Raw genomic sequence first — 72089 nt, forward strand, 5'->3', positions numbered from 1 at the left:
ACGTCTTTTTGACATTTTTCCATGTAAACCTGCCCTGTTTGCATCGGAATTCCAATTTGATTTGACAGTCGTGTCCGCCGCACCTTCTCCCACCTTTTTTCTTTTTCCTCCACCCTCTTTCGCCTTCTGGATTATTTATTATTAAATTTTAAATGTGTTTTTGGGCGTATTTTTGGTGTTTTTCGCATGTGAACCCCTCCTACTTCCGTCGGAACTGTGTTTTAACGTGACAACCCTCTGCCACCTCTTCCTGCGGACATTTTTCCTTTTTACTGCATGTCCTTCCGGCGAGCGGTTCGTCCAATATTAATTTCCGATCCCATTTTCGGGTATGTTTTTTGGGTTTTTTCCACGTGAACGCGTTTTATCTCAGTTGGAACTATGTTTTGATGTGATACGATTGTCAGGCATGTCTTTTTGCATATTTTTCCTTTTTCCTGCACCTCGTTCCGATGCACGGATCTTTCGATATTAATTTTTAATTGCGTTTTTGGACCCGTTTTTTGTGTTTTTTGCACGTGAACGCCCTATCTTTCCCCCAGAACCCCCATTGCACATTTTCCATGTCTTCCTCCTGTCGTCCTGCCCACTTTTTGTTTTTATGACATTTTGTTTTGATGTCTGGATTGGGAGTTATTAATTTTTCTTTATTTTTTTGTGTTTTCACGCGACTCGTCCCACGCGTGAACGCGCCCATTTTCAATTTTACTCGTCTTAACGCACCCCGGTCACGTCCGCGTGCCCCGTCCCGATGTTCCGACGCCCTTTCAATCCCGTCACGGAAAAATTTTTTACCCCGCCCCGCGCACGGGCGCGGGACGCGGGGGTACGCCTTTCCCCCTTGGGCACCCCCTATCCCCCCTACCCCATCCCTTGGGCACCCCCCTCCTATGGGCCCCTGATCCTTCCCCTATGCCCTACCCACCCCATGACCCCTACCCTTCCCAGGGGCACCCCACCCCCTTGGCCACCCCCCATGGGCCCCTTTCCCCCCCCACACCCTTCCCTATCCCTCCCCTTTCCCCCCAACCGTCTCTCCCCTCCCTCTCCCTCTGCGTGCTCCTTCTCTTCCCTCGTCCTCCATTCCCTCCTCTTCCTCTGTTCCTTCCCTTCCTCCTCATCTTCTTCCTCCCTCCCTCCTTCATCTTCTCTTCTCCCTCTCCTACTCTTCTTCCTCCTCTCCTCCCTCACTCCTCTCCTCCACGCTGCTGTGCCCCCGCCCCTCTGCCCGCGTCCTGTGGCCCGCCGGTGCCGTGCGCCCCCTCCTCGTCTTGCAGTGCCTGCCCCGCCTCGTGCCGCCCCCTACATGGTCGCCGCCATGCTTGCTTGCGGCACGCCCGGGTGGCCATACCTCACCCTCTCCATCGCCACCATCCCGCGGACCTGCGACTGGTCGCCGTAGACTATCCAGAACTCGCACGGTTCCAAGGCGGCGCTCGAGCACGACAACGGTGCCGCCTCCAAGCCGTGGTCGCCGCCTGCGCCCTTCGCCCGCCACGGTCGCCCCCTACTCGCCATTGCTCCCGCCCCTCTGCCCGTGCCTTCCCTCCCACGACGTCGCCGTGCCGCCTTCCTGCCCGCCCGCCGACACCGCCCTCTGCCCCCGACTGCCCCAATCTAAGCCCCCTTTCCCCCCTCATTACACACCTAACCCCACCCAAGCCCCCCATCCCACACCCTCACCAAACCCCCCTTCCCTCCCCCAAACACCCCCCCCCCCCCCCCCACCTAAGCACCCCTTCACCCTAAACACACACCTACACCCATCTAAACACACATTACCCCATCTCAGCCCCCTTTCCCCTCCACGGCCCCACCACACGCTACTCCCCCATAGGCACACCCGCAGGTAACACACACAAAACCCTCCTACCCCCTTGTAAGCCCCCTGTCCTACCCCGTTGAACAGCTGAAACACAGCAACCCCCTCCATAAACCCCCGTCCCACCCGCAGACACCCTCGAGACGCAGACACACGCGCAGGTGTGTACGCGCGAGTGGGTGATTGAGATTGTTCGTGATTGATCATGTGATTGTGCGGGATCGTGTGCGGGAGCTTGTTAGCCGATTGTTGACACGCAGCTGCCACGCAGCCTATTTCTGGGTATTTTCCCATATTTTTAATTCCCAACCCCGCAAACCTTTAACAAAACATTGAAAATTTTTTTAAAAATAATTCTTAAAAAACCCTTAAAATTCTGAAAAAAATACAAAAAAAATCTAGAAAAAATCCTACTATTTCTGCAGTAAATTGCACTATTTTTCTAACCTGTAAATTTCAAGAAAAAAATTCAAACCCATTTAAAATTCAAAATTCTTTTAAAAAATATCCAAAAAAATAAAAAAAAATCATTCAAAATGTTTAAAAAACTCCAAATTAATTTCCAAAAAATTCCTAAAAATTTTATTAATATTTTTAATTATTTTTGGCATATTTTCTAAGCTGAAAAAATACTTCATTACCCACCTAAATTCATCAAATCAAAAAAATACAAAAATCAAAAATAAAATAAAAAAATACTTTTTTATTCAAAACACCAACTAAATATTCTAGAAAAAAAATCTAGATTCCTTGGTTCTTTTTGGATTGCTGACGTACCTTTTGGATTGAGGAGAGCGCATTCTTTGCATTCACATACACCACTACCATGTATTTTCCCTTTTATTTTTTATTATTTTTTTCAGCTACCTCAAAACCCACGGTTAATTTAAAAAAAAAAGAACCCTAAACACCACCATGGCACGCATATTTGTGCTAAACACACCATTTTTTAATAAAAATTAACCCACCGTTCACTTAGCACGCGCTAAGTGCGCTAAAGAAGCACTTTAACATTTTTAATTAAAAATGAACCAGCCGTCACAAGAGCACATGCTGGCAAAAAAGCGCTCCACGTCACCTTAATTTTTAATACATGAACTTGTATTTAGAGACCTAGTCTGGGTATCGAAGTCCGGGATTCGGATTAAAGCACCGCTTTAACCTAATAATTGGTAATTAAATTTTTAAGGAGGAACCGCCGTTTTCTTGATAAGGTTTATCACTTAATACAAATTCAGCCATTTCTTAATAATTTATTAAAATGAACCTTTCATTAAATTAATTCCCCTTCACTGCACTTAATTTTCCCTTTTTAATAAACTCGTTTCGTGGGATGGGTATATGAAGTCTTTGGAGTTGTCTCCATGGTCAAAACCTGTTTATCAAAAGTTGTGGTCTTGATCTGTATGGGTTGTGGTGATGTTTTGGTTCGGTTTCTTTATTACGGTGTCGAAGGGTTTTCGAAAGCAAAGTCGCGACCGCAGAGGACCTTGACTAATTTCAGGATAGAAGATTAATCATACTAAAAAAGAAAGAAGAGGGATCTGTGAGCAGTAATAGATTCGCCAAGCTTCCAACGAGACCTCGTCTATGCAGCAATGATAAGACCAAAAGCAAGTTTTCTGTTGAGCATAGAATTCATCCTTCAATATAGGAACCTTCAGTACAAATCTGGTTATCAGCTTCAGGCAGAAATTTCAGCATTGTCTTTTCAGAGGTGGCTCCCTTCCAAGAACAAGAGGGTTGGGAACGGAATGATCTAGAACCATATATTCATTTACATTCTCCATAAGCCGACAAACTGACTTGCGGCAATGTATGACACATCTTTCTCTCCCATGTTAGCAATATTAACATATGAACAGTACTACATTACCTTCACAGACATATCATCAGCAATTGCATTCTGACTTATGAGATAATGTAACTTATCTTGGTCACATTGATATATGAGCATATTACTGCATTGTACTAATCATGGCTTTTAGAACAGCTTGTTGTTTAGCTGCAGAGTTATGACAGGGTATTTTCAAGAGTTGAGTCAACACTATACATGCGATTGGCAAGTCTCCAGTTCAAATTGCCTAATATGCTAGACAACATATTTCTCCTTAGTTGGTTTCTTGTCTCTCACTACTTCTAGCACTGTGTCAAATCATCCTGCATAGAAGAATGCAAGAGAGAGAAGCCAAACATCACTGTATACTGCTTCCAACGAAAGCCAGTCTTTGCTCTCCAACCTATCTCTTGGGAAATTAATGCTTAGTACAGCAGGCCGATTATCTCTGTGAAGCACTTTCGAAAAGCTTCATCATCTTTATGGAAATCTCTCCTTTTTCCCTCGTGTGCAACCTCCAGAGAGTACAGGTGTCTGTTACCATTTCCAGGAGAACTGGAAATATATCCTAACGAAAGACTGCACCTTGATGACGAGGGAAGGAAAAGTGTGACTACACGGAGATGGGCTGGCATCCATGAAAGGCTATAGCCCGCCTGATCCAATAATAAGCTCCTGAAAATGAAGAAGCGCCCTTAAACGCTTGCATCATCTCTATAGTTACTCACTGCCTCCACTTGAAAATTAATCAGGATCGCTTGCATATCTTGTCGCCTCATGTCTTCAATTGCCCGTGTTCGCCAGTGAAGCAGCAGAGCGGCATAATACTGAGGGATTGATGCACTCCCCTGTTTTCATAAGGCTCTCTGTTAGCATGTGAGTATTGATGTACGTTCTTTCTCTGAATTCTGCGCGTTCAGGCGGCCACCTCTGGGAAACTCCCAAGCGAACGCTTCCAATTCCACTTGAAACGTCACAGCAACGAAGCAACTAATTGCTTCGTCTTCCCTTCTCAGAATTCCTCCAGTATCCGATCAATCTGCAAATTTCTTTGTTGGAGTGTGCAATTTCAAGTCTGAGGAGGTTTCTCAGACGAGCATGCCTCTCCAACAGATCAATTTCGATACACAAACAGCAGCCGGGCTTTGTAATGCCGTGATACCAGCGATAGCATCCCTTTCCCCTCTTCAACAGATCAAATACAACATACAAACAGAACCTGGCTCTGTGATGCTATGGTAGCGATGGTAACCTCATGTTAATGGTATGCAAACAATTACTGTATTGCGGGCCTATGCCGATGCCTGTATCGAAACCTTTTCTTTTCGACTCAGAGAAGACAACAGTGAAAGCCAAACACAAGCCGGCTGGATTGGATTGTACATATCCGTGAAACACAACCATGACCCCTCCCTTGAGCCGCAGAGTACCCTCCATTTTCCTCCCGATTCCTCTGCGTTCCTTTCTTCTTTCCCCAATTCGATCTCTCATCCTTTTCAAATCTGCTTTTTCCCTCCCAAAATTAGCCTTTTGCTTTTCTTCCCTTTTTAGACCCTGTTCCTCCTCCGAAATATAGGTTGAAGGATAAAAAAAAACAAGCACTGTCATATGAGCACGGTCCAAACCAAATCTTTTTGGATTGTCATTACATCACAAGATGGTGACCAAAGGGCCAGTCGTCAACCAAATCATTATCCTTTGCATCAAAGCAATTTCTTAGTCACAACAGCATATACCAATGAACTTTGACAAGAAGCAGCAGAACCACGATATAACCAATTGGGTCACAAGTGAGGTTTTCTTCTATATCTTCCTCGGACTACCAGCCAGCCCATTGGAAATGGTGGAATCTGGCTTAAATACAGTCCATCCAAATAGCACAAGCTTGCATAGTTCCCTCTCCATCCAATTAGGGGGCGCACCATGACAAGTAGGGAGGAACAGATACAGGGATGATGTCCCAACTTCATTAAGTTTACCTACATGTATGGCATTCAAAACCAAACTGGCTTCGTTCCCCTGTTTTGAAAGTCTGTCAAATACTTGATAAGCTTCATCCAGTTGTAGATATAGGAAACATCCTCACAAAGCCCATAATCGGCATATCTTGAAATAAGTGTAGCCCATGAGATTGCATCTCGAGTTACCAGTCTACCAAAATTCCTTATTCTTCTTCGTCTTCGGCATATAATGAAAGAGCAAACATAGCAACTAAGTATGTACAAAGTATCAAATCACACACACGACTTTTGGGTGGTTTACACACCTCGAATGCGCAGCAATACGACATTCACCCCCTCTAATCCTGCGCATCCTCCGGATGGGCCAACTACCCATGATCATTAGCATCAAGATCCACAAATAGATCAATCTCTTCATTATGCATTTCCGGTAGATCAACAAGATTATCTGTCATATCATCTGTCTCTTCCATTGGAGTTTCTTGTCGTTGCTCTTCTCTTAAGAATTCTTCCAATGCATAATCCTCATCATCTCTTTTCTTGAAAATCTTGATTCTTTTTCCAGCAATAGGCACTGTCCCATCCAATTCAGTCAGCTCATATGTTGCATTATCAAAGACATGTCTGACTATGTACGGCCCAAACCATCTTTTCACCATCTTCCGAAGTGCAGTATGCTGATTTTCAAGGCTGCTATCAAAGACCAATACCCAATCTCCCTCTTCTATTACTCTAGGCCACAAGCGATGCCTGCTGTCAAACCTTTCCTTATTCCTTAGTCTAGCAACCTTCAACCTGTCAATAGCTAGCTGAATATCATCAGGTCTCCTCTCCAACTGTCGAATCCGAAGAGCTAAGAGCTCCTCTCTCGTCAAATCCTCCTGCCAAGGTAAAACTGACCAAGTCAAAGCACAAGTCTCAGTCGGCATAACCGGTTTCTGACCATACATCAACTCTGCAGGCATATATCTTGTGGTAACACTATGAGTCGTACGATCAGCCCACAAAGCAAATGGTAGAAGTCTCGGCCATTCTCCAATCCGTCCTCTGCATGCTTTGGCTAATGCTTTCACTATTGGCGGATGCCCTCTTGCACTCTTCCCATTTCCCACTGGATTGTATGCAGTGGTTAGAGCCAACTTGATACCTAGCTGAGAGAAAAACTCCCTAGCTTCATCTGCATCCAATTCACCACGATCCGCAGTGATCTTACCCACACAACCATACCTACAGAAAATTTCCTCCAATAAGAACTTACACACTGCACTAGTGGTCTTCGTTCTCAAAGATCTGCCCTCAACATGATTGGTAAGATCCTCTCTAGCCAAAATAATGTACCTTATCTACCATAGACCCATAGGCATGGTAACCAAATCAACTACCCACTTATAATGAATGCATAGCGGATAGGTTGGATGAAGCTCATCTTGATGACGCACTACCGAATACATCTCGCAGTCTTTGCAAGTCTCAACAAAGTGAGAAACATCTCTATACATGCCTTTCCACCAATATTTCTCCTTGATTTTCTCATAAGTAGCCCACACTCCTCTATGACCAGCCCAAGGACTCTCATGAAATTCCCTCATCACCTGTAACTGTGTCTCTCTATCGCAGACAACCCGCAAAGGTAATCCGCCTCTTTTCTTCGGATGCTTCCAAAGAAATCTATCCTTGAGAAAATAACCATAGGCTTTCCTTCTGATCTTCTTGAACTCTTCATCCGTCCATTCATCTCTTTTGCTTAGTGTACTAAGGTACCTGCCAATCTGCAACCAATCTCCAACATAGAGTTCTTCTGTGAAAGCCACAATATCATAGACATGACAAACATGATCAACCATAGTGGCTGAAATTTCTGCATCATCCTCTTCTGCAAGTAGAGTCTCCTCATCATCATATATGGCTCTAGACAACATATCTGCAACTGGATTATTCTTCCCTGCTATGTGTTTAAATTCCGGATTTAATGACTTGATGTATGCAATCCATCTCAACATGGCTATATCCGGAGTAGAGCAACTCGTAATCATACCAATCAATGGCAAGCAATCTGTCTCTACCACAACTGAAGCTCCAATAAAATACTTCTTGTCACATTTGAGAGCCGTGACAATCCCCAATAACTCCCTCTTGATTTGCGGATATCTCCTCTGTCTCTCGTTTAGGACTTTCGCCCCAAACCGAATAGCATACCTATTTCCATCTGCATCATCTTGACCCACAGCCCAACCTATGCCAATTGGACTAGTGTCAACTGTCAATACAATAGGCCTTTCACAATTATAATCCGCTTTCCTGAGAGTAGGAGCATTCTGCAATAACTTCTTCAATTTTCGCATGGCTCTAGTGTGACTCTCATTCCAATAAAATTTCTGCCCCTTTCGAAGCAGCTGATACAAACAATCTGCTATGTGTGTAAAATGAGGTATCCAAATCATATAAAACACACAAGCACCAATGAATCTCCGTATCTCTGAAGTAGTAGAACAATACTCTGCAATCTTGCCTATAGCATTCACCTTATCAGGTGAGGGTTTTCTGCCATAATATCCACACATATGCCCAACAATGACAACCTCATTCACTCCAAAAACAGATTTTTGCCCTGAAAGTGTCAAGTTCACTTCTTCTAACCTGGCCAAAATCTTCTCACATGCTGAAATATGATCAGCCACAAAGGATCTACATCCCTGCTCATTTAGACTCTCATTCTTCTCTTCTTCTGCACACCCCTTAATGGGCACATCATCCAAGAAAGGCATAGTAAGCTGAGGTATGTAATCACGAAGGACCTTATGCATGGCATTCATAATATGCGCAACAGAATTAGTGGCACCTTGAGGCAAGGTACACATCCTGACAAGCCCAATAGGAGTTCTCATGGTGGTTATGTCCCTGCTTTCCAAAGCCAGCTGAAACTGATCATATCCTGAATACAAATCACCTAAAGAATAGACGGCACGTCCAGCAAATGCCTCTGCAAACTCATCCACAACTGGACCTATACCAACATTGCTGATAGTAACTCTGTTCACTGGCTGCATATCCTGAATAAATCGGAGAGTACCATTCTTCTTTGGAACTGTAAACCACCTGTTTGAGTATGGTGCAGATGAAGGCTCAAGAATTCCCATCCTGATTTTCTCATTCAATAAATCAATCAGCTTTGGCAAGTGTGCTTTAGGCACTGGAATAGGTCGGAGATTCCATGGGATATGAGGAATAGTAAAAATGACCATAGGAGCAACAATATCAGGATTCACACATCCAATCTCACGCGGGAAAAAAACAAATCCTCTTCCATGACGCTCAAGCATCTCCTGAAAGCATTGCTTCTCTATGGGTAGCAAGAAATCACCATTTCCAATTTTCAGTTCAGCAAGAGTCTCTGCTGAAAATTTATGACCAATATGCTCCGGATTCCTCAAAATTTGCTGTTTAGCAGCCCTCTCTATTTGCTGGTCACTGTCACGTGGAAGCGGTACAGCAACCGGCTTCACCTTCTTATCCACAGTTTTGTATTTCGTGTCAACCCTGGCTTCGTTATGCTCTTCTGCATTACATAAACCTTGCTGTAAATCAGCAATTCTGCACTCCAATGGCTGAATATTCTCAGCCCTCTGCTCTATGGACTGCATAGAAACAGCCCCAAACTCTGAATGCTGAAATATTTCAGCAGTAAACTCTATTGGCTGAAAATTTTCAGCCCTCTGTCTCTCTGAAAGCTGATCATAACGAGCTGGAAACTCTGTTTGCTGAATTTCTTCAGCACTCAACACTCTTTGCTGAGTTACCTCAGCCTCTGACTCAATCTGTGACATAAAATCTGCAATTTCATGAAACATGTCCAGGGACTGCACTAATACATTACCGTGACAATTCAGCATATCAGTTTTCAGCATATCTCCCATCTCTGTCATCGTATCTGCACAAATCACACTGTCATACATCCCATCTATGTGCTCATCATCCTCCAAAATTCCTGCATTTTTCAAATTTTTCTCCTTCCTGCATATATACTGCCTGGCAGCTCTAGGCAACCTAGAAGTCTTCTGATAACTCATCGAACTGTTTGCTGAAATCCCAACAAAACCGGAGGAGAAAACATTGCTGCCAGGAGGCGAGAACTCCAATCTCCTCTCCTCTATACCACCGTCGTCTCGCGAAATGGCGGTACCTAATGAAAACCCCAATCCCTCACAGTGGGCAAAGGTGCATCTCTGAGAGTATCTCTGTTTCTAACATGGTTCACGCATACAGTCATAAACTGAACTGCTCTCATACCATCTTTACTGCGAATCTGTGCATAAGCAGATCCATCATTCATGACCTTTGTTTCCATGCGCATCTTTGTGATGAATGGCTGTCCAAGAATTATGGGATAAGAGCATGAATCCTGCACAAAGAAATGAAAATCCTCCTCTACATCACCAATAGAAACCCTGACACTAGGACAAGCAGCATACAAATCACCTGCAGTGTTATTGGCGGCTCTCATATGCCACCCATGCTCTACATCCATAGGCCATCTGTTACTCTCATAAACTCCACGAACTATGAGATTAATCTCTGAACCATGATCAACCAATGCAACATAAGGCACCTGTTTCTCTCCAATCTTTACTATCGTCTCTGTAGTTGCCCTAGCCCAATGGCTCCGTGAAAAGTGACTACACGGTATCATGACAGGCTCATCAATTTCAGCATAATGCATAGGCTGAACCCTCTTCTCTACCTGTGGAAAAACAGAAGCATTATCAACCATAACCTCATCCTCATCCTCATCCAACTCCCCAATCAAAACTCCCTGTGTATCAGTGGTAGACAATGCATGTCTTTTCCTCTTCAGGACCTCGTGAAACTGATCCTGAAATTCTCTTTTTGAGATGCCCAAAATCTCAGAAATAGTGAAAGTCACCTCACTGCCAAGTATCTTATCATTAAAAATTTTCCTCATGTCTGTAGATGTCTCAATATCGGACATCAATCTGAATCCTAGCTGCTTTCTCTCTCTAGGCTCTTGCCTCTTTTCTCTCTTTTGAGCATCTTCCATCTGTCGATCTGGCCCTGGTCTTGAAGATGGTCATGCAGTAGGTGGAGTAACAAACTCACCCCCTCTAGTCTTCTTAGCTGCACTTGGATTTTCTTCATCCCTCTTACGCTTCTCCTCAACAAATACATCTGCACCATGAGATTTAGCCAAATAAGCATAAATAGAGTACCTGTCAACAGGCGAGTCCCAACCTGTCTCTGATCTGATGCTAGAGCCTGCACTAGTCAAAACAATTTGCTGAATTTTTCCCTTGTTTGCAGTCTCCATAGCATAAGTCCATAGCACTGACTGAGTCTCTGATCCCTTCTCAATCTGGACTCCATATGCAGAAGCATCACCTCTAGCTGTCACATAAGAAGTACGCGCAGCCATGTCCTCCACTAACTTCTTCATTCCACCTTTACCAAAGTTGGTAACAAGTGGAGCTCCTGTCTCAGTCAACCAAATCTTACCATCTTGTCCCCAATATACCAAATTCTTCCTCCTTGCATCCTGAAAAGACTCACAATCCCTGCAATGCTGATGGTCCGTACTATCGCACCAAATACATCTCCGATCTCTCCTAGGTGCACTAGGAGCACTCCTAGGTGCAGTAGGAGCACTAGAAGAAGTAGTAGGCGCAGTCGAAGCAAACTGCTCCTTCAACTTTCCCACCAACTCCGCTTTGACTGACTCCAGTGTCAAATCTGTTATGCCTTTGATTATGTCATCAAGAGAAGTAGGCACTGATGGAGCGGATGGTTTTGGAGCAGAAGGTGTAGGCATCGGTCGTGGAACAGGAGGAATAGGTGGAGTGGAAACAGTAGGCACTGGCATAGGCCAAGAAACTGGCTGAGGAGGAGAAGAAATAATAGGGATAGAAGTAGGCATAGGAGCAGATGATGGTGTAGGTGTCATGGAACCATTCTGTAGGCGAGTCTTCCATATCCTCCTCTTAGTCAAAGTCGAGACTGCATCCTGAGCATCCTGCCAATCAGTTTTAAGACCCATAGGCTTCGTGCGATCCTCAAGAAGCTCACCCAATTCTTCTTGAAGAGCAGGATCTGCAGCTTGCAAGAAAAGCTCAACTTTTTCAACATCCAATGCTCTTTGTTCAATGGCATCAAGCTGACTATACCTTTCCTCAAATTCTCGAATCAACTCCGAAGCAACTAGACCTTTGTTTGGCATGTAGACCCACTCTCGGAATGACCGCCGAGTCGCCATACCAAAGTCCTCAAGGAAGTATTCTTCTTTCAAGGCCTTCTTAAAATCTTGCCAATGTGTATTTTGAATAAAAAGATCAGTCACTTTTGTCCTTAAAGCGGGTGTGACAAGACGAAGGAAATACTTACTCATAAGTCCAGCTGGAACTCCAAAAAACCCCATCTTGATCTCATATGTCTTCAAATATGCTGAAACATTACGCCCGTCAAATAGCTTCTTCTTGTTTTCAACTGCTTCAATAGCCTTAGTCGCGCTATTTGCATTCTCCTGCTCCGAATAGAGTTGCCTTTGCTGAGACAACTGCTGTTGATGCAATTGTTGTTGCTGCTGCATATACAATTGTGTTTGCTGATTTTGGAGCTGCATAAACATGGACATATTCTGCAAAATCTGCTTCAGATCCTCCGTTGAAGTACTTGACGCATCAGCCATTGATGGAGCTGAAGTAGAGGCAACTGGAATTGTAGAAGAGGCTGAAATAGAGGCTGAAGTATCTGCCATCCTGAAATTTTCTGCGGCGCTTTCACATCGCGTTCACCAAAGATGTCGAAGGGTTTTCGAAAGCAAAGTCGCGACTGCAGAGGACCTTGACTAATTTCATGATAGAAGATTAATCATACTAAAAAAGAAAGAAGAGGGATCTGTGAGCAGTAATAGATTCGCCAAGCTTCCAACGAGACCTCGTCTATGCCGCAATGATAAGACCAAAAGCAAGTTTTCTGTTGAGCATAGAATTCATCCTTCAATATAGGAACCTTCAGTACAAATCTGGTTATCAACTTCAGGCAGAAATTTCAGCATTGTCTTTTCAGAGGTGGCTCCCTTCCAAGAACAAGAGGGTTGGGAACGGAATGATCTAGAACCATATATTCATTTACATTCTCCATAAGCCGACAAACTGACTTGCGGCAATGTATGACACATCTTTCTCTCCCATGTTAGCAATATTAACATATGAACAGTACTACATTACCTTCACAGACATATCATCAGCAATTGCATTCTGACTTATGAGATAATGTAACTTATCTTGGTCACATTGATATATGAGCATATTACTGCATTGTACTAATCATGGCTTTTAGAACAGCTTGTTGTTTAGCTGCAGAGTTATGACAGGGTATTCAAGAGTTGAGTCAACACTATACATGCGATTGGCAAGTCTCCAGTTCAAATTGCCTAATATGCTGGACAACATATTTCTCCTTAGTTGGTTTCTTGTCTCTCACTACTTCTAGCACTGTGTCAAATCATCCTGCATAGAAGAATGCAAGAGAGAGAAGCCAAACATCACTGTATACTGCTTCCAACGAAAGCCAGTCTTTGCTCTCCAACCTATCTCTTGGGAAATTAATGCTTAGTACAGCAGGCCGATTATCTCTGTGAAGCACTTTCGAAAAGCTTCATCATCTTTATGGAAATCTCTCCTTTTTCCCTCGTGTGTAGCCTCCAGAGAGTACAGGTGTCTGTTACCATTTCCAGGAGAACTGGAAATATATCCTGACGAAAGACTGCACCTTGATGACGAGCGAAGGAAAAGTGTGACTACACGGAGATGGGCTGGCATCCATGAAAGGCTATAGCCCGCCTGATCCAATAATAAGCTCCTAAAAACGAAGAAGCGCCCTTAAACGCTTGCATCATCTCTATAGTTACGCACTGCCTCCACTTGAAAATTAATTAGGATCACTTGTATATCTTGTCGCCTCATGTCTTCAATTGCCCCTGTTCCCTAGTGAAGCAGCAGAGCGGCATAATACTGAGGGATTGATGCACTCCCCTGTTTTCATAAGGCTCTATGTTAGCATGTGAGTATTGATGTACGTTCTTTCTCTGAATTCTGCGCGTTCAGGCGGCCACCTCTGGGAAACTCCCAAGCGAATGCTTCCAATTCCACTTGAAACGTCACAGCAACGAAGCAACTAATTGCTTCGTCTTCCCTTCTCAGAATTCCTCCAGTATCCAATCAATCTGCAAATTTCTTTGTTGGAGTGTGCAATTTCAAGTCTGAGGAGGTTTCTCAGACGAGCATGCCTCTCCAACAGATCAATTTCGATACACAAACAGCAGCCGGGCTCTGTAATGCCGTGATACCAGCGATAGCATCCCTTTCCCCTCTTCAACAGATCAAATACAACATACAAACAGAACTTGGCTCTGTGATGCTATGGTAGCGATGGTAACCTCATGCTAATGGTATGCAAACAATTACTGTATTGCGGGCCTATGCCGATGCCTGTATCGAAACCTTTTCTTTTCGACTCAGAGAAGACAACAGTGAAAGCCAAACACAAGCCGGCTGGATTGGATTGTACATATCCGTGAAACACAACCATGACCCCTCCCTTGAGCCGCAGAGTACCCTCCATTTTCCTCCCGATTCCTCTGCGTTCCTTTCTTCTTTCCCCAATTCGATCTCTCATCCTTTTCGAATCTGCTTTTTCCCTCCCAAAATTAGCCTTTTGCTTTTCTTCCCTTTTTAGACCCTGTTCCTCCTCCGAAATATAGGTTGAAGGATTTTAAAAAAAACAAGCACTGTCATATGAGCACGGTCCAAACCAAATCTTTTTGGATTGTCATTACATCACAAGATGGTGACCAAAGGGCCAGTCGTCAACCAAATCATTATCCTTTGCATCAAAGCAATTTCTTAGTCACAACAGCATATACCAATGAACTTTGACAAGAAGCAGCAGAAACACGATATAACCAATTGGGTCACAAGTGAGGTTTTCTTCTATATCTTCCTCGGACTACCAACCAGCCCATTGGAAATGGTGGAATCTGGCTCAAATACAGTCCATCCAAACAGCACAAGCTTGCATAGTTCCCTCTCCATCCAATTAGGGGGCGCACCATGACAAGTAGGGAGGAACAGATACAGGGATGATGTCCCAACTTCATTAAGTTTACCTACATGTATGGCATTCAAAACCAAACTGGCTTCGTTCCCCTGTTTTGAAAGTCTGTCAAATACTTGATAAGCTTCATCTAGTTGTAGATATAGGAAACATCCTCACAAAGCCCATAATCGGCATATCTTGAAATAAGTGTAGCCCATGAGATTGCATCTCGAGTTACCAGTCTACCAAAATTCCTTATTCTTCTTCGTCTTCGGCATATAATGAAAGAGCAAACATAACAACTAAGTATGTACAAAGTATCAAATCACACACACGACTTTTGGGTGGTTTACACACCTCGAATGCACAGCAATACGACAACGGTTAAGGGTACGGTTTGTAGTTTTTTTTTCTTTATTGCCTGATACGGGATTTTGGGTGTTTGCATGTTGCATAGCATGAAGCTTTCGTTCGCATATGTCTAGAGGTCATGTCGAATTTTTTCTAAGCTATGGTTTGCTTGGGGATAGTTGGTCGAGTCACATTTTATCGTTTTGGTTGATATCTTATCCTTGGTTTTTATCTGTTGCTTTGCAGGCCTTCTCCTTGTTTGTCTGTTTTTGTGGTGTGTGTGTAACCATGTGAATGGTGTCTTCTCATGCTCCTCCCCCTATCCAATATGTCCCACTAGTCAGTAGGGATTACTCTTCCCTACTCACTTTTGAGCCTCTCACGAAGGCGGGACTCGCTGCTTTTGTGGCTGCCTCCTTTCCATTGCTTCCAGAGGATCCATCGATGTGTGACGAGTTTTTGGCCTCCTACAGCAAGAAGTCGGGACTGGTCCAGGGTATTTCTATGACTTTGACACCTTGAGGCCTAGGGAAGGCTCTGTCTCTTCCCTCCAAAGGTGAACCCTTTGTTACAACTCGCCAGCTTTTCTCTAACGAAGAGATTTTGAAGCTGTTACAAAAACAGACAAGGGAAATGCTGGATGTTAAGAAGGTGATCAACTCTTCAGGAGTTTCCTTTTCCATGATCACTGATCCTGTGTGGAAGTTGGTCTGTCAGTTTCTCCAGGACAGGTTTATGCCTGCAAAAACGCCATCCCATTACTTGTCCAAAGAGCTTTTCACAGCTTCAAGGATGGTGTTGAAAGGAGTAGCTATTGATTGAAGCACTTACCTACTCACTAAAATGGATCAACATTTCGTCAAAGTTACCAGGGGCAATGTTACCAATGTCACCTATGGCTCGTACTTGTCTACCTTCTTGACATACTCAGGTTTACAGAAGAGTGTGCCTCCACCTCCTCCATCTGATCCAGTACCTCCTCCTCCACCTTCCGATGAGTCAGAACCAATTGATATAGAGGATGATGATTCTCCGCCTCCCCTAGTCATACAGCGCAAACGCTTGAAGCGGGTAGCGGATAAAGCTCCTTCAGTTCTTCCTTCAGTGCCCATTCCTGCTACCTCTGGTAGTGATCTCCCTGGTTATCTCACATGTAATGACCTGTTCAGAGCACATCGAGAAGGTTCGTTGGACATATCAGTTCCCTCACTGAACAGTCTAGTCTCGGGAGATGCCATTCCTTTCCTATGTAAAGACATTCAGAGTTCCATTGAATTGTCAGTGAAGCCTGTGTTCAACAGCTGTACGCTTCCTTTTATGAAGAGTTGATGCAATCTAAGGACCAGTTGCATAAGGCAACATCCGAGTTAGCCTCTACTAAGGATACCCTAGCAGATTTGTTTAAGTAGATGGAGCAACAAACCCAACTGGTTGCAACCCAAAGAGATGAGATATCTTCTTTGAAGATTCAATTAACCGAGGCTCAATCAGAGGTTACTAGCCTTTCAGAGGAGAAGGAGAGGATGTCCAAAGAAGCGCAAGAGTTCCAAACTCTTTTAGATGACAAACTTTCAGCCTTACAGACTGCTAATGACACAGTGGAATCCCAAGCCTCCCAAATCAAGCAGTTGCAAGATCAACTGGCAAAGTCACGGTCTGTTCCTCCAAGCCCTCATGTTCCCTTGATCCCTTCTCTCTCATAGCAGGACTTGGAAGCTCTTCAGAGACAGGCTACCTTGTGTCCTCTATTCCAAGATAAAGTGAAAAGATTGCAATCCAGAATGGACTTGTTATGGTCTACATTTGAGCAGTATCAGGAATATGTTCCTCCAGACCATTCTTTATTTGTCCACTACCAATTACAGAAGTTGGCTTTCTACATGAAGCTTTCCACGATGGATTTACCTCTTCTAGAGGATGGATGGAGTGGGGCTTGGTCTACTGAGTTGCTGATAGAGGTGGTAAGGATGGTGTTTGAAGATTCTGTCACGACGGATACCATGTTAATGTCATACATGTATCTCCGAGGAGACTTGTTAATTCCAGACGAAGTGGATATGGTTTGGTATGTGGGAGATGTGGTATTACAAGCTGTTTTGTATGTCAACCATTTGGAGTTGCGAATAGATGACATGTTTCAGAGTTACTCCTCCAAAGTGGCTAATTGCCCTGATAATTCCTGGCATACCATGATTGATTCTGTGGTCCTGAATCAAAGACAAAACACAGCCCCTACCTATGTCCAGAGCACTAACCAATTGCGGGTGGATCTCTTAGCTTATCTTTCCAAACATAATCCATTTGATTCTACCTTTTTTGATGCCTATCATAGAAGATCTCTCTTAGGACCTTCTGTTCCTACCCTACTGTATTACCAACAAATGGCTCACCGATATGATATATATCTTTCACTCTATCAATCCAATTCCACAACTATCTTACGCCTTCTTTTCCAACCTTCATCTTTTCCTCAAATTTTCATTTTTACATACTGTTCTTTTATTGAGGATATAGTTTTTTCCCCTTCTCCACCATGTCCTTCTTCATCCATTTGTGTACCTTCCACCTTTCCTATTTATCAATTAACACCCTTCCTAAGTGATTCCCTACAATTTTCAGCCACTCCTTCTTTAAATCATTCTTCCTTTTATGATTTTGCCTACCCCTCACTTCATCCACTTTTCCTTATTCCACTTCCATCTCCTGCCACTTCTATATCTCAACCACCTCAGTTGGTTAGTGACTATGACGGGTTTGATCATCAGATTTCGAGAAGAAGGGGATGGAGCTCGAATGATTCCCTTACAGGACCTCAGATAAACTGGCCAGTAATTCCAGGAGAATGGACAGCTGCCAGTCAAGCATACCAAGACTATATTCATTTTGCTCAGCAGTATTCACAGTCTGCAGATCCTTTAGTGAGATTAACTGCTCATTTTGCTTGGTATCTGGCGTATATGCATAGGCATTCTCATAATGATTCAAAGCCTATTCCAAAGTTGTGCATGAATGTCAATGTGAGCATTGATTCCCAGCAGTTGGATATATTGTATTTTCATGCCCTTTGTTTGCCTAGCAGATACCTTGTCCTGTTGGAAAGGATGTGCTGTCTTCAGTTTTTTCAAAATCCTCCCAAAACATTTGTAGATGAATCTTTGTCTATGGATCGTTTCCGAAATCACCAATCTTTTAAGTGGGATCATCTTCATTGATACCTTTTTCCATGTATGGTGGATGATTTTTAATGATAAAATCTCTCTTTTTGGAGGAGTCATTCAGATGGTTGTGTTGTGTGTAGTGTTTGTGTTGTGGGTTATTTTATGTAAAAAGATCGTGGTGATTGCCTATTGGATTGGCTTTCGTGCGAGCTACATTTTGAAGAATTGTGGTGATGGGGTCGTGGTTGGAGAGTTGATGATGTTGATGCAGAAGAAGAAGAAGAAACCTCTTATATCCTTTACAAGTTTGTTGTGATTTCCAGTTTGATAAGAAGTGTTAATGTATAAAGGGTTTTCCTTTTGTTGTATTTTTATATCAGGTACAAGTTATAAGTTGGGGTCATGGTTGGATGGATTGTTTTTGAAGAGATACTGAAGATCAAAGTTGAGCTTTTGAATGAACTTGTATTCCCTTTTTCCTGGGTCGCGAGGACGCTTCCTTATTAAGTGTGGGGATATGATGAGTGTTGAAATGATCTAATTTTTTGGCTAGTTTTTGTTGTTTTTGAGAGCTGAATGGTTGATTTTATGAGATGATTGATTGGTTTGAAAGTGGTTTGAGAGTGTTTTGGATGATATTGATTATGTTTTGGAAGTTCATGATGTTTATTAGTGGCGATATGAGGTTCTGTGATGTTCTGATTGGTTCTGTATAGCTTCTGTTGTGTTCTGTTTTCTCTCTGAAAGGAAGGATGGATTGATGATTGATGAAGATTGAGATATTGTGAAAGCTTATTGAATAGTTTTTGATGGTTTGGAATGGTTTAAGTATGAGTTAAGTGGTTTTGATTACCTTCTGTAGGTCTTCTGTAGAGCTTCTGTTTCTGTTATGTCTCTGTACTGTAACTGTTCTGTAGCTGTTCTGTAACTGTACTATGACTGTTCTGTGTGCTTATGTATGTGTTTTGATGGATGAGAGTGTAGCTTGGGAAAGTTTTCTAGCCTTCGAAATAGGTGAATATAAGTGCAAAAGAGCTAAAAGAAGTGAAAGAAGTAGCTGCTGAAGACTTAAGTAAAGACTAGAGTGAAGTGACAGTAGTGAGCTATGAAAGGACACTGTAGTGGCTCTGGTGACTCTTCATATTAGACATACCTCTTGGGAGGGGTATACACGACCTAAGTGTTGAGATATCGAGCTCCACTCGTGATACGCTAGGGTGACCGTTGTGTATTTATGTCACCGACTTGTCAGTTTTGCAGACGCGGTTGGTACATCGCCCATGAATAATAGCTACATGATAGCTATCCTTATCTACTCTAGTTCGTGGCTCAGTTAGTATGCCACCTTAGTTAGTTGAGTTTGGTTTGAGACCCATATATAGGGTTCTTCTATTTCTTTGTATGAGAGTTCTTTTGGCTTACACAACTAAGAAGAGGAAAACTATTTTCAGCCTCCACCCTTGTGTGTATTCCCCCATTGTGCAAGCAAGAAAGCTACAAGTGAGACTCCTTCCTTCTCTCCCACAACCTTGACATGGTATCAGAGCCTTGTTCGTAGTAAGGAGCTCAAGAAAGCAAGCAAAGCTCGCGGTGGTCTGGTAAGAGGAGCAGTGTTGCTTTCATTTTCTATTTTGGGAGCAGATCTCTGCAGGTAGCACAGCCGGAAATTGCAGGAGTGCATTGTCTCAGGTTGAGACGCCCTTCGCGGTGAATCTAGAGGGCAGAATATGCTACGGGAGAGGGCTATAGCCCTTGGCGACCCTGTTTTTTTTATTTGAGGCCATTTCGGGGCCTGTTTTGGAGGCGGAAGTTTTCTGCACGCACTCAGGAAAAGGCCCAGTTTTATGCTGTGCAGCCACTGTTCTACAGGTCGGTGAAAAGTTACTGTAGAAATTGCATCGTATGCTTGTGTGCAGAGACATTGGGAGTTAAAGAATCATCCTTGGTTCCTGTTTATGCAAAATCGTCACTAGGAAGTGACTGTGTGGTCAAATACCACTTTCGCCAGTTTTGCAGATTTGCCCTTGTGAGGGTGAAGCTGTGTTTTTTGCAGTGACAGAATTTTTTGCAGTATTCTGTAATGGCGTCTGATTCTCTTTCACAGATTGTAACTGAAAAGCTTGACAAGAACAACTTCCAAGCATGGAAGTTTAGAATGACGAATTTCCTTATGGGAAAAGGATATTGGGAATTTGTTGCAGGAAATGAAGAAGAACCAGTTCTTCCTGATGTTCCCAATCAACAGCAAATGCAGGCATTCAAAGCATGGCAGGAGAGAGCCAGGAAAGTTATGTACTGGCTGTCTATCAGTATTTCAGACTCTATGATTGTGCATATTCAGGATGCAAGTACGCCAAAGGAGGCATGGGATACTTTGTCAAAAATGTATAGCACAAATACGCAAGCCAGGAAAATGCAGCTCAAGCAAGAGTTGCATAATATGCAAAGAGAAAATATGAGCATCAATGACTACCACATGAAGGTGAAGAAGATTGCAGATGCACTTGCTTCCATTGGATCGCCAGTGGAAGATGATGATTTAGTTTCTGTGACCTTGAATGGTCTAGGAAAGGATTATGCACAGTTTCGGACATCCATTTCAGTTCGTGAACGATTTCCTGATTTTGAGGAGTTGATTGCGCTTCTAATTTCTGAGGAGCAGAGAAATGGTGGTGCATCTTCTTCAGGAGGAACTTCAAAGGAAGCTGTCTTCTACTCAAATGCTGGAAGAGGTAGAGGCAGGGGTAGAGGAGGCCGATTTGGAGGCCGTGGTAGAAATCAGAATATGCAACAAACTCAAGAAAACCAGTCCTATGGAGGAGGACGTGGTAACTCTAGAGGGAGGGGAAGCCAAAGAGGTCGTGGTGGATGGCAAAGAGGCCAAAATGCAAACAGTAATGTTGAATGCTACTATTGTGGTAAAATGGGTCATATGGCTAAAGACTGCTACAAAAAGCAGAATGACATCATGAATGGAAAACTGCAACAAGGAAATTATGCATCTTCTAGAAGACAGGGTGATGACAGAAATGAGCATTTGTTTATGGTGCAGCACATGAACAATTCTGTGACAAGTGCAGAAGAAAGCAACGATGTATGGTATGTTGACTCAGGTGCGTCAAACCACATGACGGGTCATGCAGAATGGATGGAGGATGCAAGGAAAATGGAAAAACCAGGATTTGTGGAGACTGGTGATGATACTGCACATCCGATTGTGCAGATTGGGAAAATTCCTTTGTCTATGCAGGATGGGAAAAAGAAATACCTGTCCGATGTATTTCATGTCCCGAATATCACCAAGAATCTGGTTTCTGTTGGTCAAATGGTTGAGCAGGGCTTGCAGGTCAGATTTAATCCTCATGGATGCTTTGTTGAGGATATGAAAAATAAAGGTCGCTTGATAGCAAAAGGAAAGAAGAAGGGCAGAATGTTTACGTTGGATGCAGACATGTCTGAATTGAGTGCAGCAATGTTTGCACATGGGACCGGTGTAGTTGCAGATATTGATATCTGGCATAAACGCATTGGTATGTTAATGTACAGTAACTTAAATCAATGCAGGCCCAAAATATTGTTGTAGGATTGCCTAAATTCAAGGTTGCAGAAATGCATAAGGTATGTGAAGCCTGTCAGTTTGGAAAACAGGCAAGGAAACCATTTCCTAGACATGTTCAAGAGAGTAAGAAGCCATTGGAATTAATCCACTCTGATGTGTGGACTACTAAAGCTGCATCTCTTGGAGGCTGTCATTATTTTGTCAGTTTTATTGATGACTATAGCAGAAAAGTTTGGGTGTATTTTATGAAAAAGAAAAGTGAAGTTTTTGGGCATTTCAAAACTCTTAAAGCTATGGTTGAAAAAGAAACAGGCCTGCAAGTAAAATGCCTAAGGTCAGATGGAGGGGGAGAGTACCTCTCAAATAAGTTTGCAAGGTTCCTGCAGGAGCATGGCATAAAGCAGCAATATTCATGCAGTCATACCCCACAGCAAAATGGAATTGCAGAAAGAAAAAACAGACATATTGGAGAGGTGTCTCGTGCCATGTTCAATGAAAAAGACCTGCCAGATTTTTATTGGGCTGAAGCAGTTGCTACAGCAGTCTACATAATGAACAGGACTCCCACTGCAGCAATACATGGAATGACTCCAGAGGAGAGGTATACTGGTAGGAAACCAGATATTTCTCATTTGAAAATTTTTGGTTGCATTGCCTATGTACATGTGCCAGATGAGTTGAGATCCAAGTTGGATCTAAAAGCTGAGAAGTGCATCTTTATTGGTTACTCTCCGCAGCAAAAAGGGTATAGATGCTATAACCCTTCTACTCGTAAGTTTACAGTGAGCAGAGATGTTGTTTTTGATGAGATGAGTAGCTGGTATAAACCAGTAAATGTGATTGATGATGTAGATGCACAAAATGGTAATGCTGCACAGAATTCACAGCAGCAGTCACAAAATATTAGTGGACCTGGAGCGTCCTCTAGCAGTGGTTCACATTCTTCGCCATGGACAGGCAGATTGAGATCAGGAGAATCTTCTCAAAGTAATGCAGATAGTGGTATGCAGGTATCACGAAAAGGAAAAGAGAAGGTTGATCAGCCCATGTTTGATGTGAATGCAGGTCACTCTTATGTGGATGGTGAATCCAGTGGCTCAGAACAGAGCATTGATGATGAGTTGGGTATTCCTTCTATTGTTACACCTGCAGTGAGGAAGACCAGGGATGTTTTGAGAGCACCTGGGAGTGAACCCACTTTGCACAGGTCTACCAGAGTTAGGTATCCTGTGGATAGGCTGAAATATGATGGATTTACAGCCATTCACTATGCATATATGGTCAAGGTGATACATGAACCAGAACCCACTTCTTTTGAGCAAGCCATGGGAAAAGAAAAATGGGAGAAAGCCATGGATGAAGAAATGGATGCCTTGGAAGCAAATGCTACATGGGAATTGGTACCTTTGCCTAAAGGTAAAAATGCAATTGGCTGTAAGTGGGTTTATAAGGTGAAGCACAATGCAGATGGTTCTGTGAACAGATACAAGGCAAGATTAGTAGTCAAGGGGTATGCACAAACATATGGCATTGACTATGAAGAAACATTCAGTCCGGTTGCAAGGATGGCAACCGTAAGAGCAGTCATTGCTATGGCTGCATCAAAGGGATGGTCTTTACATCAGATGGATGTAAAGAATGCCTTCTTGCATGGTGATTTGCAAGAAGAGGTCTATATGGAGCAGCCACCAGGTTATGTGCATGCTGTTCATCCTGAGTTTGTTTGGAGGTTGAAGAAAGCTTTGTATGGCTTGAAGCAAGCACCTAGAGCATGGTCTGACAAGATATGACAGTATCTTGTCACTATTGGCTTTCAGATTTCCAAGGCAGATTTCTCACTTTATGTGAGAAAAACAGAGAAAGGTATTATGCTACTTGTCATTTATGTTGATGATTTGATTATGATAGGTGATAGTGATGAAGATATCCTTCATGTGAAAATGCTATTGAAGCAGAAGTTTGAGATGAAGGATTTGGGAGAGCTGCGTTATTTCTTGGGCATTGAGGTGATTAGATCACCAAGTGGGATACAGTTCTTGCAGAGGCAGTATGGATTGGACATGCTGTCCAAATATGGGATGACAGGCTGTAAGCCTATTTCAGTTCCTCTAGAGCAGAATGTGAAGCTGAGCGCAGATGCAGGTGAGCTTCTGGAAGACCCTACTATGTACAAACGCATAGCAGGAAGCTTGATTTATATGACTATTACCAGGCCAGATTTGAGCTATGCTGTTGGATTAGTAAGTCAGTTTATGCAGGCTCCAAGGAAATCGCATTTGGATGCGGCTAGACGCATACTCAGGTATGTGAAGTCCACATTGCAGTATGGACTATTTTATGAGACTGGGGTTCAGATACAGTTGCATGGATACACTGATGCTGACTGGGCTGGTAGTATTTCTGATAGACGATCTACCAGTGGATATGTGTTCTCTTTTGGGAGTGCTGCAATCACTTGGAGCAGCAAGAAACAGCCTACAGTTGCCTTGTCGAGCACAGAGGCTGAGTACAGGGGTGCAGCAATGGCTGCATGTGAGGTAGCTTGGTTGCATAAGCTACTTTATGATATGCATCAGTCTACAGATGGGCCAGTTGTCATTTATTGTGACAACATGAGTAGTATACACTTGGCAAATAACCCAGTCTATCATGCTAGAACAAAGCACATTGAGATGCATTATCACTATGTGCGAGAGAGGGTTTTACTAGGTCTTATTGATCTAGTTTATGTCAGCACAGAGGATCAGGTAGCTGACGTATTTACGAAGGCATTGGGCGCAGAGAAGCTGCGCAAGTTCAGAGACCTGCTTGGTGTGCAGGAATTGGGATTGAGCTCGAGGGGGAGTGTTGAGATATCGAGCTCCACTCGTGATACGCCAGGGTGACCGTTGTGTATTTATGTCACCGACTTGTCAGTTTTGTAGATGCGGTTGGTACACCGCCCATGAATAATAGCTACATGATAGCTATCCTTATCTACTCTAGTTCGTGGCTCAGTTAGTATGCCACCTTAGTTAGTTGAGTTTGGTTTGAGACCCATATATAGGGTTCTTCTATTTCTTTGTATGAGAGTTCTTTTGGCTTACACAACTAAGAAGAGGAAAACTGTTTTCAGCCTCCACCCTTGTGTGTATTCCCCCATTGTGCAAGCAAGAAAGCTACAAGTGAGACTCCTTCCTTCTCTCCCACAATCTTGACACTAAGAAGGATTATTGAGAGTGATTTTTGAGAGATTGTAGTGAGGAGATGATGCACTATTGATGGAGAGAGAGAGAGAGAGAGTCAGAGATAGCCAATTCTACTAAAACAGAGTGATTGTATGTGAGAGATTGAGAGAGAAGACTATGAAGATATTGAAGATGAATACTATGTGATGTATTTCCATTCAAAGATGGTGTATTCCTTTGCTTTCTTTGTTCTATTGATGGATTTTGTGAAGATATTGAAGAATATGGTTGATTCTATCAAATCCGTGGGAGATCTACATGATGCTGCATGAAGATTTGTTGTGCCTGGTGTTCTTTTATTCATTGTGATCATATAAAACCTAATAAACAAGCTTGTTGATGTTACAAGATAGATTTTCTTGCAAGAGAATTCCCTTTTCCTTGGTGTTCCTCTTGGGGCTCCAAGTCTACAGATGGAGCTCTATGTATGCAGTCCAAGAAGTCTCTTCATCCTTTACTTGAGCTGGTACAGTATGATGAGAGCGAAGATGCGACTAGATTGGTGCCTCGTAGCCATTTTTCTCAAAGTCACTAGGCTCGTGCAACTATATGAAATTGTCATCAAGCTTGGTGAGACTGAGACTCCTTGTGTTTCTATTTTGGATCATGGTTCGGAGATTAACATCATTGTGCGAGGTTTATATGATACTGGTAGATGGCCAGTTGATGTGGATCATGGTGGGCGCATGCGTGCGGCCAATAACATTGTAGGAGATTTGTATGCTGGTTGTCCAAATTTGAAGATTTCTATTGGAGATGTGGGTGAGTCTTATTATTTCTTTGTATAGAACTCTTGTTCTTATCCTATTATTTTGGGGTAGCCATTTATTGCTAAGTCTCGAATGGAGACTAAGGTTCTGGATGATGGGTTTGTCTATGCACAGATCTGAAGCAAGAATGGGAAGAGAGCTATCCAGTTCATGACCGTTTGTATCAATCATTAGCGAGATAAGGATTCCTTGAGGGATTCCCCTCTTCCAGCAGGAGAGTTGGATTTTTGTGAGGTATCTCTGTCTTGCGAGATAATGGTGATATGACTCACGGAAAGCTCTCACCTCCTGGCACAGTGCCAGTTTTTCCTCATGTATTTATGGTGTATCCACTGAAAGTACTTTGTATTTTCAATACATTTTAGACATGCCTAGAGCTACTAGGAAGTATGTAAAACAAAAAGAAAAAGAAATGATGATTGTAGGTGTTTTGTAGGAAGAAGACTGGATAGATGGTCTCTACGATGGCCTTTCATACTCAAATACCATGGAAGAACTTTCAGTATTGCTAAATGCTAACAATCAAGAGTTCTCATATGTCTTATAGGTCCATTCTCTGGTGATGTATTGTGAAATTACTGATTTCATGTTTCAAAAGAATTTGGGTGCTAAGGATTATCAGCAAAAAGTATTCATTGCTGACATATTTCAGCAAAAAGATTTGGTTGTTGCTATTTATACACATCAAAATTTGTGTTTACCAGGGAATTTTCATCGAGGGGTGAAATTTGCACGTTGTAGCAATGAAGCCAGAGTTGAGACAAAATATAAGATAGTTGACAAGAAGGTTAGACCAGTTGCATGAGTGATACCTTTGGACATTGACGTGATGATTAGGAGAGCTCCTATGCAACCTCCTTTGCAAGATCCTGTAGGTATCAGACATAAGTTTTCAGCTAAGATATTGAAAGAAATTAAGATTAGGACCGAATATTTTCTGCTTCCTGAAGAGATAAGATGTTTTGAAGATATGTTATGCACACATGAAAGAGCTTTTACTTCTTTCCACATGATATTGGAAAGAGCTTTTCTGCTTCCTAAAGAGATAAGATGTTTTGAAGATATGTTATGCACACATGAAAGAGCTTTTACTTCTTTCCACATGATATTGGAAGCGTTGATCCTAGGGTTGTGACGCCTGCGGTTTTTTTTACCATTCCACATGTCCCTTGAAATCTATGACCTATTCTTGTACCAAGGGCTCACTTGCCCAAATTGGTAGAGCTTTTGAATGAGCAGATCAAGATGGGAATTCTAGAGTCATTTTCAGCTCCATATTCTAGCAGATGGTTCACAGTTCCTAGGAAGAATGGGACACTCCGATTCATACAGGACCTACAGCCAGTAAACAAGGTCACTATTCGATATGTTGGTGCAAGACCTATTGTGGATGCATTTTCTGAGGCTTTTGTTGGACGTCCTATCTATTCACTCGGCAATCTTTATTCTGGATATGATCAGTTCTAGCTTGCCCTTGAGAGTAGAGATTTGACTACAATGAAGACACCCTTAGGCCTTGTCCGAATGTGTACGCTTCCACAAGGAGCTATAATTCAATTGCTCATATGATGAATGGAATGAATAAGGTTCATGAAATTTTATTCATGAGCTTACTATGCCTTTCATTGATGAATTACCTATCAAGGGTTGTTTGGAAGAAGGTAAAGATGATTCTTTAGATGACCATGGATGCAGGTTCTTTGTGGCTTGACATATTAAAGATGTTGAGAAGATTCTTTGCAGATTGGAGGAAGTGAATTTGACCTTGTCAAGGTTAAAATCTATTTTTGGAGTGAGAGAAGTTTTAATTGTTGGTCATATGTATGGATATTATGGCAAGAAGCCTTTTCTTGCAAAGGTTGATGCCATAAAGAAGATTGCAGATACTTGCTTTTCTACTTCGGAGGTTCGCATGTTTCTTTGAGCTTGTGTGTTTTATCTTATTTGGATTCCTCATTTGTCTCATATCGCAGATGATCTCTACCAGCTCTTGAGAAAAGAGCAACGTTTTTCTTGGGAGATAAAACATACTAAAGCCATCCAAAAATTTAAGAAATTATTGAGAGCTGCTCCGACTCTTCAAAAGGCAGATTATGAGTGTGGGAGACCTATTGTTCTTATTGTTGATACTAGTCCTATCGGCATTGGATGGGCTATTTGTTGTAATGTGTCCACTTGTTCCCTTTCAGGACACGTCTTAGCAGCCCATCGGAAAGAGAGTCTAGGAAGCTCTGCTTGGCACTCCCATGGAATGATATGAGGTTTGCGATCTAGGGCTTTCCGCGTCTGCCACACAACGAAAGTATTCCGGCCGTTCCCACTTAGAACTGACCTAAATTAGGGTTTCCCCTAATGGTCACTTTCCTAAACGGCAGCTAGTGTCAAACCCCAGGCGAACTACTTTATGCAAAAACGCCAGGGACAAAGCGAATTCATGCTGCACTTGGTTCAAGGAGAATGGGAAGCGAGAGGGTTGCAAGGATCGACCTCTCTGCCCATAAGGCATAGTCCCATTCCGTTCCCTAAAACAACATAAATCAGAATTCTAGTAACCTAAACTCTAGGTCAGTGCACTTGCCGTTCATTTCCTTTGAGAAAAGCTCCTTACTGTCCATTTCGATTGAGAAAAGTTCCCGGCCAACCGGGACCACCCATCCATAAGGCAGACCCATGGCCACATCCACCACACTTTCCTCAAGGTTTCTTTAGTTATCTAATTATCTACCACATTTACTTGGACATGCATCAAGCAGCTTCCTTAATTAGCTAGTTAGACACTGGTTCCTTCACGTAATCTTAGCACTTGACATAGAAAAACAATCTCAAACAAGTTCCTTTTCAACAGGTTATCTTATTTATCTTTGGAATACATCCATAAAGTCCAGCCTATAGGCTAATCCATAATATGCCCGAAGGCTATCCATAATCCACCCGAAGGCTATCCAGCAATCCACAAGGATTACTAATCCAAGATTCTGCCCGTAGACTAGTATGCAGGCCTCGAGATCCAATCCCAAGTCACATTGGACTCTTGTGCAGGACTCTTGTGCAGGGCCCGAAAGGCAAGGGATTTATGGCCAGAGCCCCCTTGGCACCCAAGCGTTCTCCTGCTCCAAGTAGCGCTCAATGGAGAGACCTCACGCGATGGGTTCAGTCCTCTTGCTCCAAATAACGCTCAATGGAGAGACCTCATGCGATGGGTTCAGTCCACGTTCCCACCGACGCGGCTAACAATCCCCTTGGTTAGGGTCATGCAGACACTCGGGGGTAACTGAAGCTAGCTCTTCCTTCAGGCCTTCAACCTGAAGTATTAATTAACTTTTCATCGTTTGGTTCCTTGAGTAAACAATGCAAACAGTGCTCCTAAACTATTACAAGCACAATCAATCGAGTTGTCGTTTATTTTGGCCAACTGCTAAGGAGTGAATCCTTATCTCCAAATGCATCCAGCATTTGATCCGGGATCAATTGCGACTTGGCAAGATCCCCCAAGGGTTTGTTTGTTCACCCTTTTTGTCCTTGGGTTAGGCCATACCCTGTTAACCCAACTTAACCAATACCTTAGGTTTCATAAATTAACGGTAAATCTTGGTGACCATGTCGCTCTAACTTGATTGATCCTTTGGTTCCAAGAAAATACCTAACTTCCCTTAACTTGGCAAATTTTCCCAAGAAAGGTGATGTAACAGGATGACTACTCATCCTCTTGCAAGTTAAACTTGCACAAAAACCTGCCAACCTCATTCCAAGGAATGGCAAAACTCTCTTGTGATCAAACCACAAGGCCATGCAACATTGCAACTTGTTGCACAAGTGTCGCATCTATTCCGAGGGATCATTTCACCCATTGAACGGCATTTTCTGGTCAAGGAATTATGTTTAGAATAGAAGCAGGGTTTAGGGTGTATTCTTACCCAACCCAATCTTAATTGCACTAGGCTGACAACATTCGGTCTTAGGGATTCCAACTCAATCCGAGTTTTAGCAGTTGAACAAATGATCCTTAGGGTAGAAACCCTAGATCATTATTTGCATGAGCGTCCAATTGACCCAACATACCGTGAATGTGGGTAAGACCTTCGGGCTTGAAGATTTCGACTTGGCAACAAGTGCGAAACTAGGTCGAATCCTTAACGTGCTAAGCCCTAGTTAACACTTGGGGTATTTATCGTATCGACTGAACCATGCCTATACGAATCCCTTGTGGGTCACGTGATTTAGATAATTCGATCTACTTGTCTTGCGACAAGGACGAGTCATTCCTAGAGATGATAAACTTGATCTAAAGGAGAAAACTAGTTGCAACAGGTCACAATACACATAAACATGCGATTCATTGCTTCTATGTATACCCCTAGATTTGCAATAACCCTAACCTTTCTTGTTAAAATCAAAACACATGATAATTTGTAGAAACTTTCATAGAACCTACTAGGACTTACATTCAAGAATCATGCCTACAATCCTTTTTCTAAGCTTTAGAATTTCATGCTTTAGTAAACCATGCAACCGTCCCCCAAATGCAACTCTTGATAAATGAATTTTACGCACGACGAATGTGCAACATGCAACCCTTTCCTAACTACAATGTAGTTAAATGAAGTTCATGCAAAGTGAATATTGTAGGACTAGTGTTGGCTTATTCCATCTTGCAAGCACATGCCACATGCAAATCCATAGATCCATTTTTCGTACTTTGCAATTACTTTTTGGATAACATCTTACGGTTGTTAACGACTTTCCCTCATGAATCATTACAATGAAGATATTTCCTGAAATGCGACATACGCTTATTCTATCCATGTCTAGTCAAAAGTGCACTTAATAATTTCAACCTTATAATGATAGACAATAGGTATTTTAGGCTACTCACTTTGAGATGCATAACAAGGCAACATGCTACTAAGGTCCTAAGATGGATAGACAATTTGCGTTCATCACATTGAAAATACCAATAACCCAATTTCATGTCATGAATTAATTCTAGTAATCGTTCAAATAGTCAAATTTTTTCCCCAATTGCATTTAACTAAGTTAGGTGAATTTGAACATGCATAGGTGCTTCCTATTTCCATGAAAGTTATCGTGCTTAATGCATTATTTTTGCGTGGAATCAAAATCGTAAAACCTGGGCTTGTGGGCTCGAGGAGATGTCCACGTGAATGTTTGGAGAAGAACCTCCCGCAGGTGCGCCTTGCGACTTATTGGGAGCCATCGTTGAGGACTTGAGCTCCACGGATTACCCTCGCTTCTACGCGTTCTCCGAATAGCCTCAAGATGTGCCTTCTCCCTCGTACGTCGGAGATTCCTTCACCGAATGCGGATCTTTGAAAATATCAGGGCTTGTGGGATTTGGGCTTATGGGAGGGCTTGTGGGGTTGGATCTTTGCTTGTGGGGATGGGGCTTTTACAAGGAAGCTACGGGAATGGAGCTTTACGAGACTCTTTTAAAACCCGGGGTGGCCACATGGAAACAGGGCTTAAGGAAGCTGGGACTTTTCCCCTCGGGTCAATCCGTGTGCACAAGGCCTTAAGCCTTGCCTTTAGAAGATTCCAAGAAGCTCTAGGAAGCTTCTGCTTCCCCTAGGAGCCACGTGGTTAAAGGTAAGTGTTGAGAAGAGGGGAAATTAGCATTGACAGGAGGGGGGTTTGTGATGTAATGGTGGTGGTTTGATGGCTGGGCGTGGCAGCGGCTGTATCGACGGCCTGGCGACAGTTTGTGAGAGTAGTGGCGGCAGATCTGGGCGACCTCACGGCAGCGTCCCAGCACATTGACATCATCAATATGGCAGCCTATGCTCTCCTCAACACGGCGATGGCAGAAACCGTTCGTCTTCCCTTCCTATCCCCCACTAAAGGGAGTTTATATAGGCCTCAATGGGGGGAAGAGGGAAACCACCACGTGGCTATGCATGGCTCCCCCCCCCGAGGACACCACTTCACCTCATCGCCGCCTTCTAAGAGGGTGTTTCCCCAAGAGAGTAAAAAAATTTACATTATTTTCATTATTATCCATTTTTCCCCCTCTCAAGAGGGTGTTTCCCTGCGGTTATGTAGTTTTGAACCCCCCAGGCTTGATTTCACAATGCGGAGGCCTCGTTTTTGCGCGTTGTCGTCGTATTAAGGGCTGAAGGTCTACCACCGGGGCTTTAGTGTAGAAGAGGAGTATGGGATTCAAAGTTCAGGAAGGGGAAATAGATTTGGGTTTAATAAGATCCAGGATTTAGAAATGATTTAGGTATGGAAGAAGAATTCAAGCTTTTTCTCTATGTATTTAGCATACATGAACGGAAGAAATAACTCTATCTTGATTACATCAAACGCCTATGGATACATACTCCATAACATAAAGGATATTTTTAGATTCTCAATTCAATTATGAATATCAAATGCAAGTTCTAATGGCTTTTATTTCAAGTACATAGGTGGATTTCAACCCTTTGGGACAAGTAGTATATTGATAGACTTCAAATACATTCAAGATTTGGGCCAATGATACATGAAATGCATTGAAGGAGCATACTTTTAGCTTCAGCCCTGTTTTAAAACAGAAAATTCCAGCCCATAATCAAGCTCAAAATGAGTGCATAAACTCATGAAGAAGCTCCTCTATTCATTAATGAACAAAGACCTGATGAAAAGAGGTCATTTTCTTCCATTACAACCACTTAAATCTCTTGTTTGCTCATAAAAATGGACAAGAACAGTGGACTGCCCTATTTATGATTGGTTATTTCAGCCCATAATAGCCCATACACCTTCAAAATCCTCACCCTTTGCTTGCCCCAAAGTCACTCAAGTACTTGGGTACAAGTAGGGCTTCATTGGACCAAGATTGAGGTAGAAAAAATGAGAGAAGTCGTGCATAAGAGCAGGCTGAATCCTTTTCTCTCAAATTTCCCCCTTTTATAGACTTTTATAACATGCATTTTCGTCAGGCCAAATGGACAGATAAGTGAAGCTCTCACCGTGTTTACATCTTCAGCTTCTGGTCCTGTTGATCTCCAGTTTGCATGCTCCAAAGCATGCACCATAGCTTCCAGTTGTGCTCAGGCTGTGCAGCCCGTATTTTGCACCCAAAAATGTGGGCTGCTCCTTGCTCAGGCCCAGGTCACTTTTTGACCTACTCAGGTCACTTATTGGTCACTTTAGTCTATTACTTCAGGTCCCCTGTGAAGCTAGTGAACTTTTGGCAATTTTCTTGAGTTCTGACCATATTTTTGCACCTGAATCAATGTGATTTATCCTGCAGACTCTCAATTACTTCCAATTGACTAAGTTGTAGGTTCCCATAGACTTATTTCTCATCAATGTACATGGTATAACTGAAAATTATATGCTAAATACAAAAGAACTTATGTAACTAAGTTGGTTATTGGATAACAATGTCTGAGTTCTCTATACAAATTCCTCATATAACTCCTAGTGAAGTTCTTCTGTGTTCATAAGAATCCTATGATTTATATTATGAACAGTAAACTCTTTGACAGCGTGCGGGGTACAGATTGAACTGCCCGTAAATACAATGCGGGAGATAACCTTGCACATGTTTTACATGGTGTGCCGAGAGTTAGGTTTAGTAATAATTTTAAGCGGGAATATTACATTGGTTGGGCTATTGGCCAAGATGATATAGATGGGAATAGGTATGCTATTCGGTTTGGGGAAAAAGTCCTAAACGAGCAACAATGAAGGTATCCACAAGTTAAAAGAGAGCTCTTGGGAGTTTTCACGGCTCTCAAGAATGATAGAGAATACTTCATTGGTGCTGCTATGGTGGTCGAGACTAATTGTTTGCCTCTTCTAGGTATGATTACAAATTGTTCTACTCTAGATATTTCCATGCTTAGGTGGATCGGGTACATAAAATCCATGAATCTTGAGTTCAGGCACATAGCAAGTAAAGACAACCCAATTGCTGATGTGCTTTCACAAGCAAGGTATGATGATATGGATATTTCTTGTATTGATAATGCTGATGATGGGGCTAATATTTCAACCATGCATGCTGATCATATTTTTAATGTATCTTCTTTTTGGAAAGCTTTGATGAGACTTTGTATACATGAGAGTATTTGCAAATTGATGGTTATTTGAGTACTATGTCTAGACAAGATGGATGGATTGATGTAGACTTCAAGAAGATTAAAAGAAAATCTTATGGTTTCTTCTTGCAAAGTGGGCTATTTTGAAAGCATGCATGAAAGTAAGGAGGATAGCCATTTAGAGTTGTTTGTGATAGAGCTTCACAAGTGCGGATCATGAAAGAATTCCATGAAAGTCTTTGGACTAGCATCGAGCTGTTTGGGCAACCTATGAGAAGATCAAAGAGCGCTATTGGAGAGGCACATATCAAATATCTCACAGTTTGTTGAGACATGCCCTAGAAAAGTATTTATGGCTTGAAGCAGGCACCTAGGGAGTGGTATCATATAAGTTTGATGCCTTTATGCAGTCACAGGGCTACAACAAGAGTGCTATGGATCCATGTCTTTACATGAAGAAAGCCCATGATGGTTCTTTATTGATTTTGGTACTCTATGTGGATGATATGTTGGTAGTAGGGAAAGCTCATGATGAGCTAGATGCTCTTAAGGCTGATCTCAAGAAGAGCTTTGAGATGAAAGATCTGGGACAGGCCTCTCACATACTTGGTATGCGTATTAGATGCGACAGGCATCAAGGACTCCTCTACTTGTCATGGAGGGAGTACATTCATAAAGTCCTTGAGCGCTTCTACATGCAAGAGGTAAAACCTATTGGTTGTCCATTTCCTTCTTATGTGAAGGTATCACAGGTTGATTGTCCACAGACAGATGAGTAGAGGGCCGAGATGGCCAAGATTCCCTATGCATCCGCAGTGGACAGTCTTATGTATGCCATGATCGCCACTCATCCAGATATTGCCTTTACAATTGGTGTTGTGGCACGCTATATGGCTACACCTGGCAAGAAGCATTGGGATACCGTGAAGGGTATCATGAGTTACCTAACGGGCACTGCAGATATATGCATATGCTATGGCAGCCAGGCTAGAGGAGTCATGGGGTACACTGAATCTGATTATGCAGGACATGCAGATAGTAGGAAGTCCACTTCTAGCTATGTATTCACCTATGCTGGAGGTTCTGTTTCTTGGATGTCCAGGGTGCAGAAATGCACGGCCCTTTCTACTACAAAGGCCGAGTATGTTGCAGCCACTGAGGCTTGCAAGAAGGCCAATTGGTTGGGTTGCATAGTTGCTGACCTTGGTATTGATGCTACCCCTACATTGCATTTGAATTCTATGAGTGCTATTCAGTTAGCCAAGAATCTGGTCTTCCATGCGAAGATGAAACACATTGAGGTGAGGTATCACTTCATATGTGGGGTCGTTGAGGACAATTCTATTGATCTTGTCAAGATCTCGACTGACTAGAATCCTGCAGATCTGCTCACGAAAAGCCTCTCTACAGAGCGCTTTGCCTTCCTATGGAGGTTGATGGGCCTGGGATGAGATGACGTCTCTCCTCATCCTGTTGTACATGTGTACATGTTGTACTGTCTTTTTTCTTTTTCTTTTTACTCATCACTAGGGCAGATTCGCCTTTAAGTGGGAGGTTGTTGGGTTTTAAGGCGCCTCCACCTAGCCGCACGTGTATTACTACACTGACAGTCACCGCCAATGCACACTGCAGGCGGCAGGCGCCCGTCAACATCACTTTATTCTTTATTCTTTTAGTGACAGTTTGAATAAATGAAGGCCTGATCACACATTGTGACTGTTGAAGTTTCCATTTCTTGTCTCTCTCTTTCTTGCTCTTGCTCTCCCGCCATAGCTCTTGAGTGCAAGCTTCGATCCTTCTCACCTTTCAATTGTTGCATACTAGGAGGGAATAGATGTTGTGTCAATCTTAAACAATGAGTCCCACTCACTCCCTTTAGCCAGGGCTTCCTTTGGCCCCCCAAAGTCCACAAGGCACTCTATGATACCTTCCAACCTAGGTGCCTTGCTCTTAACCTCATAGTCAAACTCCTGCAATGTGATTAACCACTTTGTCAAATGGTCGGGCGGCTGTAGCTTATTCATCAGCACTCATAGCCCTTCCGCCTTTGTATTAAAAACAAAACTTCTCATAAAGGATGTAGTGCCTGAACTTTTTAGTCGCAAATATCATCACAAGGTAAAACTTTTCCATATAAGTAAAATTAATTTCCGATATACCTAGCTTTCGACTGGAAAAAGCAATCGAGTGATACCACTTCTCTTTCCACATCTGTGCTAAATAGCAACCAATGCTATGCATGGTAGCTGCTAAAATGATCTAAAAAATTTCACCCCTCTTCTGTGCTTTCAGCACAGGTTCTCTTGTGAGTTCCTACTTTACATCCTCGAAAGCCACTTACAAGGGTCACTCCACATAAACAAACAGTTGAAGGATAACAGATTTGTCAATGATAACATTCTTTCTACCAATGCATTTATGAACCGTCGATAATATCCAACTAATGACAAAAAGTTGTGGACTTCTTTGGGGGCGCATGGCGGACTCATGGCAGCTATAGCTTCGATTTTTTTTAGGATTCGTCACAATCCCTACCGAGCTAACTACATGGCCCAGCAGAAGCCCATAAGGTATGCCAAAAATGCACTTCCTCAGATTGAGAGCTATGCAAAATTGTCTATATCGCTCAAAGCATTCTCATAAAATAATCAACTGCCTTTCTCTCATGGTGGCTGCCCCTAAATCGTTAATAAATACCTTCACCTCCTCAAAGGAAATGTCACCAAATGTCTTATCAGCAGTTTATTACCAAGAACCTCGCACATTGCATAGACCAAATGCCATCACATGATACGCATAGGTCTCAAAAACTATTATAAACATCGTTTTGAGCTTATCCTCTTTTGCAATTGCCATCTAATTATAGCCTGCAAAACAATCCATGAATGAATATATCTCCCTACCCACCAACTGATCGAGAATTTGGTCGATAAAGGGCAGTGGGTAGTAAGCCTTAAGTATTTGCTTATTCAACTCTCGAAAGTCTACACACAATCGGATTTGATTATTTTTATATTTCCTAATCACAATTGGTAAACACTATTGAATGTGCTGGAGAGGGAATATCAAACCCGCTTTCTGTAATTTCTATACCTTTTCAAACAACCCATCTTGCAACTCAAACGGCATATGCCTGACTTTCTGTCGCACAAAATGGCTTCTTTCCTTCAATGGAATTGTATGGACAGCGAGGCTGGGAGGAATGCCCCTAAGTTCATTGTAACTCTAAGCAAAAATATTACAGAACTCTTGGATCAGAGTGACATAATCCTCCTGTTCCTTTGCACTAAGCATGGGCCCTAGCTTTATTGGCCACTCATTCTCTCGTGTACCAAGGTCTAGCTCGATAACATTTGGGTCCCTTATTCTATCTTGAGCTTATAATGGCTCGTTCAGCGTTACTTGATAGATGTCTTCTATGGTCGATCCCTCTTTGGATTCGTCAGTTGATGATGTCTCACTTGCAGACACATCTTCCATTGTCTCAAACTCTGTAGAAGACAGGGGAGCTTGCTTACTTTGAGGTGATTAAGGATAAGCATCAACTACCATATGTTTAGCACCTCTCCTAAATATCAATCTACTAGCGAGTACAATCTGCTTGAAAAATCCAAGGTCGACCAAGCAATACTTGGTAACTCAAATTCCGTACAAATCAAATTACCCTAAAGTCCAACAGGCATTCTAATTTGGCAACTGTCATGTGGACTTTTGTAATGCAGCCCTCCGGTTGTCTCAGACTATCGTCAGCCATTCTAAGGATTGTGGAGGCATCTTTCTGAATTGCAAGACCCAACCTTTTCATCAATTTAGAACCCATAATATTATCAAAGGATCCTGTGTCGATGATAGCATTATCCACTAGAATCCCATTAACATAGACTGCAACCCTTGGGCAGTGCTTTTCAGCATGTTCAAACCAGTCATCCCCTATCCACGATATTCCTAAGGGTTCTATGATATAACCCATCTGCAAGATCTTTTTAAATTCGTTGCGTACTCCTCTCGACAGCTTGATTAGCTACAAGAGATTCATATCTAGTTTAATATCGCAAAGAGAGCTAGCTAAATCAAAATCGTGATAATTCGCTAAAGCTCGCTTCTTGCGCCAAAATATCTGCTCTTTAGGACATTGCATCGACTTTATTACCTCTTTTTTAACTCCCACCTTCTTCCTCGATAACTCTTTATCTCTCTTGGCATTAGCCTTACTCCATACATGCTTCAGAGGTCCCCCTTCCTTGTCACGCTTTAGAATTTGCATTCCTTTATCATCTTACCTAGGGTTTTTATCGACAGGTTTTACATTATCTTTGTCGCCTTCTCTATTTTTTTGGCCTCTTATTATGGCACGTAGGCTAGAAGCTTCGATGCCATTAACCTGCACAGCCTCGATGAGGCTCACCCCACTGCCGCCTAGCAGTTCTTCGATAATAGCATTACCCCTTTGGAGTATTTGTTTCGGCCCATCATCCTACTGAAAATTGTTTCCTTGCACACAATGATTAACAGGTCCTCGTTGCCGACTTTCTTACTGGAGAAAACTGATCTTGCTCCAACAGGTGGCTGCTAAATGGTCGGACTTCCCGCAAATGTCACACTTGACCTTTGGGCAATTATGTGGATAATGTTGCCCACCACACCATTTGCAGCTGAATCTAGAGGGTGCACCCTCTTTATCAGGGCCTCAACTCCCTATCAGATTCTATTGATTCTTTAAGAAATTAACGTCGACGGCTATTTGCTGATACTATTCAGAGATCATATCTGTGTAGTGCTTCATCCTGTTCTTGACGTCACTAAGGACATTTGACGAACTAGACTCATAACCCTAGTCATCTACCCATCGGTCCCTTGTCCGGTCCCTTGTCCGGTCCCTTGGTCACACTAAGGACATTTGACGAACTAGACTCATAACCCTAATCATCTACCCGTCGGTCCCTTGGCCGGTCCGCACAATTTGATTAGGAATTGGTTGCATTGGTTGTTGACCCACAAGAACGACGTTAGGGTTTGCTGCTTGGCCTCCCACATTTGGAGGCATCTGACTAGCCATAAGCATAGTCACATGAGGCAAAGCTAGCAATAAAGGCACATTTGGCACCACGTTCCCTCTGGTTCTAGGGTTGGCCATCCCTATCCCTTAGCTTCCAGTGCCATTGATTGGTTGCGAATTATTACCCAACAGTAGGCCCATATTGGGATTGGTTCGACAAGCATAGGCCACTTGCAGACGGGATTCTATTTCTTGGACTCGTCTAATGGCAGTGTCTATATCGGCCAAGGTGACACTACTCAGGTGCACCTGGATGTTAAAATCAAGACCATGCAAGAAGTATTTTAACTAGGTGGCAGGTGGGATAGGGATAGAAGTAGTCAATTTACGGAAAACCTCTTTAATTTTCTTGGCATACGCTCGTATATCTTCATGTGGTTCTTAGCGCGTCAAATTCAATACGCACACCAATATTGGACACCTCTCTTAGGGGCAAAATCCCTTTGGAAGGCATTATAAAATAATTCCACAGTGGTTATAGTTCTGACCTCAAGGCCGTGATACCATATAGCTGCCCTTCCCTTCAGGTCATGTTGAAGAACATCATTAGATACCCTTCCTCTCAGATACGATAGTTAAACATCAGCTTTTCGAACTTCCTTATATGAAGCTCCATATCCTCTTCCACTAACCCATTAAAAATGGATAGGGGAAAACCTAAGGCTGGAGAATCCTCCGTTCTCGTAGGGATTGCGATAGGTTGTGCCATGGCAATGATCAGATTTACTAATGGAACCAGGACAAGCAAAGCTGTCACACCACTCGAAGTGGGTAGATTAATCGGGAGGGGGGAAGGACTAGAACTTCCACCTCTTGATGGACTCTGATTGAGGCTAAGGTTACTAAGACCCCGCCCTTGAATAGGTTCAGGACTATTCCTTTTAGGAGAATAACGCGTATTGATTTTGGCCCTCCGTCTAGCCCTCTTGGCTCTCTCATGTTTTTGGAGTTCGGCTTGATGGATCTCTTCAAAGGACATCAACTAACAAGTAGGTCGCAAGAGACCCTAGATTCGAAGACCACCACTTTGAGGAGGCTCACGACAAATGCACTAGTGATGGGACCAAAAATGGGTTGGCACTGGCTATGGCACTAGCCGAACCTCATGCACACAACAGACAACTCCACCACCACACGGTCTCACAAGCCCGGAGTATCTATAATAACTAAATGCAGACTAGATACTTCTAATATTGTGTATGTAGCTGGATAAGAGTCCAATGACATCTTTTCCAAAACCCCTCAAAGGGGATATCTAACACATATTGGCAAAAAGTGCCACGTATCATAGATATAGGAGGCACCCATTCGGCTGATTGTCGTGGCCCCACTGCAACTCTCCTACATCTTGGAGATTGGCCCCTAGATATGCTGCTTTTACATATAAATACATTCGCACAATAATTCCCTCTTTTTCAGTGAGATCGAGGAGATACCATGTTTCCTCCCCAATAATTTCCCCCAAGAAACAAACGACTAACCTACGGCAAGGGGAATCTCATCCTCTCAAGCGTGGGTCAACTATAATTCAAACAATTGCCATGCATTTCAAGAAGTTAATACCACATGTATGATGAATGCAATAGTGGATGTCTCATCGTTTACAATTAGTTATGTTTCAAAAATCAACCTATATGCTAGTACGCAAACAGTCTTTTCATGAATTCCAACTAATACATATATGCTTCATTGTAAGAATCTAGCACCAATGAGAACCTTGTGCTACTAGATCCCTCACTTCCAAATAGGCTGTTTCTTAAATGCTATGCATAGAAAAAAAATCAAAATTTGTATTATTTCAGCCCTCAAATTGTTGCACAAAATCCTACTTTCCCTCACCATTTAAGTTTTGCTTCATTGCATAGGTGTATAGAGGTTGTTTTGTCATGGTTTAATATATAAAAAGCAATAAATCACAAACTGTGACAAAAAGATAGGGCAAACTGAGGCCAAACCTCATGCTTTGCCCCTACCAAACGTCCACAACCACTTATTATATTTTTTGTATTTTTCTAAGGTATATTCCTATTTTTATCTTATTTTCTCCCATTTTTCTCTATTTTTCCAATAAAAATAGTGATATATTTTCAGAACTGTGGCTCTTGATTATTAGAACAGTAAAAATATAGATTTTATTGGCATTTTATTCCATGTGTATTGGTTTATCCCACCCGAAAACACCAAAAACTCCATTTTTCTCATAAAAACAGTGTTTTTACAGGTTTTTAAAAATTATTTCCAGCATTTTGACTTTATGTTTTCTGATTTTTTCACTATGCAAGCATAAAGCAAATAGTAAACAACATGTCTACCCATTTTTACTCCATAAGAACAACATTGGCTCAATCAAATATAAAGAACAAGCAAATTTCCTTTGTAAAATAGAGTTACTGTTTTTTCCTTTTGTGCGGGTTTTAAAATCTGATGTGGGACTGCATATCAGCCATCATTCAAGGCTCAGCCCATCTCGGAATAGCCAACTCTAGCCCTCCATTGATCCCTCAGGAGTGATCCAGTACTATACCGGACAAGCATCCTTCAACCAGTTCCCCTCTTGATTCTTCCCATATGAATTGCCTCTTGGACGAGAGAGAGGAAGGAGAGATAAAGACTAATTTCCATCCTCCATATCCAGGCAGCCATCTCACTGGCGAAGATTGGTGATAGGAAGCATAGACAAGAGGGAGATCAGGTATGCAATAAATTGGGGGGGTGCTTTGAAGCTCTCCAACCCCCCTCCACCAAATTGTCGTGCCCTCCATCCATGGCGCCTCCTTGATCAGTCATGCGAGAAAAATGACCCCCCCCCCCCCCCCACGAAAATAAAAAACTAGGGGCCCCCAAAGGGAGGCCCCAAAGGTCACACGCTTTGGGGTTTCCTAAGTCCATTTTCACTTGGTTCTTTTGGCCCTTAGCTTCCCTTCCGGGCTATCTTCCGCGTCTAGCATCCGATTTGGCCACTGGAAAATTCTGGGCATTTCTCTTGAAGTCTCACACTGCCAGGCATCTCAAAAAATTCTGTCTGACATGCCGAAAAATTATGAAAATTCACCAACCGCCGCGCAGTGGGTCTTTAAAGCACTTTTTGACATTGTTGCTTAAAATGGTACTGATTGCAGCTGCCACCTTTGACAAAGTCTATTTTCCCCCTGAAATTTGGAATTTTTGGCTAATTTTAAGCACTTCTCAACGTCAAAAATCATCTCTCATTGGCAATCACGGGATAGGGCTACTCAGCCTATCGAATCCCACGAATAGACTTGCACAGACACAATCATAAAGAGCATCAAGGTGATACAAAATAGATATACATCAAAACACATCACAGCTCTCACCTTACCCTTTGAAAAAACCAAGGCATGAAATCCACGAGGAGTAGGCCTAGCATAAGCTAATAAAAATCCTAGAGCTAGTCACTAACCAACTATTCCAACACATCCAAGCTAAAAAAAACTATCCAAGAAGGTTATCCTAAGTGGTGGTCTGAACTACCTACCTAACAACAACTCAACTAGGAGCTCCTACCAGGTGAGGGCCCCTATAGCATGATCAACAAATAGTTTCTTTTAGCACATTGGATCTTAAACCTCTTATTTTCCATACTCGGCCATGTAAAAAGGAGAAAGCTGAGCATGGTGACCCAAGGAGAACAAGGCATCGGCCTCAGGCCCTGTCTTGGTATCCAAGAACCTACCAAGCCCTCGCGAGGTGACACTTAATCCTTTTCTAACACTCACTTTTATTTTCACTCCAACCTTCTTTTATTCTTATTTTTCCAACTAGATGCTACCCCTCGGAAGATAAGCCATCGGCCCTGGGTCTAACTCGTCCCCAAGAACCTACCAGGCCTTCCGCATCGACGGTAGATATTGTCTACCCCTTGTCGATACAACATGCCCGCAATTACTATGAATTTTAAAGCCTGCTGCTTGAGCTTTCACTTTTCTGACTTCGATAGACCAGCTCCAATCTCTCCCATTGACAAATAATGTGTTATTGCTACATACCAAGAGGGAATAGATGCCCTGTCAATCTTAAACAATGAGTCCCAGTGACTCCCTTCAGCCAGGGCTTCCTTTGGCCCCCCAAAGTCCACAAGGCACTCTACAATACCATGCAACCTAAGTGGCTTGCTCTTAATCTCATAGTAAAACTCCTACAAAGTGATTAACCACTTTGCCAAATGGTCGGACAGTTGTAGCTTATTCATCAACACTCGTAGCCCTTCCGCCTTCGTATAAAAAAAACCTTCTCATAAAGGATGTAGTACCTGAACTTTTTAGTCGCAAAGACCATCGCAAGGCACAATTTTTCCATATAAGTATAATTAATTTCAGATACACCTAGCTTTCGACTGGAAAAAGTAATCGGATGATACCACTTCTCTTCCCACATCTATGCTAAAGAGCAACCAATGCTATGCATGGTAGCTGCTGAAAAGATATAAAACATTTCACCCCTCTTGGGTGCTTTTAGCATAGGTGCTCTTGCGAGTTCCTACTTTACATCCTCGAAAGCCACCTTACAAGGGTCACTCCACATAAACAAATAGCTGAAGGATAACAAATTTGTCAATGCTAATGTTCTTTCTGGCAATGCGTTTATGAACCGTCGATAATATCCAACTGATGATAGAAAACTGTGGACTTCTTTGGGGGTGCATGGCGGACTCATGGCGACTATAGATTTGATTTTTTTTAGGGTTCGTCGCAATCCCTACAGAGCTAACTACATGGCCCAGTAGGAGCCCATAAGGTACACCAAAAATGCACTTCCTCGGATTGAGAGCTATGCAAAATTGTCTGCATCGCTCAAAACATTCTCATAAAATAATCAACTGCCTTTCTCTCATGATGGCTGCCCCTAAATCGTCAATAAATACCTTCAATTCCTCAGGGGAAATATCGCCAAAGGTCTTATCGGCAGTTTGTTGCCAAGAACCAGGCACATTGCATAGACCAAATGCCATTACATGATATGCAAAGGTTCCAAAAACTATTATAAATGTCGTTTTGAGCTTATCCTCTTCTGCAATCACCATCAAATTATAGTGTGCAAAATAGTCCATGAATGAATATATCTCCCTACCTCCCAATTGATCCAGAATCTGGTCGATAAAGGGCTGTGGGTAGTAATGCTTAAGTGTTTGCTTATTTAACTTGAGAAAGTGCACACACAGTCGGATTTGATTATTTTTTCTCTTCTTGATCACAATAGGTGAACACCATTCAATGTGCTACACTGGGAAGATCAGACCTGCTCTTCGTAATTTCTATAACTTCTCAAACAGCCCATCCCGCAACTCAAATGGCATACGCTTGACTTTCTTCGCATAGGACAGTTTCTTTCCTTCAATGAAATTGTACGAACAGTGAGGCTGCGAGGAATGACCCTAAATTCATCGTAACTCCAAGCAAAAATATCGTGGAACTCTTGGATCAGAGTGCCATAATCCTCACATTCCTTTGCACTAAGCATTGCTGAGATGGCAAGCTCAACATGTGTGGACATTGATGACGGACTTCCTGGCTAGATGAGTCCGCACGTCTACACTTAGCACGTTGGTGATCATTATGATACTCACATGGCCACTGACTTATCACTTGTTATATTTAGTTTGTTACACCTACCTACAACTGGCAAAGATATAACATCAGTCGATTAGTGTAGTCGATTATGCACTGTTTGACTTAGAAGGCCACTTTTCTATTTCAACACGTGCAGCCAATATTGGCCACCCCTCTCAGGGGCGAACTCCCTTCGGAAAGCTTCATAAAATAAGTCCATAGTGGTTATAGTTCCGACCTCAAGTCCGTGATACCATATAGCTGCCCTTCCCTTCAGGGTCGTGTTGAAGAACATCATTAGATGCCCTTCCTCTTAGATGCGGCAGTTAAACATTAGCTTTTGGAACTCCCTTATATGAAGCTATGTATCCTCTTCCACTAACCCATTAAAAATGGATAGGGGAAAACCTAAGGCTAGAAAATCCTCTATTCCTACAGGGATTGTGATAGGTTGTACCGTGGCAATGATCGGATTTGCTAATGGAACTGGGACATGCAAAGCTATCACACCACTCAAAGTGGTAGATCAATTGGGAAGGGGGAAGTACTAGAACTTCCACCTCCTGACGGACTTTGATTCGGGCTAAGGTTACTAAGACCTCGCCCTTGAATAGGTTCAGGACTACTCCTTTTAGGAGAATAACGCTTATTGATTTTGGCCCTCCGTCTAGCCCTCTTGGCTCTCTCATATTTTTGGAGTTCAGCTTGACAGATCTCTTCAAAGGACATCAACTAACAAGTAGGTCCCAAGAGACCCTAGATTCGAAAACCACCGCTTTGAGGAGGCTCGTGGCAAACGCACCACTGATGGGACCAAAAATGGGCCGGCACTGGCTATGGCACTAGCCGACCTCATGCACACAACAGACAACTCTGCCACCACATGGCGTCGCATGCCAGAGCATCTGTAATAACTAAATGCACACTAGATACTTCTAATATTGCATTTGTATTTGGATAAGAGTCCAACGACACCTTTCCCAAAACCCCTCAAAAGGGGTATCCCACACATATTGGTAATAAGTTCCACGTATCATAGACATAGGAGATATCCCATTGACTGATTTCCGTGGCTCCACTATAGCTCTCCTACATCTTGGGGATTGGCCCCTAGATACGCTGCTTTTACATATAAATAAATTCGCACAAGACTCCCCTCTTTTTCAGCGAGATCCAGGAGATACCATGTTTCCTCCCCAATAATTTCCCCCAAGAAATGAACGACTAACCTACGGTAAGGGGAATCTCATCCTCTCAAGCATGGATCAACTATAATTCAAAAAATTGCCATGCATTTCCAGGAGTTAATACCACATGTATGATCAATGTAATAGTGGATGTCTCATCATGCACAAACAGTTATGTTTCGAAATCAGCCTATGTGCTAGTACGCAAACAGTCTTTTCATGAATTCCAACTAATACGTATATGCTTCATTGTAAGAATCTAGCACCAAGGAAAACCTTGTGCTACTAGATCCCTTAGTTCCAAATAGGCCATTTACTAAATGCTATGCATAGAGAAAACAATCAGAATTTGTATTATTTCAACCCTCAAATTGTTGCACAAAATCCTACGTCCCCTCACCATTTAAGTTTTGCTTCGTTTCATATGTGTATAGAGGTTTTTTTGTCATGATTTAATGTAAAAAAAGTAATAAATCACACAGTCTGACAAAAAGATAGGGAAAACTGAGGCCAAACCTCATGCTTTGCCCCTACCATACGTCCACAACCACTTATTATATTTTTCCGTGTATTTCTAAGGCATATTCCTATTTTTCTCTTTTTTTTCCATTTTCTCTATTTTTCTAATAAAAATATTGATATATTTTCAAAGCCCCGGCTCTTGATTCTTAGAACAATAGTAATATAGTTGTTATTGGCATTTTATTCCATGTGTATTGGTTTATCCCACCCGAAAACACCAAAAACTCCATTTTTCTCATAAAAGCCATGTTTTACGGGTTTCTAAAAATTATTTCCAGCATTTTGACTTTATGTTTTTTGATTTTTTCACTATGCAAGCATAGAAAAAATAGTAAACAACATGTCTACCAATTTTCACTCCATAAGAACAACATTGGCTCAATCAAATATAAAAAACAAGCAGTTTTCCTTTGTAAAATAGAGTTACCGATTTTTTCCTTCTTTGCAGGTTTTAAAATCTATTTTGGGACTCTAGATCAGCCCTCATTCAAGGCTCAGCCCATCTTCGAAAAGCCAACTCTAGCCCTCCATCGATCCGGGAGTGATCTGGTACCATGCCGGACAAGCATCCTTCAACCAGTTCTCCTCTTGATTTTTCTCACATGAATTGTCTCTTGGAAGAGAGAGAGGGAGGAGAGAGAAATATTGATTTTCATCCTTCATATCTAGGCAGCCATCTCATAGGCGAAGATTGGCAATATGAAGCATAGACAGGATGGAGATCAGGTATGCAATCATTTGGGGGGAAGGGGGGGAGATGGGTGCTTTGCAGCTCTCCAACCCCCCTCCACCAAATTGTCATGCCATCCATCCATGGTGCCTCCTTGATCAGCCGCACGAAAAAAAGGGCCCTTAAAGGGAGGTCCCATAGGTCACACCCTTTGGGGTTTTTCTAAGTCCATTTCCACTTGGTTCTTTTAGCCCTTGGCCTCCCTTCTGGCCTATCTCCCGCGTGCGGCCTTGGATTTGGCCACTAAAAAATTCTAGGCATTTGTCTTGAAGTCTCGCACTGCTAGGAATCTCTAGAAGTCTCGTCGAACATGCCAAAAATTTATGAAAATTCAACAACTACTGTCTAGTGGGTCTTTAAAGCACTTTTGGGCATTGCCGCTTAAAATCGTAATGATTGCAGCTGCCGCCTTCGACGAAGTCTACATTTCCCCTGAATTCTATAATTTTTGGCTTTTTTAAAGCACTTAGTCATATAGACTTATATAGGCTAGATGCAGGGACAAGAGAAAATATTTATAACAACATGCCTTCTAATATGTAGTTGGCTCAACATATCAACATGCTAGAACCCTCTGCTCACAATTTCATGGTTGTATGAGTTAACGTTACTCTTGTAATTTTCCACAAAAATAGTTGCAAGCCACTTTAGCGGTGTCGTATTGCTGCGCATTCGAGGTGTGAAACCACCCAAAAGTTGTGTGTGTGATTTGATACTTTGTACATACTTAGTCGTTATGTTTGCTCTTTCATTCTATGCGAAAAATATAGTGAAGAGGGTTTGGAGCAAGAGGAATTAATCAACAATGCTCTGGTTGACATGTATGCTAAATGTGACATGCTTGTAGAAGAACAGGGAGTTTTTGGTAGACTGGTAACTCGAGATGCAATCTCATGGGCTGCACTTATTTCAAGATATGCTGATTATGGGTTTTGTGAGGATGTTTCCAACATCTACAACTGGATGGTATTTTTGCTGATGCTAGTACAATTGTTTACAGCCTAAAATCATGTAACATCATAGGAGCTTTAGATACAAGCCGAGAACTCCATGTAGAGATATACAAAAGGGGACTAGATAATGAGTTTCATGTTGGCAATACACTTGTGGACATGTATAACTGTTGTGGTTGGGCTGCAGAAGCTTATCAAGTATTTGACAGACTTTCAGAACAGGGGAACATCTGGTCCAAAATGCAGATGACACAGCTGCTAGATATTCTGGAAGATTATTGTGTTTTCAGAGACTAATAGTATTGTCATATTGATGGAGACACAAGAGGGGAAGATTGGGAAAGTGCTACTGATTCTTTTAATCAACCAGGCAGTGACAAGTTCATTGTCTTACTATCTACAAGGGCTGGAGGGTTGGAAATTAATATGGCAACGGCCGATGTTGTCATTCTTTATGATAGAGATTGGAATCCATAGGTCGATTTACAAGCTTAGGACCAAGCTCACTGGATTGGACAGAAGAAAGAGGTTCAAGTATTACAGTTTTAAATTGTGCTAACTATTGAAGAAAAAGGGATTGAATGTGCTTACAGGAAACAAGCATTAAATGCACTTGTAATCTAGTAAGGCCGACTTGCTGAACAGAGAGCTGGGTGTACAGCCATATGATGAGGATTCAGGCACTGATGAATTGCGTGTCCAGATGTCTGTTTACAACACATCAATTCCAGTTACAGAGCGTTACCCAAATGGTGTTCAGGATGTGTACTTGAGACATCTTTGGTGGACTGATGTGAAATTTATCTTGGTGAACATATCAAGAGAGGAAATTGAGCTTCGTAAACCAGCTGTTGGGCTTTTGGGTGATGCAAGAATAGTTCTGCAACAGCTAAATGCAGAGATAAAGGATGATCCTTTTGTCCTTGGTGATAGTCACCCTGGCTTGAGGCTATCAGAGAAAAGGCAACCAAGAATAGTGAAAGGATGCAGGAGTCTTTAAGCAAGGATGTGGTGCCTTTCAACTTCTGAGCTCCATTAAGAATAAACAAAGGTGCACTAGCTGAATTGGGATCACCCTCACCTATACTTGTTTCAGAGGGTGCAAATACAATGGACATTGGCCAATCTATGTTACCACAGATAGAACCAAGAACACGTCTTGATGCTGGCACATGAGGTGCTTTGCTACTACCCTTGATCGTCACTCTCTTCTTCGTGGCAGCGAATGCCACGAGTTCCTGGAAACCTTGCAGCTCGATGGAGGATTACAGAGTGACTGTTAAGGATGTGAAGGTTAACCCTAACCTAGTGGTGCGGGAGAGTTATGCACAAGCAGTAAATGGAAGGTACTAACCAACTGGCAACCAGGTGAAGCTATTCTTGTCGCTCTCCATTTATATTGGCTAAAGGTGGAGGCCGCTGTTTACCTGCGTGTGTATGAGAAAAAAGGTGTGGCTAAAAAAAAAGGTGGCTTTTTCTGGAACGGAGGAGGGAGGCCTGGGGCGAACCCTGTCGAGCAAGATTCAGACGCTGATAATTGGGGAAGTACTGAATTTCAAGCGCTGCTGAGGGAAAGAGAAAGAATTGGGAAAGGAAATCTAATTGGGGAGAAGATCGACTGTGGAGGAAGAAGGGATGACGCTGGAAATCGACAATAGAGGAGGGAAATTGACGAAGAAGAAGGAAGTAATAAGGAATTAGAGGTGGCAGTTGAGGAATTGGAAGGAGGATGAACCAAGAGAGCGGAAGCCACGCCCTACACTCTGGCAAAGGCAAGCTAATATTCCTGCACTTGTGCGGCTACTGCAAGCATACTTATAGAAGGCTGTACAGGAAATTTTACAGGTAGCTAAACTGGAAGAAAGCACTTTGCAATCACAGTTGGAATGTTGCGAGGCGAGGACCACCGGTGAACAGATTGAAAGCAATACCACACCAGTAAAGAGATTAGAAAGTATGGGGTTCAGTCCCACTGCTGTTCTAAATGCATCAGAAGCATGTGGAAGCATTGATTTTGATGATCTCTTGGAGCACCTTATAAATGATGTTCAGCAATCTGAAGAGAAATCCAAGTCTGTCTTCATTGATTGAGTCTTAGCATATTTGAATGACAAGGAATACTTTCATAATCACTTCTTCTTTGGGTATCCATACTCTTGCTAAAATTGGGAATTGATTAGGTTGTTACCTTTCTTTCTTCATGCAAAGCCTCATAGCTATGATCATGATGACAGTAGCATCGAGTCAGAGATTGTATCACATACCCCAAAGAAACTCAAACAGTCTACGATTGAGGAGTCAGATTTGCGACCTTATGAGGATGTATGTGATAAACAAGAAGGATTGAATTCAAAAGAGATCATTGACAATTCAGAGATTGATCCATCGACTGAATTACAAGAGATGGGTTTTCCTTCTGAACTGGTGGCCACTGTAACTAAAGCTTGTGGAAAAAGCAGCTCTCCTTTTGTTCTTATAGACTTTATTGAAGCAACTATGGAGCTGGACAAGAGGGTGGAATCCCTTTGAATGCTCAAAAGAATGCAGGGTGTCCTAAAATTATAACAGATTTGACCAACATATTATCAACTGTTCCATGCTCAGATGCAACAATCACATCAAGGAAGGAAAGTCCTATTTCAGTGAGGGCAAGTCTTATAGATATTGGCAGCTCAGTTCAGTATGAAGCATAACAGAAAGGAATATACTATGCAGAACTCTTCTATGTTTTTGAAGGTTGTTCATTCAATACAAAGAATTCTATATGATCATGAACATTTTTTATCTTTCCAACTGATCAACATCACAGGAAGTTTTTGCAGTCATAACAGATTTGACTTCATTCTCTTGCTTGATCTTCTAGCCTGAAATTTATCAAGGACTTCTGAAGTTGCGACATTGCTTTCGAAACCCTTCGACATCTTTGGTGAACCTGACGTGAAAGCGTCGCAGAAATTTCAGGATGGGAGATACTTCAGCCTCTATTTCAGCTTCTTCTACAATTCCAGCTGCGTCTACTTCAGCTCCATCAATGACTCTGCGTCAAGTACTTCAACAGAGGATCTAAAGCAGATTTTGCAGAATATGTCCATGTGTTTGCAGCTCCAAAATCAGCAGACACAATTGTATATGCAGCAACAGCAACAATTGCATCAACAGTAGTTGTCTCAGCAAAGGCAACTCTATTCGGAGCAGGAGAATGCAAACAGCGCGACTAAGGCTATTGAAGCAGTTGAGAATGAGAAGAAGCTATTTGACGGGCGTAATGTTTCAGCATATTTGAAGACATATGAGATCAAGATGGGGTTTTTTGGAGTTCCAGCTGGACTTAAGAGTAAGTACTTCCTTCGTCTTGTCACACCCGCTTTGAGGGCAAAAGTGATTGATTTTTTTTATTCAAAATACACATTGGCAAGATTTTAAGAAGGCCTTGAAAGAAGAATACTTCCTTGAGGACTTTGGTATGGCTACTCGGCGGTCATTCCGAGAGTGGGTCTACATGCCAAACAAAGGTCTAGCTGCTTCGGAGTTGATTCGAGAATTTGAGGAGAGGTATAGTCAGCTTGATGCCATTGAACAAAGAGCATTGGATGTTGAAAAAGTTGAGCTTTTCTTGCAAGCTGCAGATCCTGCTCTTCAAGAAGAATCGGATGAGCTTCTTGAGGATCGCACGAAGCCTATGGGTCTTAAAACGGATTGGCAGGATGCTCAGGATGCAGTCTCGACTTTGACCAAGAGGAGGATATGGAAGACTCTCCTACAGAATGGTTCCATGACACCTACACCATCATCAGCTCCTATGCCTGCTTCTATCCCTGTTATTTCTTCTCCTCCTCAGCCAGTTTCTTGGCCTATGCCAGTGCCTACTGTTTCCAATCCACCTATTCCTCCTGTTCCACGACCGATGCCTACACCTTCTGCTCCAAAACCATCCGTTCCATCGGTGCCTACTTCTCTTGATGACATAATCAAAGGCATCATAGATTTGATACTGGAGTCAGTCAAAGCAGAGTTGTTGGGAAAGTTGAAAGAGCAGTTTGCTTCGACTGCGCCTACTACTTCTTCTAGTGCTCCTAGTGCACCTAGGAGAGATCGGAGATGTATTTGGTGCGATAGTATAGACCATCAGCATTGCAGGGATTGTGAATCTTTTCAGGATGCAAGGAGGAAGAATTTGGTATATTGGGGGCAAGATGGTAAGATTTGGTTGACTGAGACAGGAGCTCCACTTGCTACCAACTTTGGTAAAGGTGGAATGAAGAAGTTAGTGGATGACATGGCTGCGCGTACTTCTTATGTGACAGCTAGAGGTGATGCTTCTGCATATGGATTCCAGATTGAGAAGGGATCAGAGACTCAGTCAGCGCTATGGACTTATGCTATGGAGACTGCAAACAAGGGAAAAATTCAGCAAACTGTTTTGACTAGTGCAGGCTCTAGCATTAGATCAGAGACAGGTTGGGACTCGCCTGTTGACAGGTACTCTATTTATGCTTATTTGGCTAAGTCTCATGGTGCAGATGTACTTGTTGAGGAGAAGCATAAGAGGGATGAAGAAAATCCAAGTGCAGCTAAGAAGACTAGAGGGGGTGAGTTTGTTACTCCACCTACTGCAGGACCGTCTTCAAGACCAGGGCCAGATCGACAGATGGAAGATGCTCAAAAGAGAGAAAAGAGGCAAGAGCCTAGAGAGAGAAAGCAGCCAGGGTTTAGATTGATGTCCGATATTGAGACATCTACAGACATGAAGAAAATCTTTAATGACAAGATACTTGGCAGTGAGGTGACTTTCACTATTTCTGAGATTTTGGGCATCTCGAAAAGAGAGTTTCAGGAGGTCCTGAAGAGGAAAAGACATGCATTGTCTACCACTGATACACAGGGAGTTTTGATTGGGGAGTTGGATGAGGATGAGGATGAGGTTATGGTTGAAAATGCTTCTGTTTTTCCGCAGGTAGAGAAGAGGGTTCAGCCTATGCATTATGCTGAAATTGATGAGCCTGTCTTGATACCGTGTAGTCACTTTTCGCAGAGCCATTGGGCTAGGGCAACTACAGAGACAATGGTAAAGATTGGAGAGAAACAGGTGCCTTATGTTGCATTGGTGGATCATGGTTCAGAGATTAACCTCATAGTTCGTGGAGTTTATGAGAGTAACAGATGGCCTATGGATGTAGAACATGGGTTGCGTATGAGAGCTGCCAATAACACTGCAGGTGATTTGTATGCTGCCTGTCCTAGTGTCAGGGTTTCTATTGGTGATGTAGAGGAGGATTTTCATTTCTTTGTGCAGGATTCATGCTCTTATCCTATAATTCTTGGACAGCCATTCATCACAGAGATGCGCATGGAAACAAAGGTCATGGATGATGGATCTGCTTATGCACGGATTCGCAGTAAAGATGGTGAGAGCAGTTCAGTTTATGACTGTATGTGTGAACCATGTTAGAAACAGGGATACTCTCAGAGATGCACCTTTGCCCACTGTGAGGGATTCGGGTTTTCATTAGGTACCGCCATTTCGCGAGACGACGGTGGTATAGAGGAGAGGAGATAGGAGTTCTCGCCTCCTGGCAGCAGTGTTTTCTCCTCCGGTTTTGTTGGGATTTCAGCAAACAGTTCAATGAGTTATCAGAAGACTTCTAGGTTGCCTAGAGCTGCCAGGCAGTATATATGGAGGAAGGAGAAAATTTTGAAAAATGTAGGAATTTTGGAGGATGATGAGCACATAGATGGGATGTATGACAGTGTGATTTGTGCAGATACGATGACAGAGATGGGAGATATGCTGAAAACTGATATGCAGAATTGTCACAGTAATGTATTAGTGCAGTCCCTGGACATCTTTCATGAAATTGCAGATTTTATGTCACAGATTGAGTCAGAGGCTGAGGTAACTCAGCAAAGAGTGTTGAGTGCTGAAGAAAATCAGCAAACAGAGTTTCCAGCTAGTTATGATCATCTTTTAGAGACACAGAGGGCTGAAAACTTTCAGCCAATAGAGTTTACTGCTGAAATATTTCAGCATCCAGAGTTTAGGGCTGTTTCTATGCAGTCCATAGAGCAGAGGGCTGAGGATATTCAGCCATTGGAGTGCAGAATTGCTAATTTACAGCAATATTTATGTAATGTAGAAGAGCATAATGAAGCCAGGGTTGACACGAAATACAAAACTGTGGATAAGAAGGTGAAGCCAGTTGCTGTACCGCTTCCACCTGACAGTGATCAGCAAATAGAGAGGGCTGCTAAACAGCAAATTTTGAGGAATCCGGAGCATATTGGTCATAAATTTTCAGCAGAGACTCTTGCTGAATTGAAAATTGGAAATGGTGATTTCTTGCTACCCATAGAGAAGCAATGCTTTCAGGAGATGCTTGAGCGTCATGGAAGGGGATTTGCTTTTTTCCCGCATGAGATTGGATGTGTGAATCCTGATATTGTTGCTCCTATGGTCATTTTTACTATTCCTCATATCCCATGGAATCTCCGACCTATTCCAGTGCCTAAAGCACACTTGCCAAAGCTGATTGATTTATTGAATGAGAAAATCAGGATGGGAATCCTTGAGCCCTCATCTCCACCATACTCAAACAGGTGGTTTACAGTTCCAAAGAAGAATGGTACTCTCCGATTTATTCAGGACATGCAGCCAGTGAACAAAGTTACTATCAGGAATGTTGGTATAGGTCCAGTTGTGGATGAGTTTGCAGAGGCATTTGCTGGACGTGCCATCTATTCTTTAGGTGATTTGTATTCAGGATATGATCAGTTTCAGCTAGCTTTGGAAAGCAGGGACATAACCACCATGAGAACTCCTATTGGGCTTGTCAGGATGTGTACCTTGCCTCAAGGTGCCACTAATTCTGTTGCGCATATGATGAATGCCATGCATAAGGTCCTTTGTGATTACATACCTCAGCTTACCATGCCTTTCTTGGATGATGTGCCCATTAAGGGGTGTGCAGAAGAAGAGAAGAATGAGAGTCTAAATGAGCAGGGATGCAGATACTTTGTGGCTGATCATATTTCAGCATGTGAGCAGATTTTGGCCAGGTTAGAAGAAGTGAACTTGACACTTTCAAGGCAAAAATCTGTTTTTGGAGTGAATGAGGTTGTCATTGTTGGACATATGTGTGGATATTATGGCAGGAAACCCTCACCTGATAAGGTGAATGCTATAGGCAAGATTGCGGAGTATTGTTCTACCACTTCAGAGGTACGGAGATTCATTGGAGCTTGTGTGTTTTATATGATTTGGATACCTCATTTTGCACACATAGCAGATTGTTTGTATCAGCTGCTTCGAAAGGGGCAGAAATTCTATTGGGATGAGAGCCACACTAGAGCCATGCGGAAATTGAAGAAGTTATTGCAGAATGCTCCTACTCTCAGGAAAGCAGATTATAATTGTGAAAGGCCTATTGTATTGACAGTTGACACTAGTCCAATTGGCATAGGTTGGGCTGTGGGTCAAGATGATGCAGATGGAAATAGGTATGCTATTCAGTTTGGGGCAAAAGTCCTAAACGAGAGACAGAGGAGATATCCGCAAATAAAAAGGGAGCTACTGGGGATTGTCACGGCTCTGAAATGTGACAAGGAGTACTTTATTGGAGCTTCAGTTGTGGTAGAGACAGATTGCTTGCCATTGATTGGTATGATCACGAGTTGCTCTACTCTGGATATAGCTATGTTGAGATGGATTGCATACATCAAGTCATTAAATCCGAAATTTAAACACATAGCAGGGAAGGATAATCCAGTGGCAGATATATTGTCTAGAGCCAGATATGATGATGAGGAGACTCTACTTGCAGAAGAGGATGATACAGAAATTTCAGCCACTATGGTTGATCATGTTTGTCATGTCTATGATATTGTGGCTTTCATAGAAGAACTCTATGTGGGAGATTGGTTGCAGATTGGCAGGTACCTTAGTACATTAAGCAAAAGAGATGAATGGACAGATGAAGAGTTCAAGAAGATCAGAAGGAAAGCCTATGGTTATTTTCTCAAGGACGGATTTCTTTGGAAGCATTCGAAGAAAAGAGGCGGATTACCTTTGCGGGTTGTTTGCGATAGAGAGACACAGTTACAGGTGATGAGGGAGTTTCATGAGAGTCCTTGGGCTGGTCATAGAGGAGTGTGGGCTACTTATGAGAAAATCAAGGAGAAATATTGGTGGAAAGGCATGTACAAAGATGTTCTCACTTTTTTGAGACTTGCAGAGACTGTCAGATGTATTCAGTAGTGCGTCATCGAGATGAGCTTCATCCGACCTATCCGCTATGCATTCATTATAAGTGGGTAGTTGATTTGGTTACCATGCCTCTGGGTCTATGGCAGATGACGTACATTGTTTTGGCTAGAGAGGATCTTACCAATCATGTTGAGGGCAGATCTTTGAGAACGAAGACCACTAGTACAATGTGTAAGTTCTTATTGGAGGAAATTTTCTGCAGGTATGGTTGTGTGGGTAAGATCACTGCGGATCGTGGTGAATTGGATGCAGATGAAGCTAGGGAGTTTTTCTCTCAGCTAGGAATCAAGTTGGCTCTAACTACAGCATATAATCCAGAGGGAAATGGGAAGAGTGAAAGAGGGCATCCACTGATAGTGAAAGCATTAGCCAAAGCATGCAGAGGATGGATTGGATAATGGCCGAGACTTCTACCATTTGCTTTGTGGGCTGATCGTACAACTCATAGTGTTACCACAGGATATATGCCTGCAGAGTTGATGTATGGTCAGAAACCTGTTATGCCGATTGAGACTTGTGCTTTGACTTGGTCAGTTTTACCTTGGCAGGAGGATTTGACGAGAGAGGAGCTCTTAGCTCTTCGGATTCGACAGTTGGAGAGGAGACCAGAGGATATTCAGCTAGCGATTGACAGGTTGAAGGTTGCTAGACTAAGGAATAAGGACAGGTTTGATAGCAGGCACCGCTTGCGGCCTAGAGCAATAGAAGAGGGAGATTGGGTATTGGTCTTTGATAGCAGCCTTGAAAATCAGCATACTGCACTTCGAAAGATGGTGAAAAGATGGTTTGGGCCATACATAGTCAGACATGTCTTTGATAATGCAACATATAAGTTGACAGAATTGGATGGGATATTACTTAAAGTGCCTATTGCTGGAAAAAGAATCAAGATTTTCAAGAAAAGAGATGATGAGCATTATGCATTGGAAGAATTTTCAAGAGAAGAGCAACGAGAAGAAACTTCAATGGAAGAGACATATGATATGACAGATAATCTTGTTGATATACCGGAAATGCATAATGAAGAGATTGATCTATTTGTGGATCTTGATGATAACGATCATGGGTAGTTGGCCCATCCGGAGGATGCACAGGATTAGAGGGGGTGGATGTCGTATCGCTGCACATTTGAGGTGTGAAACCACCCAAAAGTTGTGTGTGTGATTTGATGCTTTGTAGCGGCTTAGTTCCTATTTCACTACATTTGAAATAGCATATGCGTATGATACCAGAATTGGATATGACATTACTAGCATTCTAAGATAGTAGAGTAAAATATTTGGAACAAGTTTCAAGAGGAAATTCACATCTACAAAAACTTGATTCTCAAAAATGCATGAAATTTGGACAACACTTGTTTGCAACACTATTTTGAGCTCTTTAAAAAGGTTGATAATTTTTATCTAATTCCAAATCTCTTAATGGGAATACACACTATATATATCAAATGTAATATTTCCATGCAATTAAAATTTAGTTAGTAATAAGTTAGTAAGATAATAAGTAAAGTTAGTTAAGTTAGTAAGTTAATAATTAGTAAGGTTAGGCTAATAACTAATAACTAACCTTACTAACTATAACAAAACTAACGTTAAATAATAACTAACTAACTAACGTTAATGATTAATGTTTAGAAAAGAAAAAAGGGGGGGCTGTCGAACTAACGGCCCACTGAAAAGAAGTCCGCCCCCTCATCCTCATCATTACCATTGTCATCATAATCATCATCATCTTCTTCGTCATCATAATCATAATCATCATCATTATTATTGTCATCATCATCTTCGTCATCTCCTTTATCATAAATATTTTCTTTACCATCAAAATAGGCATCGACACTCTCACAACCCCCCTTTTCTTCAAAAAATTAAATAAAATAATAAAAAAGAGAAAGAAGATTCCCACTCTATGCAGAGGAGCTGTCTTAAAGAGAGGGGAAGGGAGAGGCAACATGCACTCTCTTCTGCCTATATAAAGGCATACCCTCTACTGGAGGAGATGGAAGGCGATTCTGAGAGGTTGCAAGAGAGGGAATTATCGTGAGAGAGAGAGAGAGACACACACACACACACACACAGAGAATGAGACAAGTACGAAGGAGAAGAAGACAATCATGAAGGAGAGGAAAAAGAAGAGGTCAAAGATTGCAAAGGAGAATAATCAGAAGAACATAAAGGAGACCTACTTCTTTGGCCATTAAAGTAAGCCTTTTATTCTTCTCTTTCTTCAATTTTCTTTATGCATTGTGCTTAAGGGAGACAGAAAAAGAAAGAGGGGAGAAGATATGGAGATGGAGAGAGAAAGAGAGTTATGAAAGTAATAAAAAGGAGAGAGAGAGAGAGAGAGAGAGAGAGAGAGAGCATTTCTTTTCTTGGTTTCTTTGTGTATTGTGCTTGTAAGAGAGAGGGAGGAAAAGAGAGCGAGGAAAGGAGATGGCAAGAGTGTGAGGGGGGGTTTTGAATTAGGTAATTAAAGGGGGGGAGATGGAAAGAGAGAGGAGGGAGATGGAAAGAGAGGGGAGGGAGATTGAAGGGGAGAGTGTGACATATTTATTGTTTTTTTGTTAATAAGGAGAGGGAGAGAAAGAGGTGAAAGGTGAGGGGAGAGATAAAGAGATGGAGGCAGAGAGAGAGGAAAAAAGATATGGATATGGAGAGAGAAAATTATTAACTTTTTGTTCATAAAAAATAGAAAGAAAGAAAGAGAATGGAAAAGGGGAGGATGATGAAAGGGGAGGATGGAGAAAGAGAGAGGAAAAAGAAGATGGAGATGAAGATAGAAAGCTATTTACTTTTTATTCATTAAAAATGAAAGAGGAGAAGAGAACCCCTCACTGACATAATGGTGTCAATGGATGGTGAGCTTGAGCCTGAGCTCCGAAATCTCCCTATCCATGGAGATACCATCGTACCACTAGGACCTGTCAATGCAGTACTCTACTGTGAATCAACTGTAGAAATATGTGTAGAAGGAATATCTGATGGCACTGCAGTAGGTGATGCATACCAAGATGCCATCTCATCAAAGATAACATCTATGCTCACCAATGTCTTCCGAGTAGAGGGATCATAGAATTTATATGCCTTCTTCTCCTATGAATAACCAATAAAGACACACTTATGTGCTTTTGGATCCAGCTTCTTTCTCTTCTCATCAAGGATGTGCACATAACCAAGATAGCCAAATACTTTCATGTGATTGATATTAGGCTTGTAGCCATACAACTTCTCAAATGGTGTCATATCATGAATACCTACAATGGGAGTCCTATTCAAGATATACATGGCTGCCAATAACAGCCTCAGGTCAATAATAGAGCGGCATCTTCTTCTCATTCATCATTGCATGAGCAACTTCCATTAAGACCATGTTCTTCCATTCAGCTACCCCATTCTGTTGTGAAGTGTAGCTGCATGTAAGCTGTTTACATATGCCATTTTCAGCCAAAAAACTGTCAAATTCATTTGACACATACTCCCCACCACTGTTAGATCTCAAACAAGAGATGTAGCAATCAAATTCCTTTTCAACTTGCTACTTAAATTGTTGAAAAACAGGAAACACCTCATCCTTTGTTTTCAGTATATAAACCCAAGTATAGTGACTGAAGTCATCAATGAATGTCACATAATACTTAGAGCCTCCCATAGATGCATTATGGGCTAGCCCCCACACATCAAAGTGAACCAACAGCAATGGTTGCTTACTATTTCTTACATACTTGACAAATGGCAACCTTGACTGCTTACCAAACTGATAAGCATCACAGACATGATCAATATCTGTGTTGGCAAACTTGGGTGGACCTGTAACAAGCTATTTCTTTTGCATCATTTGCAGCCAGATTAACATGTCCCACTCTCTTATGTCATATTTCTAAATCTTCAATTGTGCTAGAGCTATGGGAAAACATGGTTGATATCAACTATGGCAAAGTGGCATCAAGAGTAAACATTCCTATGACCATGAGCAATCAATTTGTAGCCATTGCCAAACTCCTCAATGAAGAAATCATGCTTATTAAACCTAACCTATAAATTATGCTCAGTCATCTGGCTCACAAACAATAGATTTTTAGTAATTGATGGGACATGCAATACATCAAATAAGTTCTTCTTCTTGCCATCATGGATTACCAAAGGCACTTTGCTGTTCAATGCTATGTTGCATGGCATCCCCTGTGCATAGATAGCCATTCCTCTCAGGCACCATGTCAATAAACCAGTCACCATGAGGGGTCATATGTTTTGATGCCCCCGAATCAATATACCAAATAGCATCCTCAAGAGACTTCTCTGCATCTCTCTCTTTCATACATGTCATGGCAAATAGTCTATCCCTAGAAGCATAATTTGTTTGACTAGCAAACATTTGATGCCCTAGAGGCATCATCTGTCTGACTAGATGATGCATAATGTCTATGTTGCTTGCCCTTTTGATTTCCTTGCTTCTTCTAGAAGTCCTTAGCAATGTGACCGTACTTTCCACAGTAGTGACAATCCTTATCCTTATTAGGATTGTGAGATGGACGTTGTTGTTGCTAGGAGCCTTTGCCTCTAGGGCTAGATCTCCCCCTGCCTCTAAAATTTCCACCTCCTCTTGCATTTGAACCCTGTTGGTTATTATTGAATTTTCCATAAGATACATTTTGATGTCCTCCTCTGCCAGAACCATAACCTCTACCATGGCAACCAAAGCCGCGTTGATGCGAATAAAAGATAACATTGTTGCTCTTGGAGCTGCTAGAGCCTATAGCGAAGTTTAACTTCCTCATGAATAAGCAATGTAACCAGTTCATTGAAATTCGACATTTCAGCCCACACATATATGGAAGTATCAAATGACTTATATTCAAGTCCCAAGCCATTTAATGTCACTGCAGCCATGTCGTCATCCTCAACATGTGTGCCAATGGATGCCAGCTGATCCAATACAATAGTCTTAATCTCTGTGACATAATCCTGTATAGATCTGTGTTTTCTCTCCATGTTGTTGAATTTCTGCTTTAACTGTATCTTCTTAGCACTAGTAGTTGTGCCATAATATGTGATCAATATGTTCGATGCATTTGTTGGTGACTTACAGTTCATGATCTACATTACCATAGCATCCAAGATACACAAAGGTAACTAGTGTAGCACCTTGCGAGCTCTTTCCAACCAAGCTCGATGCGCGCTTGTCTTTGATCAACTATAGGATTCCTCTCTCAGATTTCAGATTCAACTTCAATACTTGTTAGCAAGTCCCAATATCCTCTACATATCAAGAAGTTCTCCATGCGGAACTTCCATATGGTATAATTATTGCTGCCAAGCTTTTCCCCCACTATCTCGGTTATGTTTTCAATCTTGTCTACATTTGCCATATTGTAACAGACAATGGCTAGTCAATGCTTGACTTCCTACAAGCCAACAAGTCTAAATGACCAACTGTAGTCTTTGACTATTTATGACACTTTTCTGCAACAAAATGTCTGTTGTAATCAGGGTATTTCAGCCCACCATCCACAAACATGTGGCATAACCTGTAGGTACATCAGTCAACACATAGACCATGTAGTTGCTATAACTCTATATCTTTCAACCTCATTGCAGTCAACCAAACATGCAGTTTGAAATCTGCAGAGTGTCAATGACCACCAGCTCTTTCAAGGCCAAAATGGAGATGTATACATGTCATACATGCTCCAAAAACTCTCAGACATCTGCTAGTACATGTAAGAGTCCATACATGACCATGCATGCGAATATAGTTCAGTGCATATACATCAAGTACAAGTGTTAAATATCTTGCTTCTAGATTGCAGTTAGTCAATACTCAGTCAAACTAGGTTTATCCAGCTCCAAAATGTCCTCAAAGTACTTTATACATGTGCTATCAAATGTAGGGGTCAATACATGACCATACTATCCATCTTGCTTCAAAACTCGCAACAAATTTAGACACATTCATTTTCCCCCTGAAACATCCTTTAAAAATATTTCTATAAACTCTCAGGAGTTTGCTTAGCTGCAAACCTTGTAAGGAACTCATTTTTGACTTCATTCCAATTTATCCTTGTCTCTTCATTCAGTGAGTTCCACCATAATCTTGTAGAACCTTCAAGCAGCATGTTGATCATTCGAAGCTTATCTATATCACACTCCCTTTGATCTTGGTAAGACATCCACTCCAATCTCTTGATAAATTGATTAGCATCCTTATTTTCAGTACCAAACAAGGGTTCATATCCAAAACTTGCCATGCTTGAGTTTGTGTATAGGTTGGTTTTCAAACCTTACACTTCCCAACTGATAAGACTAGCAAGAGATCTTCAATACCAAGGATCCTTAGCGTAGGCACCAATCTATGGTAGGTGAATTGGATAGTCGGCCTCTAACAACCCCCATGATAACACCACAGGATAAAGACCAGGGATCCTCCCTCAACATAACCCATGAGATAGCACCACTGAACACATGATCAAATATTTTGATCACACACTCCTCATTGAGACTTCAAATCATCACTTAAATAGTTGAAACCTTCAAGCTCAGAATTTACCATTTTTAGAGAGAATCTGATGTAGAAACAACCATGGCTGAGACTCTCACAACACAAGCTTTCAAATTCACACAACTCCTATTTTTTAGGAATGGCAACCTCATGCAGCAATAGAAGAAAACAAGAAAAAAGGAGGACTCTTATTACCATCATCTAAAAACTAAGAACTCGCTTCAGCCAATTGGCTTCAATAGCCCCATCTTTAATATACCGCCATGATGCTTCACGGCTCCAATAACTTCAACTTCACAGCCTCTTTATTTAGATTTTTCCCTTCTCTTCAGGCTGCAAGATTCCTCTCTCTCTCTCTCTCTCTCTCTCTCTCTCTCTCTCTCTCTCTCTCTCTCTCTCTCTCTCTGTATCTCTCTCTCTCTATCTCTATCTATCTATCTATCTATCTATCTATCTATCTATCTATCTATCTATCTATCTATCTATCTATCTATCTATCTATCTATCTATCTATCTATCTATCTATCTATCTATCTATCTATCTATCTATCTATCTATCTATCTATCTATCTATCTATCTATCTATCTATCTATCTATCTATCTATCTATCTATCTATCTATCTATCTATCTATCTATCTATCTATCTATCTATCTATCTATCTATCTATCTATCTATCTATCTATCTATCTATCTATCTATCTATCTATCTATCTATCTATCTATCTATCTATCTATCTATCTATCTATCTATCTATCTATCTATCTATCTATCTATCTATCTATCTATCTATCTATCTATCTATCTATCTATCTATCTATCTATCTATCTATCTATCTATCTATCTATCTATCTATCTATCTATCTATCTATCTATCTATCTATCTATCTATCTATCTATCTATCTATCTATCTATCTATCTATCTATCTATCTATCTATCTATCTATCTATCTATCTATCTATCTATCTATCTATCTATCTATCTATCTATCTATCTATCTATCTATCTATCTATCTATCTATCTATCTATCTATCTATCTATCTATCTATCTATCTATCTATCTATCTATCTATCTATCTCCACGGCTCCAATAAATTTAGCTTCATGGCCTCTTTCTTCATATTTTTCCCTTCTCTTCAAGTTGCAAGATTCTTCTCTCTCTCTCTCTCTCTCTCTCTCTCTCTCTCTCTCTCTCTCTCTCTCTCTCTCTCTCTCTCTCTCTCTCTCTCTCTCTCTCTCTCTCTCTCATATGCTAATTGTCTTGTGTAGAACCCCTCTCCCTCTCTTCTTTTCTTTTAAAAACTCCTCACATTTTAACTTTTTTCCCTATTTTACCAAGGTACCCCCTACTTCCCCGTAGTTGCTAGATGGAAAACATGCCCCCTACCACATAAAATTCCACACTTAGGGACTCAAAATCAGAGTGAGAACGTGTTCCCTGTATGAGAACATCTCTTCCTATATGAGGCGCGTGTCTCAAAACTGAAATATCACAACCACATGTCGAACATGCATGGAATCACTTGGGATTTCCATCTATCAACCTGACTCTTGCTACACGTAGGTGTTAGAAAGACAAAAAAAGGACACCCACCAATGTGGTATCTTACATATTCTACAAGGTGTACCCCCCAAGCATACATGTCTTTTGGCACAAGGTCTTACAAGATGTTAGACACACCCAATACTTTTTTTCATAGTTTAAGGCATGTGTTGGTGAGGCCATCTATGAGCCTAATCCCTTATAGTGACATAGTCATTCTCATGGTGACTTGCTTCTTTTAATAAGAGTACATGTGATAAGAATGAGGATTGTTAATGTTGGCGAGGGAGAATGGCTATTCTTTGACTAGGATTGATGTGGGTTGGGCTTATGGGAAGTAGATGTTATAGAAGATTGGTGTGGAGACCATTGATAATGATGATTTGGTTCCTCATGTGAAAGTGGCTAGAGTTATTGATTTAGAGGAGTTTCTCATGATTAGCCACTTCTCTATTTGAATCTTTGCTACCAATTTACATATAAATATTAAGAAAATTTTAAGTAAGTTTTTATGAATATCATTCAAAGAATGTGGTAAGAAGGAGAGAAAAAGGGTGGATTGGAGCTTCTTTGAGCTCTTTAATATGTTATCAAGTCTATCCTACCACTTTTTAGCAAACTATGATATTGCGATTTCTCTTCTTGTAGATTAAATCATATAAGCTTCATCAAATTAATGGCTTGATAAACATTGTTGTTCTTTTCATAAACAGGTTTAAATAATATTTTATAGTATTCCTATTATATACCATTAGGATGTGTTGATTACTATAGCATAAATTGATCAATGTTGAGGTAGTTGCATCGTTTTGCTTTCAAACTAGGAAGGTTGTTTGGGGGTAGGTTTCTCTTTTGCACCATAAAAAATAGACCATGTATTTATCTCCATGAGGTAAAGCCACATCATGATTCAACTCCAACTTTGACAATTGGCACCAATCAACTTCTCCATTTTCTACAAGTGAGAAGAGACCATGGAGGATTGAGTGGTGGCTACAACTCGAGATATGATAGTAGATAGGGTTTGGTTCACTTTTACCTTGTCTTGAAAAGATCATGGAGGATTGAGTGGAAGCTACAATTTGAGATATAATCATAGATAGGGTTTGGATCACTTTTTCCTTGTCTCAAAATAAGAGAAAGCTAGGAGACAAGGCTATGACTTGGTGTAGGAGGTTCACAAGCTCTAATATCATCACGAGACACAAAAATCAAGATAGGGTTTTCAAGGCCGATGAACAAACACCACACACACACTGAATAAATAAATCTATTAATGAAAATTAAGTTTATACATCAAAACCAAAACAGGTTGAACTACTAAGGTAATGGTGGATCCATAATGTGGATGAGTGGATCCATAACATGAGGGGTGAAAAAGGGAGGTGTATGATAAGGTTTTCGGAAAGAAGTGTTGAATAAGGGTTACATATGTAGGATACTAAGTATCCTCCAATAAACTACTCTCAATTTTATAAATCAATTAAAAAATGCCAAAAATACTAGGATTTTGGGAAAATAAACTTGATATATTAGTCATTTTACCATTAAAAAATAAATGATACTTAAAACTTAAACAATATTTATTAACTTGCAATTTTAAAATTTTTACTTAAATTTATAGTCGACATGTAAAAGTGATACAAAATAACTAACACACTTCACATTGTTTTTTAAAAATCCCCATTTTTAACAAATTGTTTGTGAAATAAGATATGAATATGTGATTATAAGAATAAAGAGATACAAATATGCATAGAGAAAATTAAGAAGACGTGGATATGATTGTAGAATTACAAAGACCTCGATTCTAGTTGTGAGAGGAGTAGATCATGTAGCTACCCATGACAGAAGCATGGGCAAGGGTCATGGCCAACTTGCTTTAGGCCTCATCATCCTTCCTTGCCATGGTGTGGCGGCATACACACATGACCATGTTAGGATCATGGCCAATGTAAGGATGACAAATATTGCCACCAAAAGTACTCATGTACTCAAGCTATAGTTCTTCATTTTTGCCATATCAATCTTACAAAATTGTAAATGGAAAATGCTAGGAATCCATCATAAAATAATGAATTGAAAAATAATAATGAATTTCTCATTACACTAATTACGTATTGCAAACTACCTTGAGGCTACAAATTTTTCATTTTATAAGGTTTAGGTATGTATGTGTGTAAATTTCATGTATATGGTTATGTGTAGAAGCACATGATGGCTCTTCTAAGATAGAGAATACAAATAAGGAGAATTTTTCATCATGGATCAAGGATTTGAGTATTTTCACTCATTATTCACTATCTTTGATGAATGACTGATTGAGTATTCTCACTCACTATTCACTACCGTCCATCATAACCTCGACATCATTGTAGCATGAGAGGACTAGAAATACTGGTATTTGTGAAAAAACTTTTAGTGACAATATTTGGGCCATGTTGAATGTTCACAAGTATATGCACCCCACATGTTGTAGTGATTCACTCACACACGTACATAGCTACACTAACACAAAGAAATGGACTTAGCAAACTTGTAACACTACAAGGGTACACACATATAGTGACGCTAAGTAGCGACTTTTTTTTTCGGCGTCGGTATTAGCGTCGCTATCTGCATCGCTAAAAATGTCGCTATTAGCGTCGCTATTTAGCGACGTAAATAGCGACGACTTACTGCGGTAACATCTCGCGAAAACCTGAACGTTTCTTTCAAACGCGCGCGTGAAGGCGGAGAGAAAGAGAAAGGGAGGTGAGCAAGAGAGATAGGTGAGCAAGGAAGAAAGCCGCGAGCCACACGCGAGGAGAGGAGCATCGCCCACACAAAGAGGTCGTGGAAGAAGAAGAGAGCACGATGGTATGCCCTATTTTGGTTTCTTTACAATCTTTGTTTTGCTTTGCAATGTAGGTTAGAAAGTGTTGGTTTCTCTTCGGTCTTTGTGTTGCTTTGCAATGTAGGTTAGGAAGTGTTGAAAGAGAGAGAAATGGAAGCGAGTGTTTTCAAAATTTTTATTGTATTGGTTTTTATTATTTGTAATGTAGGTACAAAAATGTATGTGTGTGAGCATAGTTTAGAGCCAACCTCAAAGATAGATAAGTTTAGAGCCGAACTCAAAGAAATAGGTACGAAAATTTAAAAAAAAAGACCTGAAATATATATAGTGGAGTGGTCCCAATATACAGTATAGAATCATTATTAAATTATCATTCCATTATATCGCAGTCAAGATGTCTAGCACTCACAACCAACATGGTGGTGATCGTGAGGCTTGGCTCAATCAACGTGTCCCTTGTCCATGCACACAATGCAAATTGGCCATTCGTCGGAAACGTCGTTTGTCCATAGAGCATGTGCCAACGGTATGGAGAGTTTCGAGTTGAGATAATCGACCAAGCAGTCTTGAATTACGAGATTGCGGTAAGTTCTCTCTCATTACTATATGACATGTAATTGATTTAAGTATAACAGTTTGGGTTTATCTTAGAAGTTAGCTCCTTAATGTCCTTTACAGGGTCATGGCCATGTCGATACATTGCAGTCCGCAGATCTCTTGCATCCAGTAAGACGGGTTCGTCCGCTCTTTATACAAATGCTGTCCGAGATAACTAACTGTCTCATAGAAGGTGATAACTCTCAACCCCCTTCTATGGGTGAGAATGCTGGAGAAATGGACGATCCTCCTGTTTTTTTGGAGCCCGAGTTAGAGGACATGATTGAATCATTGCTTCCGACGGACTCGGAATCCCAAGATCCTTTAATTGCGGAGGCTGCCATTCCATTGTATGATGGGAGTCGAGTATCCCATTTGAAGACACTTCTTGCATTGTTGAGCATACAAACAAAGTATGGATGGAGTGATGCGAGTTTGACAGAGCTATTCAGGTATATTATGATGTGTATGATTCTTTATTGAAAGCCATTAAAATATGCTATGTAGTACTCTAATAACGTGCTTCATTGCAATTTGTAGAACGTTGAAATCTTACATTTTTCCTACCCAAAACACGATGCCTGAGTCTCATGATGATGCAAGACAAGTGCTGTGAAAGCTAGGCATGGATTATAATTGCATTCATGCTTTCTCCAATGATTGTGTTCTCTTCCGAGGAGAGTTTGAATTGTTGGCCACATGTCCCAAGTGTGGTATGGACAGGTATCGAAATCACTTGCAAGGACAGACTGTTCCACAGAAGGTTTTGAGGCACTTTCCGCTGATACCGTGTGTTCGTCACATTTTTCAGACCAAGAGTTTTGCAAAGTTGACTACATGGCATGCGGAAAATCGATCCACTGATGCTGTACAGCATACACCAGCTAACTCAGAAGCATGGCATCACATTGACGAGACTTTCCCTAACTTTGCAAAGGAGGCGAGGAATCTACGATTCGGTCTTGAAATGGATGGGGTAAATCCTTTTGGTTTACATTCCACCTCCTATAGTGTATGGCCCGTGGTCCTTGTTAACTACAATATATCGCCATGGCTTTCCACCAAGAAAGGACACCTTTTGCTCAGCTTGCTTGTGCCTGGACGATACAAAGTCAAGAATATGGATGTCTACCTCTCTCCACTGATTGATGAGCTAAAGGAGTTGTGGGAGGAAATTGTAGTGGAGGACATGAGCAAACATATTGGTAGGCGATCTGCAACTATAAGGGCAATTCTTATGTGGACCATGCATGACTTTCCAGGTTATGGAGAATGCTCTGGTAAAGCGTGTTTTCTTATTTTGCGAGTTTTCTTACTATAAGGGTAGCTCCTGTTGTGGGGATACAAATGTAGTCTCTCCCACTCACACTGCCACCACGGAGTCAACACTGTCTTTCACTAGTGGTAGCGGGCAGACGTCTACTGCTTCAACTCCTTCACGCACCCCACCGATCACTCCTAGGGCTGACAAGAAGTACATGAAACCCACTTCTCCATGTATGTATTTTCGCATCCTTTTTCGCAGTAGCACTTATCAATTCAAGTTGTGTTTGACACATTTGTATTAATGTCATGAAAGTACCCATTTGCAAAATCTTGTAGGTTACTCGTATCTCATAGATAAGGCCTCTGGCCATTTATACATGAATGATGATGGAAAAGCTGTCATCTCTAGGATTCATGAGTTGTGCCAACAAGTATTTCGGCACAACATTACAGACAAGTGGAAGGAGATCCTAGATGCCAGCAAGGAGTACATAATCTATACATTGTATCGAGAGTTCCCTCAGCCCTCTAGCAATGATAGATTTTCGAGAGGGTGGATGATGACGCGTATGCGTGACTATCAGTCGCATAGGCGGTTTGATGCACACGAAGCAATCAAGCAGGGCAAATTGAAGCTAGAGTGGCTAGATACAGAGGACTGGAGTAATCTCCAGGATGAGTTGACATCCACTCCAGAGAAGTGGAAGCAGCAGAAGGATGCAGCAAAGACGCGCTTGGACGCAAGATCGGTGCATCACCTTGGTAGCGGCGGCGAGCCAACATTCCTGGTAAATTTCGTAAGTATTAATAGGGTAGAGTACTCTAATTTAATGACATCCATGTTGATGTATGTATTTCGAACATGAATCTCAAGTACGTTGTTTTTCAATGTTTGTGTGCCACAGCAAGGTTTTACGAATCACGACCCGACTCCACTAGAGGTGACATACGGGGAGAAGCATGGCTTGAGTGCCCTGATCGAGAAGCTCTATGGTTGCGGAGGACCGGTAAGTAGTAATAAATATCATTCCTAATTTGAGAAATCTGTCATTATATGTCTGTTTGTATTTGGTACTCACAATTATATATGTATTTGCTGTTGCAGACTCCCTTCGGTATGCCACTACAGCGAGAGGAGTTTTCTAATGTGGATGAATCGTAGAGAGCAGATTAGGCTACATACTCCCCATCTTGTATTATGTAAGGCCTTATGGCCTCTATCCTCCATATGTAATAGCTAAGTGTATATGATTCGGACTTCTATGTTGTAGCATGACTCCATATTTGCTTTGTCGCAGTAGCACTTCTCAATTTAAGTTTTGTTATTTTCTTTATCAATGCAGTGCACATTTGTGTTAATTAATGTCATGAAAGTACTTGTTTGCAAAGTCTTGTCATTATTTGGGATCGATTGTCTAGCTTCTTTGACAGCAGGAATTGTCTCTTAGCCTTGTGTGGCTCTAACTGTGGCAGGGCTGCATCTGCAGCTCTGCCACAAATTATTATTTTTTCTGCAACCATTGGTATCAGCATCGGAAAATAATTCTGCAATCGTCGATATTAGTGTCGGAAATTCCTCTGTAATCGTCGCTAATTTCATCGGTATTAGCGTTTAGCAACGCTAATACTGAAGAAATTAGCGACAAAAATAGCGAGGCAAATAGCGATGGTTTTGTAGCGACGCTAATAGCGACGATGGGGATATTTTTCATATATAAAGAAAACATCGTTATAAACATCGTTATAGCACACATATGTTGTAGTGTAAGCATTGCATATTAGTAATTTCCCCCCCTATATATAATACAAAACTACATTGATGTGAGATTGAGATGTATTATGAGCATTCTAGCATTAGACAAATATGGATATGTTTAACAACGTCCTAGATATTCTAGTGATTGATTCAAAATTGGATAGTTAACTAGCAAATGACTATGTTAATGTAGTTTCATTAATACTTAAGAACGAGTGGTGATACAAAATAGAACTCATGGTTTAAGGTAGACTCATAGCTTACATGACTCACTAGTACATTGTGCTTAGCTATAATACTTATTAAGCCATTTCTTTTTCCATCACAAGCATTGGTATCAATTGAGAATCATTAGGCAACCACTCTCTTTGCAAGTTTTTTTAAAGTAATATCATTTGTATTTTTATGGCTATGGTTATCAATTGGTTAAGGTGTCACCTCGAATACCGTATTATAGAAAATGTTTTGCTAGTATCATTTGTATTTGTTTGGCTATAGTTATTAAATGGTTAATTTGTCACAAAAATACCATATTTGGCCTCAATTTTACCTCATTATTTTGGCATATAGTATCCATGCTACATTCATAGCATAGGAATGTTCCCAAGATCACCCTCAAGAAACATCTTCTATGTGGGCTAAGCTCATAATGTAATGAGGAGGACTCCTCAAGCCTAGGTTTTGTCAAATTGCTACCTCTCTTAGATCCAAGATACAAGATGTGGTCATCTCTCTCCCATGTAACTTAGATGCTAACTTAAATCTATTGCAATGATGTCATATCAAAGCCCTTTGTGGCCGTTGATGAGGTCCTCTTAAAATTACAAATGAAGAAATCATATGGGAGGCCATCTAGGCTTGATACGAAGTGAATGATGGCCATGTGAGAAGGTCAATATCATCTTGTTCATATGGTTGTTGATGATGTTCATGACAATCAGAAGGAGAGGTATGAGAGCCTACATTTAGATTGACCATGATGTTGGGGTGGGAGCTATGCATATCATGATGAAATTCTCTCTCTCTCTCTCTCTCTCTCTCTCTCTCACCAAAACAACAAACAATCTCTCAAGTAAAATTTGCAATCCCCTCAAAGCATACATGTATATGATAAAATGATCAATTTTGAGGAATTTTCCCAATGAGACCTACTATGGATGCAAGTTTGAGGCACACGTATTATTAGAGATTAAGCTTGGTAGATTGGATCCTCTTACAGCAATGTCTTGCTTTCAAAGGCTAATCGATTACCTACTTTGTAGCAACCCATTAATAGGTGCATTGATAATATGATATTGTTTTCTAGTCATGCAAAGTACTTCTATTCATCTAAAAAATAATCCATATCTAGTTTCAATGTGGGGTTTCTCGCAAATATGCCAATGTTTTACATAGATAATGGAGATGCAATATATAATGGAGACATAATCTAATACGTAGGCTATTGCATGTAAATAAATGTTAAGCCAATATAGAGATTC

This window comes from Lygodium microphyllum, chromosome 20 (genome assembly GCF_053477565.2).
Source record: "Lygodium microphyllum isolate KBCC chromosome 20, Lygodium_microphyllum_v1.1.10, whole genome shotgun sequence".
Taxonomy (NCBI): domain Eukaryota; kingdom Viridiplantae; phylum Streptophyta; class Polypodiopsida; order Schizaeales; family Lygodiaceae; genus Lygodium; species Lygodium microphyllum.